Raw genomic sequence first — 72,089 nt, 5'->3', positions numbered from 1 at the left:
GAAATGCCAGCAGGGATAGAATGTGGTTACCATGACTTGAAGATCTCTCCAGATGCTGTGTCAAGGAAGGGTTGGAGGTTCTTCAAGAAGATCAGGTGTGTACATGGTGTTTGCAGGAATCCAGGCCAAAGCTGGTGATGTCTTGGACTCTAGCAGTGGCATTAGAGATGAGGAACAGTCAAAGATGCAATATGTGTCAAAACATATTTTGTAATTAGAGTTGGCGAGATTTCCGTTGAAGGTTTGCATTTTGTGGGGAGGGTGAGGTGACAGGCTGGATATCCAGCTTTACACATTTGGTGGTGTCATTCACTGAGATTTGGTAGGAGATTAGATTATGAGAAAATATCAACTGCTTACTATTTCTCAGACACTATGCTAAACCCCAAAGATATGCTATTTGATGTTTGAAACTATATTATTAGCCTTATTTTACAGAGGAAGTAAGTAAAATTCAAAGGAGGTCCAAGACTATGAAAAGATATGTATTTATATATCACAGCTGTGTGAATTCTAAAGACTTTGCCCTCAACTGCTGTGCTCTACTGCCTGTCAAAGAAATATCTGTGCATATTTGGGACAAAGGTGATTATGTTTGCTACTACTTTTATGAAACTAAAAATTCATAAGCACACTTACATGCAATTTAAGGGTTGGGGCATTGGGTAGAAAGGATGCAAAGCTGACAGATAAAATGAGCCATCCTTTTGCTACTAGGAATTCTCTGGACCTGAAGTTGAAAGGGCAACTAGTGAAAGGAAGACTGAGTCTGTGCCCTCTGGGGTTCCAATCTTCTTACTGACATACAGGCTTGCACCTCATAAAGACACGTTGGTCAATGATGGACCACATATACAACAATGGTCCCATAAGATTTAAGTGGAGCTGAAAAATTCTGATTGTCTAGTGACATCATAGCTCTCATAATGTAGTGCAATGCATTTGTCACGTATTTATGGTGAAGCTTGTGTTAACAAACCTACTGAACTGCCCATTTTATAAAAGTATAGCCCTTGCAATTATGTACAGTGCATAATATTTGATAATGATAATAAAAAACTAGGTTGCTGGTTTATGTATATACTATACTATCCTTTTCATTGTTATTTTAGAAGGCATTCCTTCTACTGATAATGAAAAAGTTAGCTGTAAAACAGCCCCAGGCAGATCCTGCAGGACACGTTGTAGGAGAAGGCATTGCTATCATAGGAGACAATGGCTTCATGCATGTTATTGCCCCTTCCAGTGGGACTGGATGTGGAGATGGAAGAGAGCGATATTGGTGATCCCGACCTAGAGTAGGCCAAGGCTAATGCATGTGTTTGTGTCTTGCTTTTTAAGAAAATTTTAAAAAGTAAAAAAATAAAAAAATAAAGATCCTTGAATAAGAATATAAACAAACAAAATACTTTTGTGCAGGTGTATAATGTGTTTGTGTTTTAAGCTAAGTGTTATCACAAAAGTATCAAAGAATTAAAAAAAGAAGTGTATAAAGTAAAAAAAAATTACAGTAAGCTAGGGGAAATTACAGTAAACTTTCTTTACTATGGAAGAAAGAAAAATATCTTTCTATTTGTTTGGTGTAGTCAAAGTGTCCTGTGTTGACAGAGTCCACCGTAGTGTAGAGTTAAGTCCTAGGCCTTCACATTCACTCATCGACTCACCTCGAGCAACTTCCAGTCCTGCAAGCGCCATCCGTGGTAAGTGCCCTATATGAGTGTGCCATTTTTATAATCTTTTATACCGTATTTTTCCTGTACTTTTCGATGTTCTGATATGCAAATACCATTGTGTTACAATTGCCTACTGTATTCAGTACAGGCAAATGCCATACAGGTTTGTAACCTTGAAGCAACAGGCTCTACAGGCTACACCATCTGGGTTTGTGTATGTACCCTCTGTGATGTTTGCACAATAATGAAATCCCCTAAGGACAGATTTCTCAGAACACATCCCCATTGTTAAGTGGCACATGACCGTGTTGCCAACAGCCAGGAGGGCAAGAAAAGGAAGCAAGGATTCTGGAGCTACTCTTGCTGGGCACTGTTTACTGCTCAGGATCCAACCACACCTGTCTCTGATAAACCTGTTAGGCAGTAGCCAATTCCCAAAGCAGTTCTTCACATTACATTCCCAGAGTACCAGCGTTGCCACTGTGTAACGACACATTCTCATTCTCAGAAAACTCTCCGTGTTTCATCCGTGTCCCTATGGCTTTCAGCAGTGTGTTCTGACTATGTAGTTTAAGGTATCATCAAACCTGTGGCTCTCGTTTTTAAGGGTTGTTTCCAGTTTCTAGATTCCCAAGGGCAGGTGTACACAGACGCCTCCAGCAGGGCCTGACTATGCAACAAATTAGCTATTCTTATGTGAAATCTATTAAAATCATCCCCTAGCATCCAAACAAAAGCATTTTATGAAACAATACCTCTGATTATACTGCAATAATAACGAGATGCAATTATGTCATTTCTAACTGGAGTTTGAAATTTTGAGACTTAAGCTGCTAATTATTTTCACATGCAAAAAAAGCAACACAACCAAGTGAAACTGTGGAATATTTAGAAGACCAATTTAAAATTTTTTTACACCTAATGAGGAACTGATCAGCACTATGTCCACAGTGCATATTAAATGTGCGAGACTATTGCAAACCCTTCACATAATTTCAAAGCTGCAAATTTATTTGGCACATAAAACATAGGAACTTAAGCACTGAAGGGGGTAAATGACTAGATGAAGTTTGTTTTATAAAGTGACTTAAGTATAAATAAATTTTGAAATTAACGCTTTCATTGCAACTATAAAAAGTGTGAAGAAGGCAGGAACATTGTGTTTGTAATACTTCTAGAACCACGGCATAACAAACTACTTCAGACCAAAACAATAAATGAGTTCTTGCCAGTTCATAAGAGACAGAAAAATTGGAAACTATATAGGATCACAAAATAGTAATACAGTTGACATACAGTTTTTGGTTCACTAGGAAATTGACTAAGTTACTGTGTAGTCTTTGGTTTTGCACCTTAAAACTCTTAGAGAGAATGAGTTTTTAACACAAATAACTAAGACCTGAACAAGAGACCAGGAAATTCAAATGCTGACTCTGCAACAGTCTTGCTATATGACCCTGGAGAAATAATCAAATCTTCACTTATGATGTCTGCAGAAAATAGTTTTAAAATGCATTTTAAATCCTAAAATATTAAAGCCGGAAATAGACCCCAAGGATTATCCAATCCCCATGTTTTGCAGAGCAGCAAAATGAAGCCCAAGAATTAAGATACTATTTATACCCGGATATTTTTCTTGATTCCTACTTTTTCAACTCACCAGCAAGGATTTGAATGGAATAAAAGAATTTAAGAGAAAAGAAAAGTACATATAATTAGAGCTGTCATTTATTGAGATCCCCTTAGACAGAAGAGTGGCACTTTAGATGCATCATCTAATTTCAGGCACTCTATATCCATTTTTTTTTTTAATTTTTCAGATTAAATTTTTTTAAAAAAAAAAGCTCAAAGAAGTAACTTACCTGTATTCACACAGTAAGTTGGTGTCAAATTTGAAACTTGAAGTTTTCTACCTGCACATGTTCTAGTGGGCAGAAAAGTCACTCAATCTGAGACTTCCTTAAAACCAGATTTGAAAATAAATGCTTAGTTGTACACATATGTTCACAGTAACATCATTCATAATAGCCAAGTAGCAGAAGAAAGCAAATGTCAATCCACTGATGAATGGATAAATAAAATGTGATGTATCCATACAATAAAATATTACTTATTAATAAAAAGTAATGAAACACCCATCTATGCTATAGCGTGAATAAATCTCAAAATAGAGTGCTAACTAAAAGAAGCCAGTCACAAAAGACCACATAATGTGCAATTCTATTACATGAAATGTCTGGAATAGGCAAGTCCCTAGAGACAAAAGTAAATTTGTGATTGCCTAGGGCTGGAGAAGGTGAAGAGGGAATAGGGAGTGACTGCTAAGGGGTATGGAGTTCTTTGGGGATTGAGAAAAATATCAAAATTAAATTAAGCTGATGATTACACAGTTGTGTAAAAATACTAAGAAACATTTAGTTGTATATGTTGAATAGGTAAATTGTATTAATGTTATTTATATTTAAATAAATATTTTAAAGAATTAATGCTTATGGTCATTAGATAATGGTATAAAAGATCCTTACAGTCAATTTCCTTGAGATCCCTTTCAGTTTATCAACTATCATACAAAGTGACCATACACAGAATGCGAAGAAGTCTCAATACTGGATATGTCAGCCTTATATTTGTATAGTTGACTACTATTTTTTTATTTTATTATTGGTGTTTATTGGGTGTTCTCCAAGAAATCTTTGCATGTTTTTAAGGCCAGGAAGATACATTATGTTTCACTTCTTTTAGAAACCTCATAGTTTTAGCTTTAGGTTTAGGATTATGTCCAACTTAAATTAATGTTTGTGCAAAGTGTAAGTTGAATTTTCAGTTGCTTTTTTACCTGTATGAATAATCAAGAGTTCTAGAAATATTTGTCGAGGGGAAATAAATGCACCAATTTCTCTTCTGTTAGCTTCTTTGTCAAAATAAACGAGCTATACAATGGGTCAATTTCTGGATGGACTTTCTGTTCTGGTGATATTTTGCAAGTGTTATGCCAATATAATGTCTTGATTACTATGACTGTAGAGTAAACATTGAAACCAGGAATATTGTTCTTTCTCTTCTTATTTGACTATACCAAGCCTTTTGTTATTCTGTATAATTTTTATAATTAATGTCTCAGTTTCTCAAAAAATGTCCTCTGGAATTTTGTTAGGGTTTCTCTATTATCTATAGATTAATTTGAGAGAACAACTTTATAAAACTATTGCATCTTTCAATCCATGAACGTGGTATACCTTTCCATTTCTTGAGGTTTTCTTTAATTTTTTAATCAATGCTTTACAGTTTTGTCATTTTCAATGTTGAGGATTTGCACATTAATTATATTTCTAAATATTTTTGCATCTTCATGCAATTTTCTGTTAATTTAATTTTATTTTTCATTTGCTGCCAGCATAAACAAATATGAATAAGCCTTGGGTATTTACACAGTTAGGTCTAGAAATTTACTTTTAGATTCCTTATCATCTTCTAAAAAACATTTATGTCACCCTTAAATACAGACAGTTTTATGTCTCCTTTCATGTGTATATAACACTTTTCTTGCCTTACTATACTGGGGATGCCAACCAGTATATTGCTGAGTAGAAGTGATAAAAAGGGTTATTTTTGACCTATTTGCCATTTTTAAAGAAAAGTGTTTAATAACTCACCTTAACCATAGATGCTTTATAAATGCCACTCATTGGGTTGAAGAAGTTTTCTTGTATTCCTAGTTTGTGGGGAGTTTTTATCATGAAGAGGTTCAATTTTGTCAAAATATTTTCTTCATTTATTGAAATATAATATTATTTTTATACTTTCTGTTGTTAATTTATTAAATTATATTGGTTTTCAAAACTTAAACCAACTTTTCATTCCTGGAATAAGCTCTACTTAACATATTACCAATTTTACATATGGCTTGATTTAACTTGCTATTATTTTGTAATGCATTGTTTTTAATCTAAATTCATGAAGGATCATGATTTATAATTTTCTTTGCCTGCAGTGTTTAGGTGGAATTTTGAAGTAGAGTATTTTTGGCTTCCTAAAATAAGTTCAGAAGCAGATTATCATCCTCTATTTCCTAAAAGAGTGTATGCATTTTTCAACCTTAAATATTTAATACATTGATCCAGTGGAACTATCTGTATTTGTGTTTTTCCTTTGCCGATTTTTACTGGGAACTGAATTTGTTTAACGGATTTATGCCTATTTTACCTCTCGATTTCTTCCTGAATATATTGAAATAATTTCTGAAGAAACTGGTTAATTTTATTAATTTGTCAAAGTCATTGATTTAATGTTGTTTGTAATATTACCTTATTATTTTTGAATATCTGTTGTATCTGTAGTACTGTCACTTTAATCATTGCCAATATTGACCATTCATGTTTTTCTCTTTTACCCCCTTTGCTTAGACTTGCTAGACTTTTTAAAATACATTTTATTAATCTTGTAGCAGAATCAACTTTGGAGGTTGTTATCTTTCTCTGTATTTTGCCTTTTTAAAATTTATTTCAGTTTTTCTTCTCTTTCTTTTTTTCTAAATACTTTGACTTAAAAGTATAATTACTTTGGTTATTTTTCCTAACTTTTAGAGTTAGAAATATATTATTGATTTAAAATATTTTCCATCTTTTATGAGTTTCTCATTCTATAATTTTTTTTTTCAACTTTTAGCTACTGCCCATATATATATTTTTATTATCCTTTAGTTAAATATTTTTGTTTTATAAATTCATTTTGAACTACGGCTTATATATAAATGTGGTTTTAAGTCTCCAAATATTTGTATCTTTTTCAGATAGTTTTTGTTGATTTATAATTTAATTTTATTTTAATTAAAGAACAATACACTATTCATTGTGTGTGCTGGAACCAGCTTGTAATGACTTGAGAAAGCCAGTTGTTACATGTCCAGAATTTTAGCAAGCTTAAAAGTGGACATGGGCTGGGTGCAGTGGCTCCACCTGTAATCCCAGCACTTTGGGAGGCTGAGGTGGGCAGATCATAAGGTCACAAGATCAAAACCATACTGGCCAACACAGTAAAACCCCATCTCTACTAAAAATACAAAAAAATTAGGCAGGCGTGGTGGTGGCGCCTGTAGTCCCAGTTGCTGGGGAGGCTGAGACAGGAGAATGGCATGAGCCCAGGAGGTGTAGCTTGCAGTGAGCCGAGATCTTGCCACTGCACTCCAGCCTAGGTGACAGAGCAAACTCCATCTCAAAAAAAAAAAAAAAATGGTGGACATACCATGGAAAACTGCAAACACTTCAAATCAGGATGTTTGTTTTGTTTCATTTGTTTTTTAAAAAGCTGGTTTGCATGTACGAACAATGACCATGATGTTTCAGTCTTTTAAATTTGTAAATGTATTTTATGACTCATGATGTCAGTCATGATCAAAGTGACTCTTTCATCTGCATTTGAAAAGAATGTGTAGCCTTCAGTTACATATGTGTGTGTGTGAGTATATGTATAACTTTATAACTGAAGACTTTATATATAACTGAAGACTATATATATATATGATAGAGATATATGTGTGTGTTATATGTATGTCACTTGTTGACACTGTTTTCAAATCTTTCACATATAGATCATTTGGGGATCAAATATTAAGATAAAGTATTAAAATTCTAACTATGCTTGTAGATTTTTGCATTTCTCCCTTTAATTTTATCATTATGTTCCTCTTCATTCTGCTTATATTTGCTTGGAAGTCTAGTTTGTCTCATATTAATAGAACCATGGTAGCTCTATCTTCATGAAATAATTTCAATACCTTACATTTAATTTGTGTCTTTCTACTTAAAGTGTCTACTGTGGACAAAATATACTTAGAACTTTTTTTGTACCTATTCTGAAGACTTCTGTCTTCTAATTGAAATGTCAGATCCATTTATGTTCAATGCAATTATTGTTGTGTTTTGGTTATGTCTATAGTTTTGCTATTTGTTTTCTTCATCTGTCTTTTTCCTTCTGTTCTTCTATCTCCACTTTCTTTTGTGTTGTTAATTTAATATTCAATTTTAATGATTCCTCAGGCTACCCATCTTTGTACATATTTATGAGATTTGTTTCAGGCCTTATAATATTCTTTTATTAAAGATTAGTCTACCTTAGTCATGATACCACTTATATAAAATGTGATAACCTTGAAATTATAAAATTCTACTTTTCCAGTCGTTTGTGTTATTTGCTATTATTATTTGTTATATTACTTTGTTTTTATTTATTATTATATATTTTATATACAAGTAAGAATTAAACTTACAATAAACTGTTATTTTTTTGCATGAAACAGCTTTCTCTCTAAGAAAAAACAATCTTTTATATTTGCCCACTAATTTACCATTTTCGATGCTCTTCATTTCTTCTTTGGAACTGATTTTCCATCTGGTAGCATTTTGTTTCATTTTAGAGAATTTTCTTTAGCATTTATTCCAGTATAGATGTGCTGGCAATGAATTACCTCATGTTTTCTTTTTAATTTGAATATTTATTTATTTCACCTAACTTTTGAAGATAATTTTATTGAAAACTAAGTTTTGAGAGTCATATTTTTATTTTCAGCACTGAAATATATCTTTTAGCATTCATTGTTTCTGATAAGGAGTCATACTTCATTCACCTCATTTGTCTTCTGTATGAAATGTGTCAATTGTCTTCAGCTTCTTTCAAGATTTTCTCTTTATCTTTTATTTTCACCAGTTTGACTATGATGCGCCAAGGTTGCTTATTTTTATGTTTATTATGCTTACAATTGGTTGAGCTTCTTGGTTTTGTACACTGACTTTTGAAATTTAATAATATGTGTTCACTCATGTTATTCAAAATATTTTTTTCTGCTCTTTTTCCTTCCCTCTTGACCTTGAATTATCCATATGATAAAGCAGTTGATATAGTTCAACTGGTTACTAAGGCCCTGGTTTTTCTCTCATTATTTTTTCCTTCTCTCTGATCTTCATTTTTGATGAATTCTATCCAACTGCTTTCATGTTCACTAACATTTTATTCAGCAGTATCCTATCTGATGTTATGTTCACTATTGTACTTTCCACTTCAAATATTACATATTTAACTCTGGAATATCTATTTGGTTATTTTTTATAGTTGTCATTTCTTTTCTGGGTTTCCACATCTCTTTTCTATTAATGGATATATTTTCTGTTAAGCCTTGGAACATACTTATGAAACATACCTAAAATAGATGAGAAAAAGTGCTTGCTGCTATTTCCATCATTTGTTGTTATCTTGGGATCTGTTTCTTTCTTTTGATAATTGGAAACTGTTTAATTTCATAAACTTTAATTGCTAATATTTAATTGATAACTTCTTAAAATTGATACAATTTTTTGCTTCTTTGTATGTCTAGCAATTTTTAATTGCATGCTGGCCATAATGACAATATGCTGAAAAGATACTGGCTTATTTTAAGTATTTTTCTGCCAGACAGTTGAATTACTGGGGGGTCCTTTTATTCCTGTCATATTTGATTTTACACTTTGTTACAGTGGACCTATTTGGGTTTTGATCTTAGTCCTAGAGCAGGACTGTTATCTAAGGGGTATTTATGGCCTTTCTGGGATCTCACATGAATGTCTGCCATGATCAAAGAGGTATATCCAGTCTGCATATGCTGGAAGTATCTGAGCACTCTACAGCCTTTGGTATTGTCCTTCAACTTGAGGGCTTTTAACTAAGTGCCACCGAGTCTTCTTAGTCTGCACAAATCCAACATAAGTCCTCGACCAAAGATCAGCTATGAATTTTCATGCCCTGCAAATTCCAACCAGTTCAGCAGCCTGGAACTCATATCTACCTATTTAGTGAGACCACCATGCTGCTTGGGATCAAATAACCTGTGCTTTTGCTGGAAAATGCACACATAATAGAATGCTGGGGCGATCACGAGACTCGCCTCTCGGGTTTCTCTTCTGTCAAGGACCATGCCCTGTACTGTTTGCTGTTCAGTGTCTGAAAAGTACTGCTGTATTTTATCTAGTTGTATGGTTATTTCAGTGGCAGGTCAAATCTAGTTTCATTTAACCTAGCATAGCTAAAAAGGAAAGTCCCAGGACATTTCTTTTATTGTCAATATCTTGCTCTAAAAGTGTCATTTTTTTTTTAACTTCAGTACAGTCGAAAGTTTAAACTAAAGCACGTAGGCCTCCTTGCTTTATAGTCAACAAGTCTGAGGTCATGTGATCCTGAGTTGCTACTAAGGCCCAAAAGTTAATAATCATTTCTACATAGGAGATACAGTTGCTGGTCGTTAATGGTGGGTTTATCACCCCTGGACAGACATACTTTATTTTTAATTGCAACTTTTCTGACATAGCACATTAAAAATTTAGTTTTCCCACTTATATTCCATTGTATAGTATGACAGATCCTTAATGAACCTATATAACCTATATATGTCATTATATTACCTTGAAAAGTGAAGGAATTCTGTATAGCAGGCTTGTGAAGAAGGCCTATCAATGCCTTGTGTTTTCTGCAGATGCATTACAGATTTCACCCATGGCATTATCTACAAATACAGAGTGATTATTCATGGATTCTTATCGTAAAAATGGTTAGAATTAGTATGATTTAATATTAGTTACCCAATATCCTTTTGTTTCAGTTCCCTAGGGCTGCTGTCACAGAGTTTCACAAACAAAGTGGCTTAAACAACATAAAGCTACTCCCTGGCACACCTGCAGGCTAGAAGTGCAAAGTCAGGGTGTAGTGGGGTCGTAGGTCATCTGAAGGCTCTGGGGATGAGCCTTCCCTTGCCTGTCCCCAGCATCTGGTGGTTGCTGGCACTCCACGGTGTTGTGTGGCTTCCAGCTGCATGACTCCAATCTCTGCCCCATGTTGCATGACCTTCTTCCCTAGCATCCCCTGCCTGTCTCTGTGTCCAAATTTTCCTCTTCTTATAAGGACATTAGTCATTGAATTTATGACCCGCTCTAATGCAGTATAATCTCATATTAACTTGATTATCTGCAAAGACCCTTTTTTCAAAGTTGCATTCACAGTTTCCAGGCGAACATTTTTTATTTTTTAGTTTTATTATCTATTTATTTACTTATTTATTTTTTGAGATGGAGTCTTGCTCTCGCTCTGTCACCCAGGGCTGGAATGCATGGCACGATCTCGGCTCACTGTAACCTCCACATCCCCAGTTCAAGTGATTCTCCTGCCTCAGCCTCCCGAGTAGCTGAGATTACAGGCATGCCCCACCATGCCCAGCTAATTTTTGTATTTTTAGTGGATACTGGGTTTCACCATGTTGGCCAGGCTTGTCTCAAACTCCTGACCTCAGGTGATGCACCAGCCTCGGCCTCCCCACGAGTTGGGATTACAGATGTGAGCCACTGCACCCAGCCTGAACATGGACTTTGCAGGGGCACTATTCAACCCAGTACAGCTTATTGAAAGTCAGATGTGAGTTCTTGAAACTCAAATCATTTAAAAGACTTTTATGTAAATAACAGAGAGTCAATATCCTTGAATTCTGTTCAAATTCCTCACTTAAAATACCGTTCACGTTTTTAAAAAATTTCCTGTAAGATACCCTCCATCTACTGGTAACAGAGAACATGCCATGTTCCTGAATTCTGATGTGGAGGAGTACTTAGGGGGAAAAAAAGTATTTTTGCTTATAAATGTGGGTCAGTTTCTTGCTTCTAAAATTGGGTCATGTTCATGTATATTATTCTTTCTATGACACTTGAGAGGTCAGTTGGAATAGAAGAGCACTCAGTAAAGGATTCACTTCTGTTTTCACAATTACATTGTACACAATTGAGGGTAATAAATGAGACAAGAAAGAAAAAGTTTTTCTTCTACATTTTTATTAAAAAGTAAGATACCAACAATACCAATAGTATTTCAGGACAAAAATCTATAGTGAGATACCCCTCAACAATTTCATTCAGTTTCTAAATTGTCTTCTATAATAAATTATTGTCCTGTTCAACTTGCACAGCCATTTATCTTAGAAATGTATGTGCTCTGGACTGCAATCCTTGTGATATGTAATTATTCCCTTGTCTTGTTTTCTTCTTACAGAGCAAGTGGCTATATGGTTGGATGGGTGTCTTTGTAATTTTATTTTGTATTTCCACTATCTAGCACCATACTTTTAATTGATAAATTCATCTCCATGTTGCAAAATTAATAAAAGAATAAACAGCAACATGTCAAACTATGTGGGAAGGGGCTGTGGAAAGTTTGACAAATCTTGTCAAATTTGGGATCTATTTTATTATATAAGTATAACCAATTATTAAATGTTAATCATAAGCAAAAAAGAAAAGTAAGTTCCCTCATTTTGTATTTGTATGATTTTTTAATGATTTAAGTCATGCATGTTTAGGCAAGAATGTCACAGAAGTGATGTTGTGTCCTTCCTAGTGCAAATGTTTCATATCAGGAGGCACATGTTGATATATCTTTTTACGGATGTTAATTTTGATTACTGGGTTAACATGAAATCTTACTCTCTGTAAGATTTTCCCACTGGAAGGTTAGTATGTTTTTTTGGTAATTGAGAAGATTTTTGCAGAGAGGGATTTAACTGCTATCCAAGTATCCTGTTTCTCATCTTACTTTCACCCGTTCAATTTTAGCAGCTATGAGTAATTCTGATTTGTAGCAATTATTACTGTGGTATTTGCAAAAAACATATATATCATTACCTATTCCTACATTTCATAGATTTTTATCATTAAAAATCTTATTATTTGTAAACTTACTGACACTGCAGTAAGCAATAGAGACACAAACATAACCAAATTATAGTTCCAATCTAGCTAACTTGATAGTCTAGATGTACGTCTATATTTGTAACTAATTCGAGATTATATTGTCAAGTTTTCAAAAGTAATATTAAAATTCCTATATTGTATTGTGGGATTCATTGATTTGAAAATAAGATATATATTATGATTCTTCTTTTAAACTCATATTATTTAATGATGTTTAGTCATTAAAAATTGCTTTTATTTAAATTTTGTGCTTTTACTTTTGAAACATTCTTCATTTTGTAATTTATTCATTTATATATGTTGCTGTTGTGAATGAAACACTTCTTCCTGAATCGCATTTACTAATTGCAAACTTTTTAAAAAATATATTCGCATATTTGTTCTGTGTTTAGCCAGTTAACTAAATTTTGTTGGTAATTCTAAGCATGTTTCTATTTCATTTATTCCCTATGAGCTTCTAGCTATTACCAAGCTTTACAGCCCAAAATTATAATTCTTGCTCTACATTTATCATAAATAGTTCCATTGTTTCTGTTTCATGCCCTATCATAATGTCAAAAATTCTAGAACAATGGTAAGCTGTATTAGTATATTCTCACTGTTTCTGATTTAGCAAACACATCCCCAGTTGTTTCACTCTTATGTATGAATATGACTGTATGAATTTTACCAAGCCAGCATTATTTTTCATGCTGAGAAAGCACATTCTATAGATGACGTGGCATTTTGTTAACCATTCATCTTCCAGTCTACCACCCTTTTCTGGTTTTGAAGGCCCTGGTTGTACCAATCAGGGTGGTAGGCAGAGTCCCACCTTCCAGCAGAGAGAATAAATGGAGACATCCCTGTGACTCTGCCCAGAAGCAGGAACTCATGACCTATGACCGGTTGACCAGATGTCCCAGCCTAGGTATTGAATCTCTGTGAGTGGCGTTGAGTTGGAGGGCCGTGCACTGTAGTTCGTGGTGGTAACGATTAGCAGCAATGACCCATTGGCATCAAAAGATTCAAGGGCAGGTGGAGCACAAACTCAATTTTGGGCATAGGAGAAACAAACCTTTGCATAGTAGGTTTGCCATACAAGGCAGTGAGCAATTCTTATCACAAAAAGATACTGCAGGCCGGGCGCGGTGGCTCACACCTGTAATCCCAGCACTTTGGGAGGCCGACACAGGCGGATCACGAGGTCAAGAAATCGAGACCATCCTGGTCAACACGGTGAAACCCCTTGTCTACTAAAAATATAAAAAATTAGCTGGGCGCAGTGGCGGGCGCCTGTAGTTCCAGCTACTTAGGAGGCCGAGGCAGGAGAATGGTGTGAACCCGGGAGGCGGAGCTTGCAGTGAGCTGAGATTGTGCCATTCACTCCAGCCTGGGCCACAGAGCGAGACTCTGTCCCAAAAAAAAAAAAAAAAGATCCTGCGGTGGGACAACCCAGAGGGAATAATCATTCGTTCCAGTGGGAGATGAGAGAAAAAACTTAAAAGAGAGGTATAGCATTAAAAAGAAGAAATTTGATAGAAAAAAAGGGGAAAATATTTCCTAGACTATTTCTTTAACAAATCTTTAATGTTTCTGTTAAAGAAAGTTGCTGAGATATTAAATTAATCCAGTTAGCTGCCTATGCAATGTGATGATTTGAGTATATCAACTTTTGATACTGATTACCGTAAATTACAGGACTTTTTCTTAATATATTTATTAAAGGACTTGCTTTATAGTCTGCCTGTTATTCAGAGGAAAAGCAAACACATAAAAATCATGATAATAGATAATTCTTCAGAAGATCATTTTCTATTAGTTTCAGAGACCTCAGTGACATATTAAGCACTGTGAATTAGTTTTGTTTTTGTGCTCCCGGACTGTTTCACTAGCTTGTGGTGTTTTTAAGATGTAAATGCCACAATCATTTTTGAATCTCCTCTGGAATCGGTATTTTGGCTTTCCCAAAGTAAGTATCAATAAGCAGGTGGGTTATGAAACCCATGTCTCCCACTGGAAAGAATAGACTAAGGTCAAAACTCCATAATATTGTTGATTCGCTCTGTTCCTAACTGAAATTATGTTCCAAGCACCAGGCAGAGCTGCTGCTCTTGAATTTTAATCATTGTTCTTTGCTTTGGATATTGGGTTCTTGTTGTTAACAGCAACTGCCGAGTCATAGCATCTGTTTATTTTGTATTGGGCTAGTGATCCCAATTTAAAATGAGATGCTTTCCCACTGTTTATGCATTGCCATAAGCCATCTATCCAAGAGAATTTATCAAAATCACTATTATTTATCACTTATTGTCAAGTACACCATCACTCACTGCACTGAAGATCTATTCCAGATGAATAATTCAAACTGTATAACCCACATTTTGCATAGCTTATAACTGACTACATTTTCATTTGCTCTTATACAGCAATAATCATAGTGCAGGCATGCTTACCTTAGGAGTTCTGTAATGTCAGAGAGATCCCAAGAATTCTATTTCAGTTGAGAAACCAAGATGTCCATTGGGATAAATAAGGGATTGACATTGGGGTCCACAGCTTATCCTAAATTGCTAAATAAGAATGAGGGAAACAAAAGATGCTTCAGCATGCCATGACCATGCACCCCAAGCCAGGCATCTACATACATTGTGTTGTATTATATTACATGGCATCCTAATGATGCAGAAAGCCAGAGGGGCATGGGATGTGGACAATTAATCACAGGAGCCCAGGCAGCAAACCAGAGCGACAGTGAAAGAAAGAAGAGGCAAGGGGAGACCCCCTTGGCAATAGTCAACTAGAAATTGTCACCAGGTTTTCTAGGAGAAATGTTGTGTCCTTTAGAACTGACCAGAGCATTAAGATTTTGAGGTTAAATTCTAGTAACCATCTTGGTGCAATGTTCAGGAAAACAGGGAAAGGTGTGTTGGTTCATTAGTCAGAGTAGGGAGTTATCAGTATGAAAGGCCCTAATTCTACCCTGAGTCTCAGGATTAAATTTTTCTAATATTTCAGATGCTGCCTGTCTACTCTCTTGAACAGTTAAGGTATACCTGTCTAATTGCCACAAATCATCTAACAATAAAAATTATATCAGTTGGCCGAGTACGGTGGCTTATGCCTGCAATCCCAGCACTTTGGGAGGCCAAGGCAGGCAGATCATGAGATCAAGAGATTGAGACCATCCTGGTGTATGTGGTGAAACTCTGTTTCTGCTAAAAATACAAAAAAAAAAAAAAAAAAAAAAAAAAAAAAAGCTGGGTGTGGTGGCGCATGCCTGCTGTCCCAGTTACTTGGGAGGCTGAGGCAGGAGAATAGCTTGAACCCAAGAGGTGGAGATTGTAGTGAGTTGAGACTGTACCACTGCACTCTAGCCTGGGCGACAGAGCAAGACTCCGTCTCAAAAAAAAAAAAAAAAAATTACATCAGTCATCATCAACTGTTAATTAACTGTACATTGTACATTTTAAGATTGCTAACATTACTGAAATTTCTCTGCCAGGCTTGACAGGTAAGTGCTGTCTTCATATTCTGGTAAATTTCCCCATCTGCCATGCACAGTAGATATTCACTTCTCATTTGCCTACTAGTGGTTTGTCTTTCAAGAATGGCGTTCTTTTTCTTTTGGAAACTGCATCTCGATACCACTGGTTTCTCTTCACATCATGAAGGTCTTTTGCCTGTTGAAACTGCATCTCTTCTAACCCAGCCCAGTGGCTTCAGCACCGACCATCATGTTCACACAGGATCTCAATGTTCTGGATTCGGTAGATTGCTGTAGGAGTGGGCACTGGACTCATGCAGGACCTGAATTGAATCTCCTCAAGATTTTCTCAATTGGAAGCAAAGAAGACAGTCGACTTCTGCATGCAAAAACTATGGGATGAGAGTTTGGGAAACTTCTAGGTGTGCAGTGGGGAAGAATGATGCTGGTGTGCAAAGAGCAGGTGGGATGGCAAATGAGATGCCAATCATCACATCCAAGTCTCTGGTTCCAGCTCTACCTAAGATCCACCTGCATCTTTTTATTTCCCTATGGTTTTGCTGCTCTGTGCCTTCTGGGGAAGACCACAGTCGATACATTCTTTTTTTTAACCTTAGTAAATTTCTATTCTTTGTAACCAACGGTCTTGTCTAATTCACCTCCTCTTCAACACCTTCTGCCTTAACCTGCATCTGGTTAGCTCAGGACCACTTTCCGTCCCTCTCAAGCAATAGCAACAACTGTCTATCTCACCTCCCTACCTCTGGTAAACCTCCACTCCAATTCATCGTCTAAAACACAGAGAGAGAGAAGTTTTAAAATACAAATCACAGCATAGTGCATCTTGCACATAAATTTTTAATAGTTTCTAGATAAAATTATCATCATTTTGAATGCCTACCATCCAAATTTTCTTTCTCTTTTTGGGAAATATCCCAATATGGATGACTTCAAGATACAAAGGGCACAGCCTCTCTGAGAAAGCCACAGGGAACAGTGGCACAGACTATTTTTCTTATGCTTCCTGGGATCCGGGGAAAGACTCGGCTGATGGAATCAAAATCAAACCTGTGACTCCAAAAAGAGTGGCTGATTGGAGTCTTCAGTGCCAGAGTTCAGCAGTCGGTCCCCAAACAGCAGTAGCAGTATACTAATAAAGGAATTATTATTTTTTTCTTTTTTTAGCTTTACTGGAAAAATTATTTATGTTTCTGTTATACAAAATGATTATATGTATACATACAATGTGATCCAACTACCACAATCAAGCTAATGAACATGTCCGTCACCAGACATAGTTTTCATCTGTGTGTATGTGGCAAGAGGTATGTTAGCCAGCCCATTGCTGAGACTGGGCTTTGGCAGTGGTCTTGTGCCCAGCGTCCTTTGATCCCAGCCTTGTTCTATGCCAGGTTCTCCAACCCTTCCCATAAGTTATAGGAGTTACATGCGAGTTGAGCTTCTTGGTCCTATAGCCCCATATGAGAGTACTCAGTTACCCATAGTCATTAACCACTGCCAGGGAAATGTCTCCCTCATCCAGCAAGCAGTGGGAAGGAATGAAGGGCTACTGTGGGCACTGACCACCTGACCACGTCTCCCAAAGGGGGAGATCTATGGTGTCAAGAAGGATGCACTTTAAAATCCAGTGTTCACACCTTATATAGGATCCAACTATATAAAAAGGAGTGGAGCATAAATTATGCCAGAAAATATCATGTTAAGCTCCTTACACATCAGATGTCATTTTTTTTTCTCAGATTCCCCTTTATAAGATTAAGGCTGGGAAAAGTTTTCATGATATCATGAGAACCTTCTGCGAAGCAACTCAGACTGTTCTGCCACACAAAAGGGAATTCCGTTCTTACCAATCAGTATTTAACTCCCCCAGAGAATTTTTTTTTTTTTTTTTTTTTTAGTAAAGATGGGGTTTCACCGTGTTAGCCAGGATGGTCTCGATCTCCTGACCTTGTGATCCGCCCACTTCGGCCTCCCAAAGTGCTGAGATTACAGGCGTGAGCCATCACGCCCCCGAGTTTTAAAGCCCTTTTTGATTTGTCTCATCTGTCCTTTTACTTTCCCATATGTTCTGCATCAATAAAAATTCATTGTCTAAGCATTCATATGATTTTTCAGTAATATAAAGTAAAAAAAAAAAATTTTTATTTCAAAGCATATTGCATTCATCCATTTGTTTTTGCTTCAAGAACCTCTCTTTCATAATGTATCAGGAACATTTGTTACTGTTTCTTTATCTCTTATTAGTTATAATGAACTAACTATGAGCATGTTTTATGTTTCCCGTCACTTTGAAGTATTTGTAGGTAAGGTTAAAATAGAAATATGTTTATTTTGACTGGCACGGTGGCTCATGCCTGTAATCCCAGCACTTTGGGAGGCCGAGGTAGGTGGATCACCTGAGGTCAAGAGTTCGCGACCAGCCTGACCAACATGCAGAAACCTCTGTCTCTACTAAAAACACAAAATTGGCCAGGTGTGGTGGCACATGCCTGTAATCCCAGCTATCTCGGGAGACTGAGGCAGAAGAGTTGCTTGAACCCGGGAGGCAGAGGTTGCCGTGAGCTGAGCTCATGCCACTGCACTCCAGCCTGGGCAACAAGAGTGAAACTCTGTCTTAAAAAAAAAAAAAGAAATATGTTTATTTTATTGGAGTTCAACTATTTTCACAGTTTAAATTAGAAACTTCTTTTGAAACTATCTGTAAAAGAAACAATTTTATAAGAAAAAATGTTAAAAGCCAGTTAAGAATCACAATTGTTTAATATTAAAAAGGAAAGGATATATTAGCATTAGCAAATGTGCTATTTTATGTGAGGTGGTGGGTGTGTAAAATTAGCATGATTGTGGTGATTATTTCACAATATATACATATATCAAAACAATACATTGTACAACGTAACGTATAGTAAGCCCCCACCCCCTTATCTGTGTTTTAGCTTTCTGCAGTTTCAGTTAGCCACAGTCAACCACAGTCTAAAAAATACATGAACGCCATATAGTACCATCAGATAATTTGAAAAACAGCACATTCACATAACTTTTATTACAGTATAGTTATAATTGTGGTATTTTATTATTATTGTTGCTAATCTCTTATGTCTAATTTATACATTAAACCTTATCATAGGTCTGTATGTACAGGAAAACAGAATATATAGGGTTCAGCATTATCCATGGTTACTGACGTCCACTGGGTGCCTTGGAATGTACCCCTGCAAATAAGAGGGGATGACTGTATACAATTTCTGTTTATCAATTATACTTCAATAAACCTGAAATTCTTTTTTAAGTGTTAGCTCTATCAAGGCACATAAATAAAACCTTATGTTTGGAGGACACTCTGATACAGAGACATTACTAAAAATCTGGATAGGTGGCAAATTACAGAATATAATCTAAATATACACAATGCCCTGGCCCAACTCTTCTTATGTATTTTTGACAGATAACCTTACCCCTAGATAGAATGTCCTTTCTTTTTAACTTAAATGGCCCTTCCTTTCTTAAAAATTCTACTTCTCTCTCCCACAGCTTTCTTTTCTAGACTTATAATCTGTGTTCTTCCCACAGATCAGCAAGTACTGGTTTCCGGGGGCTTGGTCCTGGGAAGCTTTCCCTTAAAGATTTCACCACGTTATTTAACAAACATGGTGTGCAAGGGCGCAGTCAGACTTTCCAGTCCTTGACAGTGAACAGCGTGTGTCCCGCTTAGGTTGTTGCAACATTGACCGGAGCCCTTCCTCCCGGATTTCTGAGTGATCTCCTTTCCCTCAGACTTGCAGAAGAGAAAGCACTATCCTCCTCGCAAACTTCGTCATCTAGTTCTCTCTCTGCTTCCCACGTAATGTCACAATTCTAGTTGTTTCAACAAAACTCTCACATTTATCCTGAAGAATTTTTTTCTATTAAAGGAAACAAACTTGTTTCTTAACATTTCTTTGTAAATCACAAAGGACTTCTGAAAATATAAAACAGAATAAGCAACTACTTTATTTATCCCGAAATGTATTCAATTTCTATTCAGATACCATCTTATCTTTGAAGCCTTTGCCAACACTCCAGAGTATAGTTCCACTCCCTTGCTGCAAACGTAGCATCTGTTCTCTGAGCAGTTCCTCAGCTCTCAGCACAGGTTCAGCTGTACTGTTAGTTACCTTTAGATGTATGTCCACTCATTGCAGCTTCCCAGGGTGTTGTTTTATAGAAATACGTCCATTGTCTAAACACAAAATAAACTTCCAATAAATATCTGTTACTTGATTGTTCCTTGTCCAAACTGGCATATTGAAGAAGATAGATTTTTCAAGGATTATGGACAGATAGTACAGGAAAATATAACAGATAAAGCATTGCTCGTAAATAAAAGGACAGATTTTCTTAGATGAAAACTGTTACAGGAAGTTGACGGTAACCCTGGCTGCAAACCAAAAACATTGTGAAGTTATATACTACCTTTCTTCAGGAGAACTTATTACAGTGTTTTAACATAGCAAGATCCTCCTGGTATCGGCATTGTGAAACATACTTCAAGAGTTAACTTCTGTTCCGGTATGACCACATTTATAATTCTGCTAAAAAAAAATGCATGTGTGGACTTTTGTAGAATAATACAAGGCTACTCTTTCTTGTTGGACATAAAAAAAATTAAAACCACAAGAGTGCTGACCAAGAAGAAATAGAATGTTTGAATAGATTTGTTTCCATTGACAAAATTGAGCTAGTAATTATGTAAAACTTTGTAAAACTTCCCACACATTGTCTGATGGATTTGCAGATGAATTTAACAAAACACTACTAGGAGTAGAGAGCTCCGAACTTACACAAAACTATGTCTTCATTTCCTCTTTTAGTAAGACAGTGCAGCTACTGTATAGACATTTTGAAGAGTTTTGTGATCAGTGTTTGTAAATGATCAATAGACATGTAAAACAAAGGTGTATGCATTGTAGCACTGAGAATACAATTGGATCTATCCATGCTACTAAAGTGAAGACGTTTCTCAAGCTCTCAGAAAATAAAGGCGGAAACACAACATCTCCCGTAACTGTTTTGCATTCACTTCTACTTTTATAAATTGTAATTTTTGCTTTACAAACATTTTTGCTATGATAGTTCATAATTTAAAAACTATAAATATTATACATTGATTAGGAAATGTGCCCTCTGACATTTTTGAGTGCTTTTTTGTTTTAAGCTGTGGTTCTTAGCTTAAAGATGGCCGTATTTTATTATAAGATTATGGCCTCTATTAAGTTGTTCTATTATCTATTGTATCTCTCTACCCACCTTCCTCCTTCTAAGTATTTATGTATTGGTGGTTGCCTGGCATGTGTTTGCCCATTTGTTATTTTCATCCTTTGTGAATATTCTGTTTAAAATGGTTCATACGACTTCACAGACAGGGTGGTTAATCTCTGTTCATTTGAATGCATTTGTTGATATGACATCTATTATATGATTATTTTAAGCTTTCTGCTTTATAGATTTTTTAAATGGCCATGCAGCCTGTTTCACTGGGGTGTTTTGAGTGTGTCTCTGTGTTTGTGTATAGACAGATGTGTTCAGATATCTCTTTCTGTTTATTGTTTCTCACATAAATAAGGATTTGTTCCTTCAAGTAGATCCCCTTGATCTTTCACAGCATATTCAGTAATATCTTTTGTTTTTCTTTTCTTCCAATAATGCCTTTATTGCTTTTACTTTTGATTATTTTGCTTTCTGCTTCTTTCCTGAGCTCTGGCAACTAAAGTTTGATTTCTTCCCACTGCGTTGCCACCTTTTCCCTGAAACCTTGCATTCTGCCCTTGTGTTCTTATTTCTTGTACACGCAAAAAAAAAAATTATTTTGTTAGTATTTTACTGAGATGTTTTTGACACAATTAGGCATGACTTACAATTGTTTTCTAGGTTTTATTACGGAGAGAGCTCTTTCTTGGTCATTTTTTGTTTGTGTTGGTGTATTGTTTTCTTCTTTAGAAAAATCACGTCAACGCTCCTCGAAAGGGTCTGATGGCATTTTGAGGGGACAATATTTCCTTGAGTGGCACCACCATAAGCCCTGCAGGATATTTACCATTACTGGGGCCGTGTGACAGTGGCAGGAGGCAGACAATCCTAGGCAGACTGGGGCAGGCCCCAGTGAAACCTGATCTTCAAGTCCAGGACAGTTTAAAGCCTAACTACAAGTCCCGGGTAAATCCACAGACTGGATTAAGAACCCCTCTTCCCGTTTGGCATGCTTTCCTCTGATTGATCCCCATTCGTCACCTAATTTACATATACCTAACCTTCCCTAATTGTTTTTTTTACACTGTCATGCCTTTGAGCGGTGCCTTTGTTTTAGCCTTTTTTGCATACTCACAATCAACACACACTCCCCATTCTGAGCCCATAAAAGCCCCAGACCTAGCCACACTGAGGGAGAGACCATCTGACTTCGGGTGGGGGACCACCCTCGCACCCACTCTCTGCTGAGAGCGGTTTCATCACTCAATACAATTCTTCTCCTCCCTCCTCACCCTTCAGTTGTCAGCACAACCTCATTCTCCTTGGACACAGAACAGGAACTTGGGACCCACTGAACACAGGGTCTGAGTGCACCATCACGGTGGAGGCCGCGGGATACTTGCCAGGGGCAAGGCAAGGGAGGCCTAGTGGGCCTGAGTGCATCATCACCGTGGAGGTGGCACGATCCATGCCGGGGCGCAAGGCAAGCACGGCCTAGAGGGGCTGAGTGCACCCTCACGGTGGAGGCTGCAGGATCCATGCCGGCGCACAAGACAAGCACGGCCTAGCGGGCAGAATAGACAGAGCATCTCCTCCATTGAGCCCAGGCCCCAGCCAGGCCTGGGCAGGGGCGTTGCCAGCCAGAGAAAGAAGCCAAGAAAAATCCTGTGTCACATCTACTGAATGCCAGCAGCACCCCTCAGCCACTGTGGCACCCCAAATCCCTACTTCACATTTCTCTATGTCCTCAGGGGAAGCTGAGAAATGTGAGGTAGGGAGTTTATCAGCCTCTGATTGATAACTACCATTACAGACCGTAGAACAGACCCTTTCTTATTATTCAGCATTGAAGAGAGTGAGTTTTCCTGATGCAAATATTTATGAAAGACTTTCATGGAGGAGCACCCAGAGCCTGCCTGGCTAGCTGGAATTGTTCTTATGGGACAGGTTTTATGTGTGAGTTTGTTAAACACTTACTTCTACTCAACCAAAGGGGGTAGAAAAAAGCATGTGGGTTTTTGAAATGCAAAGAATCCCCTTCAGTTCCACTGAGTTATTTTTTGTCTGATTTAGCCTTGTTTTCTCTCCTCCATGGAACCAACCCAAAACCAGAAAACCTCTAGCCAAAAGCTAATGCTCTCTTGTCACCATTACAAAAAGGAATTTAGTTTTCACCTCAGCATGTCCTGTCCTTTGAGAAGTGCCATACAATCAGCTATTTCTGAGATTTGCAATCATTTCATCTTCTCTCTGCACCAAATTGCCTCTGCATCAAATTATCTCTGTTTTCTCCTAAATGCATCTGTTCTTGGATTCCAGAACTTTGGCCACTTTTTCACCTAGAGTCGAGGTTGGTATTTTAGCTGTCTCCTCATGCACTGAAAATGGAGTTTATTAATTTTGTTTTGTTTTGTATGTTTCATCTCTTAGATGCTTTGGGTAGTTTGCAAGAAGATACACAGTAAATATTGAATTTGCATTTCCATGTTGGGGAAGCTTTTCCCCTACCCTTTGCCATGGAGTTGTGCAATTATTCCCACTAAAGGTAGAGTGCATTTCTGTCCCTTTGACTTTGATCTCTGTGATCTGACTTGCTGTGTCCAGTGGAAGGTGGATGTAAAGGACAGTTTGCCAGTTGGAAGCCCATTCCTTAAATGTCAGTGCATGCTCCTTCTTGCCATCCTATGCCCTGGCATTACATGAGTAGGGGTGCGTCTGGGTCACTAGGTCATGGTTGCCCCTTCATCCTGGATCCCATGGTGAATTCATGTAGCAAAGATGAGAACCCAATCCTCAATGAGAAGCCAAGTCCAGTTGGACCCATAGCTTAAAGCAGAACCACCTACCTGGGTCCAGCTTTGATCAACTGAATCTCAGCTGACCTTCAGACTCATGAGCATGAAATAAATGCTAATTTCCTATGCCACTGAGTTCAGAGACAATTTGTGACACAGCAGCATTGTGAAAATAGCTGAGAAACACACACACATTCAAACTATAAGGTCTCTGTTTTCTTTTGAGCCCTACAATCAGAGTTTCAATCACACCATTTCACTTAGCTAGCTCGTTTCAGGGTGAACAAAGTTTCTTCACTTGGAGTCTGCTATGCTGGGTGATGTCATTCAGTGCCATGACTAAACTTGACCCATACATTGATATCATTCAGATAACTGTTTAATATCTGTAGCCCAAACTTTTTCCTGAACTCTATTCTCATAGCCAATTTCTTTTTTTCTTTTTTTTTTTCTTTTTTTTTCAGATGGAGTCTCGCTCTGTTGCCCAGGCTGGAGTGCAGCAGTGCATCCCGGCTCACTGCAAGCTCTGCCTCCTGGGTTCACACCATTCTCCTGTTTCAGCCTCCTGCCAATTTCCTTTTCTTATAAACAATTCCATTTGGATGGCTATCAAGCCTCTCAAAGTTTGTGTAAAGAAAGCTCTTGTTTTTCTGCACAAACGTCTACTTCTCTCCTATGTTTCCTCATGACAGTAAACAGCAACTCTGCTCTTGTACTAGCCCAAGATTTGATGAGTTCTTTGTTTCTTCTCATTCCCTCACTGTTAATTTTCCTCAGCAATCCTTCCCTCATTCATCTTTTGACACATTCCAAGCTCTCATGACTCCATATCAGAACACACAGTTTTCCACATAATGGTCAGTATCACCCTGGTACATAGTCTAGAGAAAATATTGCATATGTCTACAAGAAAACACCTACAAAATTGTTCAAGACATGCACATATTCTCCACAAAAACTCAATACCAGAAGCCCAGTGAGGGCAGCATACAAAGAAAGCCACTTTTAGAAAGTAAGGGTCCCACTCTGCGTACTGAGAACAGGTCTGGGGCCTTGTAGAGCAGAGAACTTGCTACTGTGAAAAAGGGGAGGACTATGGAAATGTGCAGAACAAGGGAGACCATCTTAGATGGGCACAACTAAATAAGAGTAAAGCGACTTGGAAGGGGAGGTGATCCGGGAGGTGATTGTGGGAGGTGATCGGGGAGGTGATCATCGGAGGTGATCATGGGAGGTGATCATGGGAGGTGATCATGGGAGGTGATCAGGGAGGTGATCGTGGGAGGTGATCCAGGAGGTGATTGTGGGAGGTGATCGGGGAGGTGATCATGGGAGGTGATCAGGGAGGTGATCATGGGAGGTGATTGTGGGAGGTGATCAGGGAGGTGATCATGGGAAGTGATCATGGGAGGTGATCATGGGAGGTGATCGTGGGAGGTGATTGTGGGAGGTGATCAGGGAGGTGATCAGGGAGGTGATCGTGGGAGGTGATTGTGGGAGGTGATCATGGGAGGTGATCAGGGAGGTGATCATGGGAGGTGATCATGGGAGGTGATCGTGGGAGGTGATCGTGGGAGGTGATCTTGGGAGGTGATCAGGGAGGTGATCGTGGGAGGTGATCGTGGGAGGTGATCAGGGAGGTGATCATGGGAGGTGATCCGGGAGGTGATCATGGGAGGTGATCAGGGAGGTGATCATGGGAGGTGATCGGGGAGGTGAACATGGGAGGTGATCATGGGAGGTGATCGTGGGAGGTGATCAGGGAGGTGATCATGGGAGGTGATTCAGGAGGTGATCATGGGAGGTGATCCAGGAGGTGATCATGGGAGGTGATTGTGGGAGGTGATCAGGGAGGTGATCGTGGGAGGTGATCATGGGAGGTGATCAGGGAGGTGATCATGGGAGGTGATCGTGGGAGGTGATCAGGGAGGTGATCATGGGAGGTGATCATGGGAGGTGATCAGGGAGGTGATCATGGGAGGTGATCATGGGAGGTGATTGTGGGAGGTGATCATGGAGGTGATCATGGGAAGTGATCGTGGGAGGTGATCGTAGGAGGTGATCGTGGGAGGTGATCAGGGAGGTGATCATGGGAGGTGATCGTGGGAGGTGATTGTGGGAGGTGATCAGGGAGGTGATCGTGGGAGGTGATCAGGGAGGTGATCATGGGAGGTGATCGTGGGAGGTGATCAGGGAGGTGATCAGGGAGGTGATCAGGGAGGTGATCGTGGGAGGTGATCGGGGAGGTGATCATGGGAGGTGATCATGGGAGGTGATCAGGGAGGTGATCATGGGAGGTGATCGTGGGAGGCTTACAGCAAACAAAGAAGGCAACGGTAGGAAAATAGGGCTACAGAAACCACAGGGAATGGTAAATCAGAGGATACAGTAACCACTTCCACACAAACAGGAGGCCCCATATGGAAACTCTATGTTAATCCACAAATAAAAGAGGGTGTTCTCAGACTAACATACATAAAAGTCATCCAAAATCTCCCCCACGCCCTGTTCATGAGCACATTAAAATATAGAATGTTTCAAGCAACAGAAAAAAAACACACAATAACAAGCCCCAGAAAATTTCCACATAAAGCTACTGAAAGAAAGCAATAAAAGAAGCTGATGTTGGTGAAAAATCTCCCCAAAGGTCAAACAGAAAACAAAGGAAAACACTTACAGATAACCCTAGCCTTAATTAAGTATCCTTAAGCAACTGCTTGTGAATATGGGAAAAAATACCTGTAGAAATGTAAAACCTTAAAACAAAGCAATATGTGAATTGAGGAACACTTGAACTTATGAAATAAAAATAATGAGAAAAAGTGTCAACTTTAAGATAAAGAATAAGTTACACAATCCCCCAAAAGAATGCAAATAAGCAATAAAATAAGCTTGAAATAAAGAAATATAAAGTATTGAAGAGGAAGTGGATGTAAATGAAAAGTAAAGAAGATACAGTATAATTGCAATCTTCGAAGAGTGACAAAACAAAACAATATAAAGGTATGCTTAAAACTGTAATCCCATAAAACGTCAAAAAATAAATAATTCATATGTTTGAATATTGAAAAGGCCATTAGATATTTAAGAAACTGACCTAGAATGGTCAGTTCCAAGCTATAATCTAAATATGTTTATTTGACTTCAAAATAAAAAGGTGTCTAAGCCTCCAGACAAAACAACTAAGTCATTTACAAAACAAATAAAATCAGGTGTTTATTAGGCTTTTTGAAAGCAACATAGAAAGGGAAATACAAGTAAAACATTTTAAAGAAATTGAGTAAAAGAGTTAGCCAAGTATTCAATTTATTAAGTCATCCTTCAAGTATGAATCTATTTTTTAAAAGGTTTGAAAATGTAAGAATTCAGGAAAAACTGAACTCAAGAACTCTTCATGAGGAATCCCCTAGAAGGTGAGCTTCTTCCAACCAAGAAGCAGCTGAGGAACTTTCAGCACAGATTAATGTTGGGTGCTGAACACATCCAGCATAGATCTAAAAGTAGATCAATGATGAGGCAAGAGCATACACATAGTCAGACAAAGTAAAAGTAACAAAATTAAACAAATGATAGAGGACAAAAAAATTAAGTTTTTAAAATTGTTACCTGAGTAATTATTACACATTATTTACATTTGAAAAGCACATAGCAAATGGTTAAGTTAGGAGGAACAAAAGACTAAGGCCATTATATAAAGTATTATTATAAAGGTAATCATTAGAACAAAAATACATAATTTTCAAAATACTGTAAGTAATGAAAAAATAAGAATCTCATAAAGAAAAACTAGTAAATATAACAAAAATGTACAATAAACATAAAAGTATATGACCTATAAATAAATGTAAATGAATATAAGTGAACTATTATTATTTTAAGTTTGTTTTGCATGGAGAAGTCTATATACTGTAGAGAAGAGATACAACTAAAAGCAAAGAGATTTGGAAAAAAACAAAAGTTAACAAATGGGCACAGGTATTACAGAGCAAATGCAAATAATTAGAAAGCATGGTTGCAAAAGACAAGGTAAAAAGCCAAAAACCTTTAAATGAGTAAAAATTAAAATGAAGAATATTTAAAAGGTCCTAATTCACAATAAAGATACAATGCTGAAAAACATCTATGCACCAAATAATATAGAAACCACCATCGTAACAAGATATGAAACATCAAAAGACCCACATTAAAGAGATTAACATATCACCCTCAATCCAGCACAGGCCAAAATAGCTAAAAATAAGTATGAACATGGGAAATATGAATTACCAAATCAATTCAGAAATTTTATTCATATATATCTAACTTTATTCTCAGATAAAAGAGAATATGCCACCTTCTCAAATACACTTGAAATGTCTAAAAACAAAACCAAACCCGCCATGTTAAGATGAAGAAAATATCAGTTAGTTTCATAAAGGTGAAGAGTAAATGAAATTCTGTAGCAACTATGCCAGGGTAGCACACACAGGACATGGTCTGAGCACCAAGGAGCAATGCAGACAATGACAGGAGCACATAGATCCCATGACTTTGCAGTGCAGTCGGTGAATACCGGCTATATCACATTCCTTTAGCCTTTCAGGTAAACACAGCTGGCTGAATTTAGTCTGTATTTTGTCCACGGCTTGTAGTGATTTCTGTAGCCTTGCTAATACTTCAGACTCCTTGGGCACTTTCACAGCCTTCCCCAATTGACTGGGGTCATAACTGGAATCTGACTTCTTGCCATTATGCTCAGACATTGACCTACAAATTTCTAGGCCTACCAATATATCTCAGAGGCTTTACAGTCCTGTATTGTATACACTGCTGGTGATAACTCCAAGTTTCAAGAATGGTTATTTCTGCTTGACTTCAAACTTAGCTGCCTAAAGCACATACAAATGTTCTCCTTGACATTTTGCTTCCATTATTCATATTATGCTATATATGTGTTTTAATAATTCCCTTAGAGAATTATTCCCTTTCAACAAGACACAAAATGCTGAAAAGTTTAGCATATTGTATACTACACTGCTGATGTTTTTCCAATCTCGTTCTGAGTCACCGCATGCCGGTATGGGGGTGCCATCATGACTAATTAAAAAACAGACAATATATTATTGTGGTTTTATTTAAAAATGCCATCTTCTACATAAATCTCTGAAGGCTTTTGGATTTCTTCCCATAACAGCAGGAGAAAACTGGAAAGGTAGGTTTCCATTAAAAGTCATCCTTGAATTGATATATTTCAAAACAATCCTGAGACTTCTATTGGCTGAATAATTTCAACTCCATTCTTACGGGTACCCTGTATTTCCTTTCTCCTCTGGACTCCTGCAGCACCTGATCCACCTGCCTCAGCCTCAGATAACACCAGCTATTTTCTTCCAGTTATTTCCAGCCAAGTACTAAAGAAAAATCACATAAACCTTCTGAGTCATTTTCTACACATTTGTGGTTTTCTTTCCCATTTTTTATTTTTAAATTTTTACTGAGGGCTTTCAGTATTATTTCACAAGCCCTTGATTAGCTGTTTTCTATCCCCTGAGGTGGCTCTTTCAGATCCTTGACCATGATTTCCAGGAGCCTGTTTTCCCCAATTCTAGTTAGTTATCATCATTATCTAGCTTCAGGGCTTGAACAAAAAACATAGAGGATGGATGAATTTTCATACTCCCCTTCATTCCAGACCCCTTTCCACCCCTCCAACTCCTCTCTGTGCTCTTTGCCAGCTGCTTAACTTAGAGGAAGGTTCTGGAAGCACTCTCTAGTCAAATGCCTGCAGGCAAATCGCTGTCTCAGAGTTGGGTTGCTAGGGAAACTAATTCGAGGGCATTGCTAAGTTTCAGCCAGGAAGAAGCGCTTAGAACCTAGTGTGGTAGAATAGCTGGAAGCTGGAGCACATGAAGGGGTCATGGTCACAAGTAGCCAAGGGAGGAGGAACGCCATGTAGTTATGAAGAGAAAGATGAAAGAAAGTACTTCACAGTAGGACAAAGAAGAAGCCATATGGAAGTTGAACAAGTGTAGAAGATTGATTTCTTCATTGATGTCCTTACTCATTCATCCATTTCACCATGGTATGGGCTTTTTTCCTCCAAACAAATCACTTTAATTCTGAAACACTGTTCAGTTGCCTGTGGCTCTCTCTTGAGTGATAGGCCTCTGCAGTCATTATTTAAGATATGTCCAGCAGATGCTACAACATCCCAGGAAAAAAAGTTTTCTTTCCTCTTATGTTGGAGTCCCTGGGCCTGCTCCACCACCTGGAGAGAAAATCCTTAGGACTTCCAAAATAGTCCCAGACCTCCAGGGCTCCAAATTTGGAAAACACTAATTCAGAAATGGAGTTGCTGATGTCGTCTGGGTATCTGTTCCATTAGTCATTTCCAAGGATGTGAAGTTTAGCAAGATTGGAACAAATAGAATCCGTTGATTCAGTGTAATTTGGAGAGAGTTCTATTTTGAGTCTGAAAGGCTTTTAAAATCATGCTGTTGAAATGATGCTGAGAATTCTGAGCTATTTCAAAAATAGAGGAAGGCAACTCGCATGGATTTCTTTGGCGTCTGTGTTTCCCGGTACTCCTGAACAGGTTTCAACAACATTGGATTAAACTCCACCATCTCGCTGAATTTAGAAAGATCTGTCATTTCCATATATCCTGGGATAATATGCTGAGAATCCACAGCTGTGGATTGATGCTGAGAACTTCGAAGTAACAGGAGTTGCACTTCGGCAATTTGGGTTGAAGCTGCAAAAATGACTTCCTTATTCTGCATTTACTTACAAAGCTCATTGTTCTTACTAAAATTGGGAGTCTGTTTGAGAAAGATGTGTTTTGGGCAGGAGGTTGGCTGATGGGAAGAATGTGCTGATGAAGAGACCCCAAGTAGTCCCTGACCTATGAAGATGTTCCGCTGTTGTGATTTCCAAACTAAAATACTCTTAGGAAGAGCGTCTCTCATTAATCTCATCTTACTAATTTACCCAAAATAGGTCATGTTCAAGTATCATTTGTCTCCTGCCAGAGCACTGTTGCTTGTGGTTCTCATGAGTATTTCTTTCCAAAACCCTTTAAGAACGTCTCTATTTCACTCCGGCTGGTTCGCTTAATATCATGATAAACCCACTGAACAAACGTAGGCTCCACCCTGCTGTCATTCAATCTGTGAGTCCTTATCTGGTCTTAACACAGGTCTACCTACTCCACCCTTTCCCAGAGACTGAACCCTCCTTTTACATTCCTCAGGCCTTTTCCCACCCATTCTGACCCATGGCTTCTCACCAGCGAAACATTATAATGCTTATTTTATATCACTATTTCATTACGTGTCATAAAATACATAGAAATCAGTGTGCAATTTTATAATTTGTAACAACTGTATATGACCATGTCATCATCTCCATAAAGATGTAGAATATTGTTGTTCATTTCTCATTGCGGCCAATCCTCCTTCTCCTCCTGTCCCAGGTACAACTGTTTTCTTATTTTTGCTATCACAGGTTAGATTTACTGTGTGTGTGTGGTTTTTTTTTTTTGACAGTGTCTCACTCTGTTGCCCAGGCTGGAGTTCAGTGGTGCAATCATGGCTCCCTGTAACCTCAAACTCCTGGCCTCAAGAAATCCTCCCACTTCAGCCTCCCAAACAGCTGGGATTACAGGTGTGAGCCACCGCACCAGGCCCTAGATTTAGTGTTCTTAAACTTCACATAAATATCATGATTTTCTCAATGTAATGTTTCTGTGCTTCAGTGAGTGTATCAGGAACTTGTTCCTCTTTATTGTTATGTAGTACTTTATTGTATAAATATACCATACAATTTAACCATTTTTCCTGCTGAAGGATATATGAATTGTTCCCAGGTGGAGATTATTATAAGGAGAATATGCTTGTATGAGTTTTTAGTTGAACACATGTTTTCATTTGGGGGTCATGAATAAATAAGGAGTGGAATTACTGGATCATAAGGTAGGTTGTATAACTTTATGAGAATAATCAATACCAAACAGTTTTCCACAGTGTTTGTAACATTTCAAACTCTCACAGCAATGTGTGCAAATGGCAGTGGTTCTGCATCCTTGCCTGTATGCTGTATTTTTTTTTTTTAATTGTAGCTGTTCTGATAGGTATTAAATTGCACTGTATTATGCTTTTAATTTGCATTTTCCTCGTGAATAATGATGTTGAACATCTTCTTATCTGGATATTCTTTTTTTTTTTTTTGTAGTGCCAAAAATTTCTGCCCCCTTTTAGTTGTTTGCTTTTTATTATTGATTTGTAGGTGTTGTGTATGTATTCTGGATGTGAATGTGGGTGATAGGTATGTATTACATATGTTATCTCCTACACAGGGGCTTGCCTAACCCATTCTAATGGTGACTCTTGGTGAGCATGAGTTTTAAGTATTTAAGAAATGTAGTTTCTCACCCCTTCTCCTGGGTTTTTTTTTTTTTTTTTTTTTTGATGTTTAGTGCCTTTTGCATTATGTTTCAGAAATCTTCCTCCTGCAAGATTGCAAAAATCCTCTACTATGCCATCAATGTGCTTGAAAGTTTTCATTTTTATAATTAATTTTAACACTCAATCTAGGATTTATATTTAGATACAAACAATGTTTTTCTTCATATTCATTTCCAGTTTATCAACATTTTCTGAATAGATTCTTCTTTCTCCATTAAAATACATTGCTGTTATTTTCCTTTTCTGTCTTGTTATCCTAACTAGTCTTGCTAGAGATTTGTCAATTTTATTAACATTTTAAAATATCCAACTTTGACTTTGTTGATTTTCTCTATCCTTTATCTGTTGGCTGTTCCATTTTTTTTCTCGTATATTTATCGTTTCCTTTCTTCTGTTTACTTTGGATTTATTGTTGTATTATTTTAATAGTTTCTTCAGGTGGAAAATTAGATTTTTTTTTATTTTGAACTGTTCTTGTTTTCTAATATGAGCATGTAAAGATATGAATATCTCTCTTACCAATCCTGAAGATGTGACTCATCAATTCTGAGACGTTGTAATATTATTATTAAGAAGGACAACATATCTCTAGTAGTTCATGTTTCTTCCTCCTTAACCTGTAAAGCTATTTCAAATGCACTGTTAAATGTTTAAGTTTGTGGGGCTTTCCTAGTTATCTTGTGTCATGACTGAATTGCATTCGCCCCAGATTCATATGTAGAACTTCTAATCCCCAGTCCCTCAGAAGGTGACTGTAATTGGAGATAGCTTCTTTATAAAGGTAATTAAGTTAGCAAGAGTTTGTTAGGGTGGGTCCTGACTCAATATGACTAGTGTCCTTAGAAGAAGAGATTGGGACACAGACAGGTATGGAGGGAAGACCATGTGAAGACGCAGGGAGAAAGTGCCATCTACAAGCCAAGGACAGAGGCCTCCGATAAAAAGAACCCTGCTTACACCTTGATCTCAAAATTCCAGCCTCCAGAATTATGACAAGACACACTTCTCCCATTCAAGCAATACAGTCTGTGGTAATATTTTATGGCAGCCCAAGCAGACTAATACATTTTATTTGTCACTGCTTTCCTACCCATCGTGGGCTTTTCAATCCCATCGTGGTCAGCGAATATACTTGTTATGAGTTCAGACCTTTGAGATTTATTGAGATTGGTTTTAGTGCCCAGCATATGGTCCCTACTGGTAAATGTTGTGCATGCATTTAAGAATGTTTATCTATTAACTGGGATAGTCTTGAGAGTGTTATTTAAATCTATATAGATATATTTTTTAATCTCCATGTTCAAGTCACTGAGAAAAGTGTGCTAAATCTTCAACTCTGATAGTGGATTTTCCTTTCTCTGTCAAGTAAATGATTTTTTTGCATGAATAAAATCATCCTATGATGTTATATTATTTTAAGCTTTGTGTCCATAATAATGTAAGCTACTCAGTGGCTTTTCTATACATCTTTGTGCTCCTAAGAGTAATGAGTGTATGTCTGTGTTTGCATCTAAATCAAACTCTCCCATGCATGCATGCTCTCTCATGCTATGTATGGATGCAATTTTAAATGGATGGATGGATGGATGGATGGATGGATGGATGGATGGATGGAGAGATGGATGGATGATATTTTCAAAACTACTGTGTGATGCCCATTTCTAAAAGACTGTCTTGCTTTTCCTCATCTTGGGCTGAAACCTTCAAAGTTGGATTTAATTATAGGCCGATGCCTAGATTTTCTTCACTGACATCTGGAAGAAGTAACAGACCCAACTTCTGCCTCCAATACAGAGAACCTACTAATAAAGCTGATGGCAGATGTAAGGACTCCTGAAGAGGAGGAGGAAGCACACGTGAATAAGAGATGGAAGCATTGGTATGTTCCCAAAAATGAGAAGTCCAGAAAAAGCATATATGGTGTATGAATTAATGACAAGTGAGGAATCACTTGTAGAAGAATATTTATTTTAAAAACAAGGATGATATACATCTGACCTAAAATGCTAGTCAGTACAAGTTTGAATGCAGTTTAGGGTATCAGCATCACATTTTCACATTGATTTTTAGCTGAATAACCCTGTCACGATCTTTCACTTACTTCATCTTCCTTCTGCATGCGTTTGATATTTGATATTAAGCTAACAAACTCTGATGATGGACTGTGTGACTTGCACAAGGGCTCTGTTCAATAGGCAGTCATGCAATAGAAAATGAATGTTGCTTACTTTTGAATGATACTTTAAGAGGTTCTACCTATTTTAGTATCTAATACAACATTGGATGTAGAGTTGTTCCTGTATTCAGTATCTGTGAAGTATCCTTAACTTTTTCAAGGTTCTGCCAATATTTTTATACACAGAATCTCTGTCAAAGAGATAGGCATCTTCATAACTTACATAATAAAATGCTGACCCTAACCCTAACCCTAAAATGCTAGGCAGTACAAGTTTGAATGCAGTTTAGGGTATCAGCATCACATTTTCACATTGATTTTTAGCTGAATAACCCTGTCACGATCTTTCACTTACTTCATCTTCCTTCTGCATGCGTTTGATATTTGATATTAAGCTAACAAACTCTGATGATGGACTGTGTGACTTGCACAAGGGCTCTGTTCAATAGGCAGTCATGCAATAGAAAATGAATGTTGCTTACTTTTGAATGATACTTTAAGAGGTTCTACCTATTTTAGTATCTAATACAACATTGGATGTAGAGTTGTTCCTGTATTCAGTATCTGTGAAGTATCCTTAACTTTTTCAAGGTTCTGCCAATATTTTTATACACAGAATCTCTGTCAAAGAGATAGGCATCTTCATAACTTACATAATAAAATGCTGTCTCTGATGACAGCTATATAGTTACAATGTTATTGAAATTTGAGTCGTGCACATTGTCATCTACCTGAGGGATCAAACACCTTTTCAAGAAGGTAAGAACAGTGCAAAGGAGGCCTTAAAGGACACAGATTGGAAACTGTATTTAGGAAAAAATGTTGAAGATTACAAAATTGCAAAGAAAGAAACTGAAGTCATTAAAATATGAATTGAATTTGATAATAAAGTCAATGTCTGAGGTTAATAATCATTTTTAAATGGTCAAAGTAAAAACAAAATATATTGAAAAAGACTAAGAAAACTAGACTATTCTAGGGTTTGAGCAGAGAAATCCATATAGTCATGGTTCTGATGAGGAAACATTAATCTGGTAACTGCTACAAAATTCCTTGCAGAATCATACAGATTGTAACACCTCCATTTTGGCTGCACATTAGTAGCCACGTCTATGACTATAAGTACTATCAAGAATTGTTAAAAATTCTTGGTCAACTTTTTCTAGGTCGCGTTGTAATAAGAAATGATCCCTGAAGTTTAATAACTTAGAATAACAGAAGTTTATTTTATATTTATATACCAATCCCTTCAGCAGAAATGCTGTTCCACATCATTCTATTCTAGGCTGAAGGGGAAGATTCTATCAGAATAATGTCAGTCTTTAGACAAGGGAATAGAACACAATGGCTTGCACAGCTACTGCTCAGACATAGCATACATCCCTTCTAATTACAGGCCTAAGCCTGCGATTGATGGAGTCATCAATATAGTCTTCCCAGCATTTGAAGTTAGCCATGTCTTATGGACTGAATTGTAACTCTTCAGAATTCTATGTAGAGGCCATCACCAGCAATGTGGCTGTATTTGGAGATAGGGCTTTGAAAGATAATTAATGTTAAATGAGGTTGCAATGGTGGGGCCACCATCTAAAAGACTGGTGTCCTTTTAAAGAGAGGACAAAGGCTGAGGCGGGGGGGTCACCTGAGGCCAGGAGTTCGACACCAGTTTCACCAACATGGTGAAACCCTGTCTCTACCAATAATACAAAAATTAGCTGGGCGTGGTAGCAAGTGCCTGTAATCCTAGCTACTCAGGAGGCTGAGGCAGGAGAATTGCTTGAACCCAAGAGGGAGGTGTAGATTGCAGTGAGCCAAGAACATGCCATTTTTCTCTAGCCTGGGCGACAAAAGTGAGACTCTATCTCAAAAAAAAAAAAAAAAAAAAAAAAAAAAAAAAAGACAAGACAAACTTATCTCTCTCTCTTCACACATGCTGAGAAGAAATGCCTATGGGGATAAGTGGCTATCTACATGCCTGGAAGAGAGCTCTCTCCAGGGACCGAATTGGCCAACATCTTGATCTCGCACTTTCAGCTTCCAGAACTGTGAGAAAATAAGTTTCTGTTGTTTAAGCCACTCAGTCTGTGGTATTTTATTACGGGAGCTTGGGCTGACTAATACAGATTTTGGTACTAAAATTGGAGTGCTGCTGTAACAACTGTCTAAAAATGTGGAAATGGATTTGGAACTGGGTGATGGGTGGTGGCTGGAGGAAAGTTGATGTGTGTGCCAGATAAAGCCTAGACAACCGTGATCACCTGTTGTTAGAAATATGAGTATTGAAAGTGATTCTGGTGAGGGTTCAGAAAGAAATGAGGAGACATGGACAGAAAGCACACATCTTGTTAGAAAATACGTTGAAAAATCATGAACATCATGATAGTGGAAATATGAATATGGAAGGTGCTTCTTGTGAGTTCTGAAAGAGAAGGAAGGCATGATTGAGAATTGGAGCAAAGATGAGCCTTGTTACAAAGTGGCAAAGAACTTGGCTGAATTGTGTTCATGTTCTACTGTTTTGTGGGATGTAGAAAAGGCAGACCATGAAGTTGGATACTTAGCTGAGGATATTTCTAAGCAAGGCATTCAAGGAGTGGCTTTGTTTCTCCTCACTGCTTATAGTAAAACACAAAAAGAGAGAGAAAATTGAAGAAATTATTAAGCAAAAAATAAACAGAAATTGAAGATTTGGAAAATTCTCAGCCTATCCATATTAAGAAAAAAAAAAAAAAAGGAGAGAAAGTGTGTACAGAAGAGAACACTAAGGGCGTGTCGACACAATCATTTGATATGGAGATTACTATGGGTTGAATCATAGACCTAATCACATATCAGCAGCATCTAGGAATAGAGATGGATTTATATCAGCAGAGAAACGCCCAGTTTGAATCAAAGGGAACAGAGACAGAAGGAGATGACAGAAGCCTTTCTTTTGGCCCTCTTAGTTTCTGCAGGACCAGACAATAGTATGATGATGCTATTCAGGTGTGTATGTGTGCTATTCTCCAACAAAAGAAATGCATTGTTCCACAGGCAATTCAGAAACCACCAGGGTTGCCCCTCAGTTTCAAAATGTGAGCCCATTATTCCTCCTTCATCAGAGCAAGTTGTTGTTGCCTGGAGTCCTGGGCGTGGTGCCCTCAGCAGAGCCTGGAGATCTAGACCACCACCCCTAACTATGGGGACAGGGGCCTGGAGGGCAGAGCATCCAAAGACGAGTATTCCGGAACCCTAAGACCAGATGGAGTTTACCTTGATAGGTGTTACTTCTACTTTGGAACTGTCATCCTTTCTATTTCTCTCTTTTGGGATAAAAATGTTTGTTCCATGCTTGTTCCACCATCATATTTTTGAAGCTGTATTAGTCTATTCTCACATTGCTGATAAAGATATATCTGAGACTGGGTAATTTATAAAGAAAAAGAGGTTTAATGGACTCACAGTTCCACGTGGCTAGGGAGGTCTCACGATCATGGTGGAGAGCAAAAGCCATGGTGGCAGACAAGAGATAATGAGAGCCAAGTGAAAAGGGAAACCCCTTATGGAACTGTTGGATCTCGTGAAACTTGATTCACTACCATGAGAACAGTATGGGGGAAACCGCCCCCACAATTTAATTATCTCCCACTGGGTCCTTCCCACAACATGTGGGAATTATGGGAGCTACAATTCAAGATGAAATTTGAGTGGAGACAGCCAAATCATATCAGAAGCACAGAACCCTTCTGGTTTCACAAGTTCACAGCTGGAGAGGAATTTTGCTTCAAGATGAGTAGTAGTACCTTGACTCTCATCCATATCTAATTCAGACACCATTTAGGTGAGACTTTGGACTTTAGACCTTAGAGTTGATGCTCTAACGATTTAAAACATTGGAGCTTTAGGGATGGAGTTTATATATATTTTGCACCTGACAAAGACATGGATCTGGGGAGTGCAGAATGCTATGAACTGAATTGTGTTCTCTCAAAATTCATGTTGAATCCCTAATCCTCCATGTGACTGTATTTGCAGATAGATCTTCAGGCAGTAATTAAGGTTAAACCAGGTCATAAGGGCAGAGCTGTAATTCAATAGGACCAGTGGTCTTTAAGAAGAGGAAGAGATGCCCAAGAAGCGTGGCTTCACCAGCAATGGAATTGGCTGGCACTTTGATTGGAGACCTTCATTCAGCCTCTAGAACTCTGAGAAAATAAGTTCCTGCTGTTAAGTCTGTGGCATTTTGTTGCAGCAGCCCGAGCTGACTAATAAACCAGAGTAGTGTCATTTGCTTTGGCCAAGGAAATGGTACAGAAGTGACCTGCATTGTTTCTGGCCTGCAGCCTTTGATTGTCATTGCAAAACAACACAGTGCTCCCTTTTCCCTGACACAATCCCCAACCATCTCATGTCGGGTATGTAACATACAAAAGAACAAATTGTTTTAAGCACTGATTTGTTACTAGGCATAACCGACCCCATCATGGCTTTTGCAACCAAACTTAAAGCTATATTGTGAGATAAAATGACTTAGCTGCACTAGCAAGAACCAGAGTGAGGACTCAGACCCAGGTCTATCTGACTCTCATGCCCAGCTCCAACCCAGTATGCCATGCAACTGTCATTTATTTATGAGTGAATAATGGTTAATTGGCAGCAATGTGTAAACGAGGAAGGAGAGGGTATGTAGTAGCCATTGTATAACTTAATGAGAGCTCCCATTTTGATAAAGAATAGAGAGCTGGGTAGGGAAAGGAATAACTAAATGGCAGAATTTATGCAAAATCAAAGTTGGTCCTGAAATCTGAATGTAAGAAGAGTGTTAAGAAAAATTAACAAAAATAAACAAACAAGGAAGCACAGGTTTGCAGGAGGAGATAGTGAGTTCTGAGCTAGACATGACAATGAGTGCCTGTAGTCCCAGATACTTGGGATGTTGAGGTGGGAGGATTGCGAGAGTCCAGGAGTTGCAGGCTGTAGTGTATTATGGTCAGGCCTGTGAATAACCACTGCACTCCAGCCTGGCAACATAGTGCGATCCCATCTCTATTTTTTTTTTAAATTTAATAAAAGAAGAGAATGAGTTCTGTTGATCAATAATTCAGTATCATCAGAATCTCAAATGGGGACTCCTAGGAGATAGCTAGAAATATAGCACTGGAGCTATGGAAAAAAGACAGGCTGAGAATAACATCTGTAGGTTATTCCCATTGAAGTAATTAGTACGATGGAAATGGATGAGATTAATAACAGAATACAGACAGGAGCCAAACTAGACAAGTAAGGATATGGAAAGAGGTATAATCATTGAGGCAAAAAAACAAAAACAAAAACAAAAACCTAGACAACTACAGGAACCATAGATAGAGGAATCTGAGAGAGAGAGAGAGAGAGAGAACATAGAATTCAAGATCTGTGGGGATAAAAATATCTAAAGGAGTTAGAAAGAAAGCTAATTGTTAAGCCATGACTATGAAGTAATCTGTCACTTTATGGTGAAGAGAAAGAGAAACTGTATGTATTTATTGATATGCACTTTGGTCTTAAAAAAATCAGAGAAAAGGTAATATCATGAAATGAAGCTAAGCATGGGTCTAATGAAAAAGTGCACATTATTTAGTATATTTATTTGTATATGGGTAAGCTGCACACTGAGTCCTGAGCATTTAACTGTCACCAAGAAAAAGGAACTATTTTCATAAGATTGTTCATAAGAAAGACAAATCAATTACTTAGAAACAGCATAACCATTATCAATGTAACTAACCATAGTTCTCTCATATGGGTCTTTTCTAAAATGCCATGTATTATGATAAATAATATTCTCAACAACATGCTTAGAAAAAAAATATAGTCATTTTTGTCTCTTAGGTTCACCTATTAAGCCTCAATATAATCTTCTAGCATTCCACAAAAAGAAGAAGAAGAAGAAGAAGAAGAAGAAGAAGAAGAAGAAGAAGAAGAAGAAGAAGAAGAAGAAGAAGAAGAGGAAGAATAAAAAAGAAAAAAAGCCAATGCAGAAAATATTGAGTGGGTAATTGGGAATATTTATTTGACTTTCATTTTTTAGATGTTGTTAGCTTATTCCATGATTGTTTTAGGATAAGGGAGAGAAGTGTATTGGGAGGGTGGGAAGAGACAGAGAGACAGATAGGGAGATGGGGTGGGGGAAGAAGAGAGAAAGAGAGGGAAAGAGGGATTCCAGAGGGAAGGAAAGATTGAAAGAGAGAGGGCTAATTTCTAGATCCTGAGGTGTCAGGAAAGGACAGTGGCAGTGGCCAATACTAAAAACGAAGAGCATGGTCTTAGAGAGATTAGTCTTTGTCTTACACTGAAGGAGAAGGGAGTACACAGTGATGTTTTTAGACACAGAGGAAAAATGCTGAAGTAGAACAAATAAAATGAGTCAAATTTTTCAGTAAATTATTTATCCAATTGTTGGTACCCAGTAGCTGCTTATTAAATTGAGTATGCTGGGTTCTTTTTCCTTAAATATACCAGTCTTATCAAGGTAAATGAAAAAAAGTATAAAACTCATAAAATTTCAACTAGGGCATTTGAGTTCTTTGGGAGGTGGAATTTTGAAACGTTAAGCAAGTTGTCACTTTGAGGTTGCCAATGTGTGTTTTCCTCACCTGCAAACTGAGCACCTCCTTTTTGTTTTTTGGCTTTTGGGTTTTTTTTGTTTGTTTGTTTTTAATAAGTTGCCTCTAAAGTTTCTCCCTGTGGCATCACTGTATCTTAGTACAAAAATAAAATAAAATAAAATAAAATAAAATAAAATAAAATAAAATAAAATAAAATAAAATAAAATGGGTTCCAAAATAAATGGGGAAACAATTCAGATGATTTCTTAGCACCTAAGAGGTTGACATTTCTTTTTGCGCTGTAAGCACCATGAACCCTGTAATCTGGGGGGAGGGGATAGGGGATTTACCATGGTGACTATTACAACGGCTGCATGCTTAAATTCCCAAAAGAAGCCAAGTTCTGTTTCAAGCAGGTGCTACCTCTAACCTAGCAAGCCCCTGCTCCCGGGCTGAAAGTGTGACTAAAATTTAACAGTGCCAAGTTACCTTCAGTGTCTCCTTGTAATGTGTTTTCGAAAGGCAAGAGTGATCTCACACAGAAAGATTAGAGGAGGCCCTTGGAAACTGCTCAAAGCTACTTATTAAAGGAAGCAGCAGAGATAATTAAAAGTAATTTTGCCAAACTTAAAAGGGCACTGAACAAAACATGAAGGTGTAGGAGCAAATCAAATTCTGCTGTTAGCAGAAACCCAACTACGCAGCTATTTCCAAAGGATGAGTTCTCCGAACAGGTTCAAAACATGAGTTAGAGAAAGCTACTGTTGGGTCTTTTAAAGTATAAACAAACAGTTATTCCAACAAGTTGCCACATTAAGAGGAAATTGCAAAGGATTTCAAAAGTGAAACGGAAAGAAAGAGGAAAAAAATCAATGGGAATAATTCAAATGATACACAAATACATATTTTAATCAGTTATCAAGTATTTTTCATAGAAAATGGACTGTAAGGCTTACAGCACATGCCGAAATGACTGGACGAATGAAAAACCTGAACAGAGAGTCAATTGCAGGGTTTGTGACTCACCAAAATGGACACATTTGCTCAAATATGCCTTTTTTCCCCCTAAAGTCATACCCATTCATTCCGTGTTTATTCATTCCTCTCCGAGGCAGACACATATTGAAGAGCTAGTTGATAATAGGAAATACACTAGATCTTGGTAGGATAGAGGTTGGGTAGTGAATGGAGGGAAATGAGTATAACACACAGCAATGGAAAGGGTTTATTCATTAAATCCAAAAAGGTGACTTTTTTTTCCTTCTCCATCCTAATCACAGCTCAATTGCCCGCCTGTTTGTTCTCCTTGGAAGTGGCTCCCCAAAGAGGTTGTTTATTCCACATACAAGAATGGAAGTGTCGACCATGGCGTCCTATCATGAATTCCACCTCTGAGTCCCATGGAAGTTGCACTTCCTAAAACTGCATCCCCTCCTGTAAATCTGAAGAACACTTTTGTATGACTTTGTATCAATGGCTGCTTCGGTACCCTCTGCTAGATACATGCTTTTACGCTACTTCATGTCCTTTCAGAAGATGGAAAAAATGCCAGTTACAGGAATAGAAGTGAGTGTGTGTGTGTGTGTGTGTGTGTGTGTGTGTGTATATATATATATATATGATAACTAAGTATAGTTAACAAGTTGACAGAGAGGTTAAAAAGAGCTGCAAGTTTTCCCTGAGGTAGCAGCCTCTCCGGGGAGGAGTTTGCCATCCATCCCCGAGGCTTCAGTCGCTGGTGTGCCCCATGTTTGTCGGGGAGAAAGGTCAGAGGCAGTTGGGAGGCAGGTGAGACTGAACACTGCTTCTGTTGACTACAATTCGCGACTAAGGTCCCAGATATGTTCTATAGCAGAGACACCCGAGCTGTTGCCTCTTATTCCCTTGGGCCAGCATTTACTTTGCCTTCTCTTTCATAAGAGCTGCAAAATGTGGCACCGGACCATGTAATCTGAGATGAATAAAATCACAGGCTATCAGTACCGGTGGAAGGTTATATGACATCCTTTAATACAATGGCACCTCGTTTTAAATCGAGGTCATTGAGGCCCAGAAAAGTAAATTATGTTTCCTGAGTTCACAGTCCTATAAAATAGCAAAATGATGACTAAAACCCACTTCTTTAGAACTATCTCATATCATGCTTGCCAGAAAATCTAAACTCAAACTCTACCATCCATCCAATTTCATTTTCCCCAGAAGAGAGTGGTCCCTTCTCACATTGACAGCAGGATAGGCACATGAGAACACAATAAAAATAGTTCTTGATTCTTGCAAATTTATGAGCTATAAAATTCCATAAATACTACCAAAAATAATGACATCTTTTTTTATTCTTTACTATTCAATCTCACTCTTAAAAATAATCATGTTCATGTTTTTACTGTTTTTATAGTAGCGTTCACTCACTCGTGTGATTCATTGCTTTCATACAGGTATTCTGAGATCCTGTCTCCGCAGAATGGAGTCAGAGCCACAGAGGAAACACCCATATTGCAAGTTCAGTCTGGAAGCTGTCTCCAGAGGTAGAATTAAATTCTCTGTGTTCAGCACATACACAGGGTGCAATGTGCTTCTGGATGACTGTAACAAGTCTGGGGTCTGGCCTTTAGTGGTGACAGAGATTGGAGGCAGATGAGAATTATTAAGTGCCGCCAAAAGGATAACTTTTAATACAAACTTCATAGTAACCAAGCTTCTGTTTTCTAGTGGCATCCGAGAATTAGATATTCATGCCTGAGTCACCAGAATATCATTTCTCTAGGCAGACGGTGGAAGATTGCGTATTATTCAAAACATTCACCCCTCCCCTCTGACCTTCATTAAGAGAAGTCTATTTGCCTGCCCCAACTCCACTCACTCGCTTTCACCAGTGGGACGTTAGGAGATGTGATACTAGCAGGAACTTACCCTGTGTTTCTGCGCCGGGTTGGCGATCTGTGCCCTGCGTTGTCCTTATTAGAGCTTTCCCTGCAAAGCTGCTGCCTCTTCAACCAGAATCAATTTTGCAAAAAGCAGGTCTAACCAGCTCTGCAAGTTGAAGCAGAGCCACCCAGCTGAGCCCAGCCTAAAAGAACCAGTCCACAGTCACCCCTCAGACATGAGAGTAAGAACCAATAAATATTATCACAAGCCACATGTTTTTGGGTGTGGTTTTTTTTATACAGCATTAGCACGGACAATAACTGAGTCATCCACAGAACTAAATGGGAAATCAAATCATCACTAGCACTGTGTTTGACAAGTATGAATTCCTACCGGCTGGAGAAATAAACTAGGTATTTAATAACTTGAGGCAAGGCCTTCCTGACTTCTAAGAGTAGAGGCATTACAGATGAGACCAGTATAGTCAAAGCAGTGTGGCTTTTGTTCCTTGTCCACCATCTCATGCTGGAAGGGCCTGCCATCACTGTGTCAGCAACTTTGCTATGATTCCAGACTAACTGGTCTTCTGATGAACATTTCTTTCAACAACATTTATTCTAAAACAGGGTACACACACACGTACACACACAACCCACACACTTAGTATTGTAAATTTCCTTTTCTTTCTTTGATGTGCCTATCTATGTATTATGAAGGTCCAATCTTACTTTCTTTTTTATTTTTATTTTATTTTAAACTCTGGGATACATGTACAGAACATGCAGGTTTGTTCCATAGGTATACATGTGCCATGGTGGTTTTCTGCATGTATCAACCCACCATCTAGGTTTTAAGCCCCACATGCTTTAGGTATTTGTCCTAATGCTCTCCCTTCCCTTGCCCTCCACCCCACAACAGGTCCTGGTGTGTGATGTCTCCCTCCCTGTGTCCATGTGTTCTCATTGTTCATCTCCCCCTTATGAATGAGAACATGTGGTGTTTGGTTTTCTGTTTCTGTGTTAGTTCACTGAAAATAATGGCTTCCAGCTTCATCTATGTCCCTGCAAAGGACATGAACTCATTCTTTTTTTATGACTGCATAGAATTCCGTACTATATATGTGCCACATTTTCTTTATCTAGTCTATCATTGATGGGCATTGGGGTTAGTTCCAAGTCTTCACTATTGTAAATAGTGCTACAATAAACGTATGTGTGCATGTGTCTTTATAGTAGATTTATAATCCTCTGGGTATATCCCCAGTAATGGAATTGTTGGGTCAAAGCGGCCAACTAACATATGAGAGAAAGCCCATCATCACTGGTCATTAGAGAAATGTAAATCAAAACCACAATGAGATACCATGTCATGCTAATTACAATGGCAATTATTAAAAAGTCAGGAAACAACAGAGGCTGGTGAGGCTGTGGAGAAATAGGAACGCTTTTACACTGTTGGTGGGAGTGTAAATGAGTTCAACCACTGTGAAAGACAGTGTGGCGATTCCTTAAGGATCTAGAACTGGTCTAATTTTCAAAACTTAAGGGATAATGTATTGCAGACTCAAAATAGAAACAGCTACTATATTCAATCTGCTGATATTGATGAAGAGACCACAGTTTAGCAAAGTTTACTGATCTTTACAATCATCAAGTTAGTGAAGAGTGGATCTAAGGCACCCATATCAGTAGTAATCCCAATACCATCCAACTGTCTTTCAAGTTGAGTGTTTCTTAACATTTTCTTAAAATTTCTTTTTCCAAGTTTCTCCAGTTTGAAACCAGGGAAAAAAGCAATTGTGCTGTTTAAACTGGTACTGAACAAGGTAGGGGTATTTGAAGAAGATACTAATAGAATGTAGAAGTAATTCCATATCCATGGAGTATGTCTGGCTCATCTGAAACCTTTCCTTTCTCCCCAAAACAGTAATGCTTCTCTCAGCAATGAACCCAAAGTACACAAACAATTATACTTTATAAAACAGGAAATGCCTAGATTCAGCAGTGAGTTGGCGACAGACCATCAGATTAAATTTTGGAAAATAATTAAGTTGCTTAATGCTTTGAAAGGCTAATTTGCAATTGGCATTTTGATGGATTCCTGGGGTAAATGCAAATATACCGTGGACTGGCCCTTAGCCCCTGCCCTGGCACTGGGTTCCTTGGGGCCTCTGGTGTTTCACTCTTCTTCTCAGGGGTGGAGTCTTCTTGTCTGTAAAATCAGGATGATGGATTGGAGAATTCATTATCTCTTTCAGGTTGCCGATTCTTGATTCCACATTTAGGAAAATATATTCAGCAAATATTCATGCTATGGCCGCCCTTGTGCTAAATGCTCTATTCTGTTCCTGTCCATAGGTTTTGTGAGCTGATCCCCTAACTAACCCTAACCACCTTGTAAAGCTGCAGCATATCTTTTCTCCTAAGGAAGAAACTCAGACTCAAACATCATCTTAGGATCTAAACTAGAATGTGATAGGACTAGAATTCAGACTCAAAGACCAGTGTTCCTTCTACTAACTAAAGCTACAAAACAAACACCCAGTATTTTAGAGGTAAAAATGGAAGAGAGCCATAAACAGAGGTACAGGTGGGGAATGAAGCTGGGAAGGCACCTTGTGAATTCCAGACATTTGAAATTTCTAACTAGAGCTTAATTCCGGCCACACATGAACAGAAATTGTTCATTCTTTATTATGTTCCATCTGTCATATCTAAAAATATTACTTAAAGGAGAGTTAACAAAAAAAGTGTTGATGAAAATATCGATTTCTTATTAAACAGAAACCCATATGCTTCATATTCTATAAATGAATATTTCAAACATAAAAATAATAAGAAAAATTCTTTCCATTCACACATAAAATAATACTAAGAAAAAATAAGAAAAAAAATCTCAAACAGAATTTCTAGAGACTAGGTAAAACTCTATTTACTTTTATGTTTGGTCTTCAAATACTGACTTAGGGTTCAATTCAAATTGTTTCTTTACATCCTTCCAAAATTACTGGCACTCTATTTATAACCTAACTCCTAAGCAAATATAAAAACATAAGGAAGCCAGACTGGGCACGGTTGCTCATGCCTGTAATCCCAGCACTTTGAGAGGCCAAGGCAGGCAGATCACCTGAGATTCACCTGAGATGTGGAGCTCGAGACCAGCCTGACCAACATGGAGAAACCCCATCTCTACTAAAAAAAAAAAATTAGCTGGGCGTGGTGACAGGAGTCTGTAATCCCAGCTACTTAGGAGGCTGAGGCAGGAGAATCGCTTGAACCCAGGAGGTGGAGGTTGTGGTGAGCCAAGATGGCAGCCTGGGCAACAAGAGCGAACTTCATCTCAAAAAAGAAAAAAAAAAGTTAGGAAGCCCTACGAAATGTCAGAATGTCAGAATTAATATGTATTCATGTCCATAAAATGACCATATTACAATTTCTTCATCATGCCAAATTTCATAACTCACAGAAGAAAATTTATTCTATTGCATAATGCAAGTAAGTATCTTATTTATTTTTTAAGAGAGCAATTGAGAGAGAGAAAAAAAGTGTGCTGTCCTGGCACAGGACAATGAAAAAGAAAGTGAGAAAACCTTCCTTGCCTTCCATAGCTGCCTCCACGGAGCCCCAGTGGCCCTTCCTTTCCCCGTCACATATCAAAGCCCTCGTTGGAAAATTAACATAGATGCTGAACTGAGCATCTGAAACTGAGCACGGATTTCAGATGTCACACATAAAACAACTTGCTTACATTGTGTAGAAAATGTACTTTACACATTTTTAGACTTTGGGGAAAATAACTAGCTCTCACAAAACACATGCTTATTCATATAAAACACATGTTTATTCACACAAAACACATTTTTCCTTTGCAGGTAAATTGAATGTAATCCCCCCAAGTTGAAATTAAGCCTGGTCACTAGACAGACAGCTCCTACCCAATTATACTCATATTTATACAGAAGAGAAAGAGAATGTATTATGTGTATCCCATGAAAGCATATCTGATGTTTATATTTTACATACTTTATTGTAAGTATATGCATTAAGTCCAAATTGCCTATCGCCATAAAGAAGGTGGTGCTCTGAATTTCTCAAATGGAGGGCTGAATTATCTCAGGGTCCACAGAAGTGTTGTGAAGATAGGGAAACAGAAATTCATGAGATTAAGGTTGTGCACCTTCCCACAGCCCCTGCTTTACTGAAGGATTTGGAGGCAAAGTCGTGAGGATGCTTTCTCCTGAACTGGCACCTGAAGGCCTGGGTTCACTGCCTCAAGAGAGCAGTTCATCTCACATGGCAGCATATCACATGTCCAGAGGTTCCCAGGCTTGAATACAGAGACTCGAAGGTGTCATGAAGAATCAAACCTCCAGATTCTGTCTAGTTTTTGCTCTGCTATGTTCACCCTAGGAGTCTCTCCTCAGTCTACCTCCCCAGTGTCAAAGAATAACAACAGCTCTGAGGATGGCAGACATAAAAATGCCCAGAAAAGGAGACTGATACATGACCGTCTCTCTTTCAAGAACAAGGAACAATTTTCAAGTATCACCCCCTCAAAATCACTGGGTCCCTCCTAAATACATGGGTGACAACAGTCATGGCACTCCCATGACTGGCTTATTGAATCACCCTGAAACTGGACATAGCATCATCCTTGCTGTGTATACATCTGTGTTGAGAGGGCGGGCACAGGGACAAAATTAAGCATTTACAAGTAAAAAGAAGGAGGAAACGGATATTACATGAGTCATCCATTGTCCCTCTAATTCAACAATTACATGTATCTTTTATGGACACACCAGGAAGAAAATTTCAAAGTTCACATAAATTGTAAGAAGGTGCAGAAGACTGAAAAGAATGTGTATGTCTGTGCGTGGTGGCTTCCTCTGAGATCTGCTCTATGCTCCCTTGGAGGACGTCACAAATCCTCTAGCTATTAGGATAATTCACCAGAAAAGATGACGTTTATAGGCTGGGCTTACGTATTTGGGCTGGCTTCATTGTCTGCTCTTCAACACTGCCAAGGGAGACAGGGGTCTTTAACAACCAATTGCAAGGAAACAATGGCATGTAAATGCTCTACCCCTAAACACTTCTCATGGCCTGTCACAATAGTACCTGAAGTATGTTAGAATACAAGGTTCTTATCTCCCAAATTCCATTGACCTTCCCAGACTTGAAACCCACCCACTTGGCCAAGTGCATGATCCTTCAGTGGTACTCATTTTTTTTCTCCCAATAAATGAAACATGTTCTTTTGTGCTTCAGTGAGTCTTCCACTTTCTGACCCTTCTCAGAAGGCCATGGTGTTCCTCTTTCACTAGGAAGCTCTTGTTCATTTTCTTTAAAGCAGTGATGGACATTTGTTGATTTCCTGCTCCCTGGCATCAGTGATCTTGCTAAGAGCACCCAGACCCTTCTTAAAGAATTAAGTCTCCCTCATTTCATACAGTCTTTTTGTAAGCAAACAACAGGCTCTCATCCCTCACTGTGGAACCCTTGAGAGCCTGCACCCACCTGTCCCTGAGTGGGGATATAGTAAACATGAGCTCGTGTCATGAGCTTAGAACCTCAGGCCTCCTTTCTAGAGGCCTTAAACCTTGAGAGGGACATGAAAAGAAAGCGGAAACCACAGGAGGTCATTTTCCATCATTGAGCTCTGTCCACAGCAGCCCTGATGGAGTTACCCTTCACAGCCTCTATGGCCACAAGGGGCTCCCTGAGCTTCACTCCCCAAGCACCCCTGGTGTCTGCCCCTCGTCACGCTCTTGGATCCATCTCCACCTAAGCTTTGGTTCTTTCTAGAACCAAGAACTCTGGCTACAGCAAAGAGCTAAATAAACTCTCACCTCTCTTCCAAAGTCTGCGCTTAAAGCAGCATTTAGTCACCCTCTCTGCCTTGTTTTCTTAACGTATATCTTCTAGTCATGGTATGATCCCTTCATGTTTTGGATAATGTGAGATTCCCAAGGAAAGGAAGCTTTACTGCTAATCTGACAAAAAGAAGATGTCTTACATGGTGGGAAAAAACACAGCTTCAAAATTAAAAAAAACATAAATAAAGTGGATTCATCGGCTCTTTCCTTTACTGGTAGCATACCTCTGTATGAATTAATTAACCTTCCTGATTCTCAGTGACAGTATCTTAAAAATGGGAGAACATAGACCATGTTGCTCTGAAGATTAAACTAAAGAGTACGTAAAGCTCTAGCAATATATTGGACTCAAAAAATACATTTGGAATGAATGGCTAAAAAGATAAACTCTACTGTTGAAGAGGAGAAATGGTTTATATGTTTTAGGACTACACATAAAAAGCCACAGTGTCATTACTACAGCATATGGCATATGTGTAGCTTTTCAGTTTGCAAAGTGCTTTCATGTACGTTGTTTCATTTAAAGCCAAAATGTGTGAGAAGTCCATTGTACAGACTAGAAAATTAGGTTTATAGACGTTAAATATCTCATCCAAAGCAGAGTGTTGAGTGGTGTTCCAAGAAAAAATAAAAACAAATTGGGTATCTAATGGAGTATTAAAATTTCCATGAAAGCAGCTTGTTTTTCTCAAACTAAAATACAAAGTCTTTGAAAGTAGAGGTCATTCGTATTTACATGTCATAGGCACACAGAAAATAATTAACAACTATTAGGTAAATGAGTCAAACAAATAAAAATCCCAAAAAGGAATGAAATAAAACACTGAGTAAATAAGCCTTAACTCTGGACCCAAGATATCTGGGGTCAAATCTCATCTTCGCCACCTACTCATCATATAACCTTGGATTGGTTACCTAGCCTAATTTGTACTTTATTTTGTCATTGGGAAAGTGGTGGTAACAGCAACATCAAATTTTTTTTTGGAAATAATTGATGGCTAATACCTGTTTAGCACTTAGAATAGGGTCTGGAACATAGTAATAGTTCAATAGAAGAAGATGTCACTGTACTACTACTACTACTAAGATATCACAAATTTCATCATCATTATCATTGAGTTATGTAGCAACAAGCATGCAAGGAAAGCCCAGGTTAAATAGCTAGCTTGGCTCAGGAGGTATCTGGAAGATATTCAAGGTCAGGAGAATGCAAGGTTAATCCTGGGGACTGTGTCCAAGATCACGGAAGAGTAGGCACATGCAGGAGATCCCTACAGTTTGAAGTCTAGAAAGTCAAAGCATAAGCGAAGCCTTGACCAACTAGGAGAGCTAGCAAATGCTAAGTGCATGGCCCCCTCCCCAGCCCTTCAGTCCTTAGGGTCCCTGGATGCAGAGGGCTAAAGGCACTCAGAAATACACAGAGGAAGCAGGAACCACCTCCCCTCTCTTTGTCTGATATGTCAACTTTTCTCTCTGATCCCACAGACAACCTCACTATCTTCAAGGAGAAACCCGGAGCCGTGTGACGACAGGTTCCCCTCCTGTGCTCTGCAAGCTTCCTCATTATGGGCAAGCTCCTGCCCTGTCCTCCTTTGACTTGTGCCTTCAGGGCATGATAAAGCTTGTAGTTATTCCAAACCTGACCACAGATCCTCTCTGAGGTTCACTACAAAGAATGTAGAGATTTGGATGTTTGACGCAGGGCAGGAATTTGTCATCGTCCCAGCTTATTATGGGGAGAGGAGGAGTCCCACCAATTGACAGGCAGACCAAAATATTTTTTTCATGCTAGCACTATAATCCAAAGAGCATACCTCAAGGCAGTCCCCAATGATACTCCAAAACTTGGAGCAAATGATCAAAGACACAGACTATTGGCTTAGAATGGGTGCTGCTGCTGATAAAACCACACACCGCAGCCTCTGCCAGCCTCGTGCATCAGCAAATGTGCTCAGCTGAGACAAGCAAAGTGTCTTTCAGACTAACTGTAAGCAAATAATCATTTTACTATTTGTCTTCTTGGTTAAGCTATAGAGTCGCTTACATGGGAAAGGTTTGTGGTCGTTGTTTTGATGAATGGTACTTGGTAAACATCTTTGGAATAAGATAAGAATCAGCCTTTGAAGCTAAAATGGAACTCAAGATGAAAAAGAATTAAAGATTAAAAAAAGATCATGAGGGAATAAAGATGCTATGACCTAAGAAAGAAAATAAAGAAAGCTCTGAAGCCATTCCATGATATTCTCATAGCAGAACTATTAAATTTAATCTTCTGAAACTAGATAATCAAGCTATCTGCTCACTGAATTCTCCCAGTTGATACAGCTTCTAGATACCTTGGTTAGGAGGGAATATTCCAAGCACATAGGTATTAATCTTTTCCAGGTTGATTTTATTTTGTTTATAATACAGTAGACCCATACTTGAGTCTTCTGCACACACAAGAGGCTGAAAATCAAAATGCAAACTTTAAGCACAAATTATTAGTGCAACTTTTCATTACACTTAACAGGTTTTTCTTTCTAACTAAAATATAATTATTCTTACTAAACATTTTAAATTCCTGTATTTTCAGTTTCTTTTTATGTACTAAGGCTAATCATTACCCAAATAAAATAAGCATGTTTCTATAAACACAGGAAGTAACCAAGAAAAAAAAAAAAAAAGATTACTATGCACACAAAGAAAATGATATGTTGCTTCAAAAAGTCTCCTAAATCTCTCTTACCATGTACTTGAAACCAATAAATGGCAAATAATTTAAATATTCTGCTGCATTCCTGAAAGGACATTGGAATGTCCAGAATAGTTACAGATTCATCATATGAGTAGAACAAGAAGTAGAGATTTAGTGGTTCCATATTCGTAAATTCAAAGGTAGAAATGGAATACAGGAAGCGAGCTCTTAGGTTGATGGAAGGGTTTCGACAAAGATGACATCAGATAAACCACTTGGAAGAACAGAGTGGCCACATTTTCCTCCGAGAGAGGTGTTGCTAATTCACGAGTGAGTCGGAGATCTCTGTATGGCACAGAAATGCAAGGGAGTGTACTGCGAATGATAAAGCAATGTCTCAATTAATATCTTCCCTTCTTTCTTCTTCATATCAATGCTTTCAGTGGAAGACAAATGTATTACAGAAAACAAATCTGTTTCCATCTTTCTGCCATCAGTGAACACATATTAAGCATCTTTAAGTAGCACCAACGTGGAGACATCAACCAATAGCCTATGTGGGAAATGCATTAAAATATGCAAGTAAAAGTAGGATACTTATGATATTCTCAGAACTGGAAAAGACGATCGCTATTCTACTAAAATAATTACTGAATTAATCATAAATTGTAAATGTCTCACACACAAATCACAGAATATGATGACAAGGCACCCAGACTAACAATCTGCAAATATGCAGCGGAGATGCTATCCTATCAATTGGACCCAGGGAGCATTGATCTGGATTTGGGCATAGAGAAAACAGCTTGGAGGACTTGTTTTATCAACCTGTGGCTAACACTCAAGAAAAGTGAGAGAGGTTGGAATAATTTTCTGTATTTAAAGAGGTTCTCAGGATGCTACAATTTCAGCCTCTGCAGAAAGAATTTGGTTGACGTACTTGACTCCCTGGGATCCTAAATTGTAATAGAATATCCATTTGGTTCACTTTTAGATGCGATATAGATAGATAGATAGATAGATAGATAGATAGATAGATATGGATAAATATATAAATATATATGAATTTTTATTTCTGATTGAAGTAAGAATTTAAGTTCCACTATCTAACATACAAAGATATCCCACCAATTTGAAGCTAGTGCTTTTTAATAATGAAACTACCTAAAGCAATATATTTTAAATCATCTTTTAGTAACTCTTTCTGAAAACAATCCTGTAATGTTACATGTAAGTTGATCTGTTGCTAGAGTTTTCAGAGATTAAAATATTATTATAACCAAATTAGCAAAACAAAAATACCAACTCTTACAGACACACACAGACCCTCGTTTTTTGGTTATTCATCAATGAAAATCACTGATTTTAAAAGCAAAGAAACAAATAAGAGAGAAATTGATTATTATTTTTAATTTTTGCTTTTTGTACTTTTCTGCTTCCTACTCATTTTTTTCCGTTGATTTTCGTGTTTTCCCTTTGTGTTAAAAAATTAGTTATTTTCTGGAGATTATCTCAGACAATTAACAAAACTAAGAATTGTTCACTTTTATTCCCTGATAGAAATTTAGAGTACAATTACAATTTCAGGGAATTGCTCAAAATTTGATACATTTTTATTATTTTTTGAGTTAAACTCCAAAAAAGTATGATCTTTAGATTCTCAGAAGCAGTTACCTTTCTATCAAAATTTTACCCATTTATGTTTTAAGATCCCCCAAAATAGTATTATGACTATTTTTTAAAATTATTGGCCAGGCGTAGTGGCTCACACCTGTAATTCCAGCACTCTGGGAGACCGAGGTGGGCAGATCGCTCTCAGGAGTTTGAGACCAGCCTGGCCAACATGGTGAAACCCCGTCTCTACTAAAAATACAGAAATTAGATGGGTGTGGTGGCAGGCGCCTATAGTCCCAGCTACTTGGGAGACTGAAGCAGGAGAATCATTTGAACCCGGCAAGGAAGCGGAGGTTGCAGTGAGCTGAGACTGCTCCACTTTGCTCCAACTTGGGTGACAGAGTAAGACTCTGTCTCAAAAAAAAAAAACATTATTGCGTATATCTCACCTTCTGTGTTGAATAATGGTACCAAACAACAGCTGGTTGGAAGAAAATACAGACCTGATTGTGAATATTCTAAACAGAGACAGAGAGTGTTTCATATTGGAAAATGCTAGAGAATTTTGAGTTAACTGAAAGAATAAAAGGGGAAGATGAGGTAATCTAGAGATTAGCAATATTAGAAAGTTTCCCTAACCCATTGGCTGGGAGAGGAAGGTGTTAAGCAGCTTTAAGGCTCTACTTAAAGTCTTGGATGGTACAAAAGAAGCCCTTGAGGACTAGAGGCTGAGGTTCAAAGGCTTCCAGACACCTAACAGAGAGTTGAAGCCATAGGCAGATGTAGATGACCCACATGAATATTTAAGTATTCCTTATTCACTTTATTACTGTTGCTATAACCAAGAAGGGGCTTCAGGGATTAATGACTTACACCAGGTTTGCCTCAAGACCATTCTGCTTCTGTGCAAGGCTTTAGTAATACTTATAGTGTAACTAAAGCAAAGTCATGTTCACCTTAATAAAATAAGCTCAAATAGCAAAGTAAGGAGAGAAACAAAAGTTATTGGTACACGATTTAAAAGCATGATGGTACATTTTTTCTCAAATAAACAATTTTGTCATTTCTATTGTGGAGTTGTTGAATGGCAGAGAATATGGAAGACAAAAAGAGGGGATATAACATTTATTGAGTATAAGCATGAGCTAATAGTTTAGGCTTTATCATGGTATTAACTATATGTTAAACCCACTTTGTTCATAAAGCAATTGCAGCTCATCCAAATTAAATATCTGAGCTAAGGTCATTAAAATGTCAGATTTGAGGCATGAGCCTACATCTAGCTGAATCCAAAGAGTGGGATATAACCCTAGCTCTGTTTCTAAAAGTTATGACCCTTCTCTGATGATTGGTTTTCCATTTTGCAAGGACTTCGGATGATTAAATTAGTTTTTTCAAGTCCCCAAATTCAAGTTTTTATTAGAAGAGCCTGAATCATGGATTGCTTCAGCACTTCAGAGGCATTGCAAAAGAGACATTTGAAAGGAATGGGAAACTTTTAAAAAATGTTTTATCTTTCATTTTTGTGGCTACATAATATGTATGCCTATTTATGGGTATATGAAATATAAGGTTAAAAGTAAATAAATACAAACAAAAGGTAAATCTAAGCAAGTCTCTTTTAAGACACATTATGTGCTATATTCTTTCAGGGAATAATACTGCTTAACAAATAAAAAACTCTGTAATCTTAAAAAAAAGACTAAATAAGAGCAAAAGCAATGGTATTTTATTTATGTTTTATTAGTTAAAATATACTTAATTTTATCTTTGTACTTTTGTTCAATTTATTTATTAAGGAAACCCATTTTATAACTTTGAATATGATTGAATATGCCTATTTTTTAAAAAATCTTTGTTGAATCCTTTATCAGACAGAAATTTGGGTATTTGTATCTAAGTTCACACAGTTTTAATATTTACTTTACATGGCTATCATAATGGAAAATCTCTGATACTTCAAAAATGGAAAAAAAAGAATCATCGGCTATGCTTACTATCTCATGCAGATAATATGCCAAAGTTTGGATGTAAAATGGAGTTATTAAAGTATCATCTTACATCATGCAAGTCAGTTTTTCAAACAAATTAGTTGAAAGATATTGCAACTTACATTTGTAACAAATGTGTTCAAAACATAGTGTACACTCAGGTGATTAAGGTTAACACAGACAGGAATAATCCCCATTGATAACATGTACCCTTGATATGAGGTGAGGAAAATGGCACTTTACCTGTGTGGTCTTCCTCCTGAAAAACCTGTGACTCCAGTCTAATCATGAAAAAACAAACAAACCGACAAAAAATTCAGACAAATCTCAATTGAGGGGCATCTATAAAATAGCTGACCAGTTGTCTTTATCTGTTCAGTTTGCCACAACAAAAAGCCTTAGACTAAGTAACTTATAAACAACAAAAATGTATTTCTTACAGTTCTGGAGGCTGCAAAGTCCAGGATCAAGGCACCAGCAGATTTTGCGTCTGGTGAGGACTTGCTCTTTGATTCATAGATGACACTATCTTGTATCCTCCCACGGTGGGAGTAACATGGCAGCTCTCTGGGACTTCTTCTATAGGGCATTCATCTCTGATCACTTCCCAAAGCTCTCACCTCCTAACGCTATCACACTGAGGATGGGGACTAGGTTTCCACATGTGAATTTGGGGGTGTGGGGGGCAGGCACAAACATTTAGAACACAGCACCAGGATTCTTCAAAACTGTCAAGGTCATCAAAAACAAAGAAAGTCTGAGAAACTATCATGGCCAAAAGAATTTTAAGGAGAAATAACAACTAAATGAAATGTGATATTTTGGATGAAATTCTGGAAAATAAAGAACATTATGAAAAACTAGGAAAATATTTTAAAAGTTTAGACTTAGCAACATAGCAATACTTATTCATTAATTGTAACAAATGTACTACACTAATGTAAGATGTTAATAACAGAACTAAGTACAGGACATTTGGAAATCCTCTGTACTATTTTGGCAATTTTTCTAAAAATCTAAAATTGTTCCAAGTTATAAAATGATTTAATGTAATTCCTCATTCTGGAGATTTTGAAATTTATTTTCAATATGCTAGTTTTTTTCAGTCTGTAAATATAAAAAGCCTTTAGTGTGGATATACGTACATAATTTTCTGAAACACAAGTCATGGAAAAAATGGAAATATTTTCAAAAAAACTCTTCAAACTAACATTCCTTCCATAGCTTGCATTTCCCCCTCTCAAAAGCAGCACTTGCTGTGGGTTCCTACTGATACAGGAACTCAAAAGGAATTATCTAGGCAGTTAGTGAGGGTAAGAGAATCTTTGGTAAGGTTTTCCTTTTAATAAAAAGCAGCCCCAAATCATTTCTTTTCGAACAAAGAGCCGCCTGAAAATTCAGGCTGTAGACGTAGATAAGCAAGCTAGAAGCGTGCACAGGTAAAAGTCGGCAGTTGTGCTAATAGGAAGAGGCTACCTGGGGGCCAGGCAATTTCAACATGGAGCCTCCATCTTCCCTTTTCTTTGTCAACAAGGTGTACAGTAAAGGAACAGGCAACATGGTGGGACCAGGTAGAGAACCATCTGCATAATAAAAGATTAGGGTGGGACAGCAAGCTTCTTCCTGTGCTACATAAACGGCACACCTGGTCCAACCAATCTTTTGGGCCTTATGTAAATCAGACACCACCTCCCTGAACCAGTCTATAAAACCCAATGGTGCAAAAAACATACGTGTGCATGTGTCTTTATAGCAGCATGATTTATAATCCTTTGGGTATATACCCAGTAATGGGATGGCTGGGTCAAATAGTATTTCTAGTTGTAGATCCTTCACTGGGGTCTGTTGTGGGGTGGAGGGAGGGGGAAGGGGGAGGGATAGCATTAGGAGAGATACCTAATGTAAATGTCATTTAACGGGTGCAGCACACCAACATGGCACACCAACATGGCACATGTATACGTATGTAACAAACCTGCACATTGTGCACATGTACCCTAGAACTTAAAGAAAAAAAAAATGCATTTCACCCCTGATCCAGGACACCCACTCGGGAGCCCCCCTCTCTACAAAAGAGAGAGCTTTTCTCTCTTTCGCCTCTTAAACTTCTGCTCTTAAACTTGCTCCTTGCCTGTCCATGTCCTTGATTTCTTTGGCGTGAGGCAACGAACCTTGGAAATTACCCTAGCAAATGATGCCGCCTCACTGTTAGGGCACTGCCTGTCTTGGAAGTGCAATGATGTCTGTAGCTTGATGGGCTACTGTGTTTTCTTGCTGGTCATGTGTGCTTGCCTTGTTGGTATTTTTTTAAAATATAGATTGTGTGTAGGTTTTGTTTTTACTCTTTTTGTCATTTTGTGGAGGTTGGTTTGATTATAATTAGACAGTTAACAAACCCACTGTACCAGAAAAAGGTAAGTTAAAATAGGTTACAATATTAATTACCTTCCGCCTCTTAGAATTGAAAAAGTCCCCCTCTTTCCTCCTCCTATTTCCACAACCATCGAATCTCAGAGAGATATGGCTCTATCCCTTTGGAAACCCACCAATGGAAGATTGCACTTGAGCTAGGGAGAGGAAAAAATGTGGACATTTCAGTTTTGTTTGTTTTGTTTTCTGTTATTTTAATCATAAAGATAGAATTCACATTTTATACCATTCTCCTGAATGCTCAAAACTCCTTTGCCTATTAGTCTCCCTGACAAAATGTAAGGTGATCATTAGATCACTAGGTAAAGTTTAGTTGATTGTTTTGTAGGAAAGCAATGGAAAGCTCATGAAATTCACAGGGAATTACCTCATAAAGGAAGAGACAAGTAAATCAATGCTAATTCAATGTGAATATAAGATCTTAAGGCAGTGCGGTCACTATTTTCTCTTAACTTTCTTTTTAAAAATGTTTTTCCTCTTGTTATGAACTCCTAGGAAAATACACGTAAAGATGGACTCTTCATGCATGCTTCTGAAAATATCTACATGGTAATGCTATTTGATAAAGTTTATTTTAAATTCAACAAAACCATGAAGTTTAAAGAATCCTTTTTGTTTTTCTCCAAAAAAAAAAAAAAGTGCTGTTTTCCATCTATTACTCTTTTATAGTAAGAAGGTTTTTTTATAAGCTAGAGTTTTCTTACATAAAACACCCATATTGGCATGAAAGAAGAAACTAAATTTTACCCAAAGCATGAAAAAAAGTATTATCTGTATTACTATTTTTTTAGATTTGTTGATTGTATGTGTGAGGTAGTTGGCCTTGATTAGAGCTATTAGTATAGGGTTCTCCTGTGAGAAAAGACTTGGGAAATGCAAACACACTGGTTTAAATGCAAACACATTTTCATTTACTAATTGCTGCAATCAAGGTGAAGCTCATAAACCATTAAATTTCATATAGCATAAACAAAAATAGTGAACTGATTAGTCATCTATGAAGACATTAGACTGTATTCACTATTTAAGTATTTTAGAACTATACTGTGATCTTGTCGATGGCTGTTTTTCTACATTATTTATTCATTTGTTTATAAAGAAGCTGAGGATTTTAGAGGATGACAAAGCACTTAGGAAAATAAACATTAAAGGTAACTCCTAGTACGGAAGACACGCATTGCATTAATAGGTCAGATACAGAGGACCTTGGATTGCTCACTGTATTTGCAAACTAAATCAGTGAACAAATAAAAGAAATGAGGCAAGCATTTGCAAAAGCTCTATGGAGAACAGTAGGATGTCCAGCTTGATGAAAGAATAAATCTTGTAATTCCCAAAGGCACAGTCAAATTCTGTGTATGACCTAATAGGGGGGTGAATTATGACTAATGTTAACTAAAAAGATAAAGAAGAATTTCCTTGCCATCTTAAAACTAAACATTTAAGAAGGAAAACAGTTCTATACCAACCTCACTATTAAATAAATCAGTCAGTGAAACCTATTTAAACCAAGAGCATGGGGAGGTCCTGGGGTTGGAAAGCTTGACTCTGAGAGAATCTGGCAATGCAAAATTCTGTAAAGTCTTCTAGGATGAGTAGGTGAGGAGAGTGGCAATAATATGACTAATCGTCCAAAGAAGGAGAATTTGGGTTGATAACTGACTGCAGAAGAATGTGCTTTTTGGTAGAATGACTTCAGTAGAAGGCACAAAAAAAGAAGTCTTTTCTTTTGGTCTCCGTCAGCTTAGACAGATTAGAGATGTATGTGGAAACATTGGAAATACAGCAAATACTGTGAGGAATATTTCTGTTCTTTTAGGTTTGAGTCACTAAGGAGAATTTAGATATAAACAAATAGATTTAAAATCCTGTAAACATTTCTAAATCATGCACTTGTCTGTTATGATCACTTAACAATATAACATGCTAATTTGGTAAATAGTAATTTACACAAGTGGTTTTGCACCTGTTACTCTATAATTACTATAATCATTAATAATTATTTTATTGAGGACTTACTATGTGCCAAGTATATTGCTAAGCACTTTAAATGTACTAACTCATTTAATCACAAAATTTCATGAGGCAGGAATTTTTTTTTAATGTATCAACTTTTCAGATAAGTATACAGGACCAGAGAGATACATTAACGTGTGGAATGCCAGACAACAGGTCAGTGTTTGACATGGGGCTTGGAACGTAGGGTTGTCTGACTCAAAATCTCATTCTTTAACATCCATGCTGGTGTTTCCCAAACATTATGGCTCATCCATGCTGGTGTTTCCCAAACATTATGTCTCATCTGTTCTCTTTTATTCGTTATTGTTAAATGCTGAATGTGACCCACTAAACTAATTCTATGATCCACTAATTTGACTTAATGTTTGTGAAATCCTGCCCTGGGCAACATGCTCGATTAAAGAGATGTTCAGAGTTTGGGAAATGCTTCTATATATTGTTACCTCGTTTTAGTCTCACAATGCTTCTTTGAAGGAGACAAAATAGATAGGAAAAGCTAAAGGCTGAATGAGGTGATCAGGGTCTCCTAGCTAGTATATTACAGAATTGGGACTGACACCCAGGACTCTGGTTCAATTCTCACTTTCACCTCTATATCTCTATCACTTCCATACTGAACCAAGCCATGATTTTCCCTTACCTGGCCATTACAGCAGCCTCAAGCTGGACTCCCTGCTTGCTTCCCTCCCTCCATTCTCAACAGAGCAGCCACAGTGATGCTTGCAAAACCTACATCAAGTCACTCCACTTCTCAGCTCAAATCCCTTCAACTGGTGCAAGAATTGCATGTCCAGAAGGCCCTCATGAACTGACTGACAGACAGACACACAAGCACACACACACACACATACAGTCACACAGTCATGCATTCATTCACATATATCCACAGAAATACATACACTCACATGCATACACAATTATATATACATATGCACATGCACACATACACACATAAGAAACAAATACACATACACACATATATACACACACATTCATATACATGCACACACACACTCTGTCCTTTAATTTATTCGATTAGTTTGTTTCTAAATGGACCAGGATAGCTTATTTCCAGTAGAGAAGTCATTGTATCACTGTATTTAAAATTATTCTTACATCTAGATGTTTTTAACATACACTGGGGAGAGGTAGTTGGAAAGCAATGTAGCCTGAGACTCAGAGTAGAATTTGAAACAATGCCAAGCCCAGTCTAATTAAGAAGTGTTTAAATGGTAAAGTAATTAAATGGTAATCAGTAAGTCATCATAACATACTGTCAGAGTGAGGAGTATGAGAAATGATCCCTAAAATATAATGCACAAGAACACTCACTGAATATGGAAAGAAAATGTTAAAACATATATCCCATTTTTTTTCCAAATAAAATAATGTTTATAATATTTTATGTAAGGTTGTTGGTGGCCCCACGTGGTCATGTTAGGCAGACTCATGTTGAGTAGTGAGGAATGAGGTGTCCCTAGGGCAAGAGTGGGAATTCCACCATAGTAAGAGGATGATGGAGGCACCTGAGTCACTGGGTCCCCTTCTAAGTACTGTAACATGGTTTCATTTGCACAGCATCTGACCCCCTCTGTTCTGGTGTCCTTGCATAGCAAGCTGGTGTCTATGTTAGAGCCTAGGCACGGTCTCCTCTCCAGATTCCATCTGGAATGTTCTTCCCTCGGCATCGGCACAGTTCCCTCATTCAGCTCCTCCAGGTCTGTACGCAGATATCTATCACCATCTGACAGCCATGGCTCACTTCCCATCCTTCCTCTGCCTTCTTTTTCTCTGCAACACCCAACAATGTCTGACAGACTCTGCCTCTTCTTGTCTTGTCTGTTTCTCCCCACTCGGAAGGCAAAACAGAGAGGACTAGGATGTCATCACCGAGGTTCACTGTCCCCACTTCATAGTGGTTCTCAAAAACAACAATAAAATGTTTGCAAGAATGAATGAAGCTACATTTTATGCATGGTAAATTCATAAAAATAAACATTAAAATTTTTATTTCTCTTTACCTTGCCCGGCTAATGGGCACACTTTTTAAATTGTTCTCTCCCTATATTTTAAGAAATAAATATATTTATATATTTCTTAATATGTTAAGAAATATATATATTTATATTATAATATATATCCTTATATATTAAGAAATATATATATTTTTCTTAAAATATAGGGAGAGAACAATTTCTATTATTTATATATATGTATATAATTGATAACATGTTTAAAGATAAATATAAAAAAAAATAGTGTTCTGTGTCTCATTCCAATTTCAGCGTACCCCTATGGGACATCTCCTAAGATGGACACTATAGACTCCCTGAATCAACATATTCCTTCTAAGAAACCACAGGTATTGTTTGAAATGAAGATTTGCTTTCCAGGCCTTCTACTCTTTCTCCAAATGTCTCCTTGTGAAAAGGCGTTTTTGTTCTGCAACCTGCCTTTCCTCCCCAATCCCTCACTGCCCAGTTGCCTGTTTTACTATTTTCCCCACCAGCAAGAGCAATGCAGCTTTCACTCTTAGTCAAACAGAAAGTGTCCTGATTGATGGGGAAACATACGGAATTAAATCACCCGCATTAGAATTCCAGGACTTGGAAGGAAACACACCGCTGCCATGACAAACAAGAATGGGTAATTTCACGTCTTGCTCGTTCATTTATCTGTTCATTCATCTGTCCAGATGCATCCACACTGGTGAGCTCTGTTAAAGCGTCCAGTAATGCAGAGCTCCTACCCTCAAGAATCCACAGCCTGAACCCAAGGAAGACCATGTATTCATGATAGAGATATCTGGAAAATCTTTGAAAGGCTCTGTCATGCTAAGGAAACGGATATGCAAACTTTCCATTTCCAAAGTATTCATGCTGATTAATTACCAGTGGAAATTCCTCAAGGATGTCCTCTGGTGACATGAGACGTACTGACTTTTTATCCTTTTCTGTAAGAATAGGTACAGCTGCTACTTGAGGAGAGAGGAAGTTTAGTAACTAACAAGGCTGAAATAATGAAGCAGGGGCAGTGCCCAAGGCAATGATGGGGAGAGGCTGGGAATGAACCAGTCCATTAGGGCACAAATCCTGAATCACAAGAAATAGGACCAGAAAGAGGAAATCCAAAGGAAAGAAGAGGGGGCCAGGGTTGGGGAAGAGGAAAGGTGATAGAAAGTTAGGGACATTTATGTGTGAGGTCAAACTTGCTGAGGTTAAGAACCAGCACTGACCACTCTTGGAACGGTCTAGTCTGATGTAAACCACTTTGGAACTTAACACATACATTTTTCTAAAGAGAGAAACAATCTGAAGATGTCAGAATTTGTGGAAGCCAAATAAACTTATAAAGTTTTTGAAGGCTCTCATTCTTTGCTTGAGCTGTCAGGAGTATTCTCAAGTATTTAGGGATTAACATTTAATTTTTAGAGTTGATCTCAGTTAGTGTTCATGAATATAAATACATCTCTTATTACTAGTTCTAGTTTTGTATAATAACATGATTTGGCTCTCACTATCATATTTATAGGCAAAATATATCTACATACTCATATGTATATAATGTACATAGACATGTATGTTATGATTAATAACATACATGATTTTTTTTTTTTTAGATGGAGTCTTGTCCTATTGTCCAGGCTGGAATGCAGTGGCATGATCTTATCTCCCTGAAACTGCCACCTCCTGAATTCAAGTGATTCTCCTGCCTCAGCTTCCCAAGTAGCAGGGACTACAGGCATGTGCTGCCACATCCAGCTAATTTTTGTATTTTTAGTAGAGACGGGTTTTCACCATGTTGACCAGGCTGGTCACAAACAATTGGCCTCAAGTGATCTGCCCACCTCAGCCTCCCAAAGTGCTGGGATTACAGGAGTGAACCACCGCACCCAGCCATGATTAATAACATATATGACTTTAATACAAAAACTGAACAATGATATGAAGTATAATAAAATAATTATTTATTGTAAAAAACATGTATTTAATTACATATTCATGGTAACTTTAAGTTTACCCCCAAAAAAATAGTTTTCAGAGAATTCAAGCTTTAACCTACACGTAATCAGGTTTTTTATTAAATGCCACATCCTCAAAGGTATCTTTCTGCCTCCCCCACTCAAATTTAGTTTCCCTAGTGTATGCTCCCCTAATACTATATTTTTCTTCTCTGTACTTATTACAATTTATGGCCATTGTATAATAAGAACATTCCCTAATAAGATATCACATACCGGCTGGGCTCAGTGGGTCACACCTGCAATCCCAGCACTTTGGGAGGCCAAGGTGGGTGGATCACTTGAGGTCAGGAGTTACAGACCAGCCTGGCCAACATGGTGTGACCCCATCTCTACTAAAAATACAAAAATTAGCCAGGTATGGTGGTGTGTGCCTGTAGTCTCAGCTATTTGGGAGGCTGAGGCAGGAGAATCGCTTGAACCCAGAAAGCGGAGGTTGCAGCGAGCCGAGATCACACCAGCCTGGGTGACAGAAGGGACTGTCTCAAAAAAAAAATGATGAAATAAAATACTACTTACCTCAGCCAGTAAACTGTCCCACCTCTGAGCAAAGCCTACCCTTTCTCTGGGAAACACTTTTTGTCTTCAGCTATTTGGACCCAATATTTTCATGAGTTGTCTTCAGTAGGCATCTCACACTCTACTTAATAAACTCTTTTGATTCTACAGCTACATTTCCTGGGCCCCAATGGCTTTCAAAGATTTTCACTGTATTACTGCCTTCCCCAGTATTTCCCTTCCAACTTTCAACCACATCACTGTAAATATGCCGTATTCTCTCAATGACACCTGTTTGCCACATAACTCAAGATTAACGTGTGGCATCCTTTCTACCACACACCTTCTGTCTCCCTACCGCTGGTTTGTTTTTCTTCATCTTCAAAACATAAAGCAAACTAAACTCTGCCAGGATTCCTGTTGAATATAACAATATAACTGACTGCCGTCATCATCACCTTGCCCTTGCCCCTCAGTGCTGTCTGAATAATGGTCTTCTCCGTTGACCACTGTGTTCAGAGATTGAGAGTAATGTTGAGGGAAGATCCTCACCTTAGGTAGCAGCAGAGCTGAGTTCCCATCACAGCCCTTCCTGGTGGATGTGTGATCTTGGGCAGTTCATTTATTGTCTTCAAGCTTCACTCTTGTTTCTAAAATGTGAATAGTACTGTGTTCATAAGAAGGTATGAGGAAAAAGATGAGCTGGAAGATCTTTACAAAAGCTTTATAAACCACTTTAAGGCACTGTTTAAACAGGAAGTCATTTTCTCGTGGCAACATTTGTAGACGGAAAAACAAAGTAAGAAAGGATAAGCTTCATTTGGCCTACAGTACAATCATTTTTTTTTTTTCAAATGCAGGATCAGTTTAAGAAAAGAAAAATTATTAAGAGTCTAAAAAGTAAAAACCTATGTAGTTTCAGATTGCCATTCCAGCCTTACTGCCCATTGCAGTTTCAGGTTCACTTGACAGCAAAGAGAAGTGGTCTCTTTTGTCTTTAAATCATCCACGTGGCTGTCACCTATGCTTTCTCAGGCCTCATAAATTAATAGTGATATTAATGATTTTATATTGTATTTCTCTGATTCTTTTTTCCCTGCACAGTTGCCAAGTGTCCAACATTCTTTAGAGTACAGAATCATGCTTAAAAGGAAGTCCTTAGGGTATTTTATGTTTTCCCAGGTACTCTCCTATATCACGTTTTGTCTTGCTGTGTCATCCTCACCTGTTCTCCATCAAGAATTCAGCCTGTAGTTCAAAGAAAATCCAGCTTCTCTGTCTGCATAGCCAGTAGGATTTTCACATTATTGTTAGATCTCACCCAACGCAAGCTGATCTTCATTCTGTGGCTGACACCTGTGAACGGACTGAAAGCTTTCTGGGACTCATCGTCCATGAGTCCTGAAGCCTCTGGGTGTATGCTACCACAACTGTGCATCTCCATGGTCACCACGGATGCCACTGCGAAGCATCATGCCCCCAGAGGAACAGTGCCTCTTGGCCTCAACTCCCACAGGCAGAGCTGAAGAAACCTCACAGATTCTCTGGAAAATGGCCTTACATCTTTTTGGGGAGGAGCTGGGGAGTATTTAACAGATATATTTGCAGAGGTGTTTCAGAGGCCTTCCTCAAAAGAATCTGGCCCTCCCTTCAATCCATAGACTCTGCTTTTGTGATTGAGATCTTGGACCTGGTGAGGATGTATGACTTTCTCTTCGGGAGACTGATATCAGCCTTCTAGCTGCTGGGTCTTTTTCTCTCTTTAAACTATAGGTGCTAAACAGCATCCACATTGGCTGGGTGTGCATCTCTCCTCTGGAAGCACCAAGTTCTCCAACCACAGTCACTGGCCCCACATGTCTTGCACCCTGATTGCCACTCCAGCCTCACTGCAGTGACTGTGCCTGCATTGCCTCTAAAGGTTAAATTTTGCCATTGGCCTTGGCCATTCGGGAGTCCCATCCTCACCGTTATTAGGGGATCCTATTCTGCTGCACCAGCTACTCCTCTCCCATGTGGCCTGCAGAAAAATCACTGGGAGGCTAGTGCCATCTCTGCAACCTGTGTATTCCCTGGTGCCTTACGGCATGGTGTGTCTCTAAGTGGGAATGAAAATTAGTTCAACCACTGTGGAAAGCAGTATGCTGATTTCTCAAAGAGCTAAAAGCAGAACTCCCATTCAATCCAGCAATCCCATTAAAGGTGTATACCCAGACAAATGTAAATCATTCTACCATAAAGACACATACACAAGAATGTTCACTGCAGCACTATTCACAATAGCAAAGACATGGAATCACCCTAAATGCCCATCAATGACAGATTGGATAAAGAAAATGTGGTACATACACAACATGGAATACTATGCAGTCATAAACAAGAATGAGATCATGGCTTTTGCAGGAACATGGATGGAGCTGGAGGCTATTATCCTTAGCAAGCTAACACAGGAGCAGAAAACCAATACCACATGTTCTCACTTATAAGTGGGAGCTAAATGATAAGAACTTATGAACACAAACAAGGGAACAGCAGACACTGGGGTCTACTTGAGGGTGGAGGGTGGGAGGAGGGAGAAGAGCAGAAAAGAGAACTATTGGATACTGAGCTTAATACCTGAGTGATGAAATAATCTGTAGAACAAACCCCATGACACATGATTACTATGTAACAAACCTCCGCATGCACCCCCAAACCTAAAATAAAAGTTAAATTAAAGAGATAAGGGCATGTCCTTTGAACTCTCCCAGAGCACTCTCATTTCATACAGTAGCTCCCTTTATCCACAGCTTTGCTTTCCACAGTTTCAGTTACCCACTGTCAACTGTGGTCAGAAAATATTAAATGGAAAGTTCCAGAAACAAATAATTCATAAGTTTTCAATTATTTCCAGTTCTAAGTAGTGTAATGAAATCTCACGCTGTCCCACTCCATCCTGGTGGGATATGGATTATCCCTTTGTCCAGCAGATCCAAGCTGTAGTTGTTCCTACTCTTCAGTCACTTAGTAGCCATTGGGATTACCAGGCCAGCTGTCACAGTATCACAGTGCTCCTGTTCAAGTCACCCTTATTTGACTTAATAATGGCCCCAAAGAGTAACAGTAGCAATGCTGGCATTCGGATATGGCAAAAAGAAGCCAAAGAAGCCATAAAATGCTTCCTTTAAGTGAGAAGGTGAAAGTTCTCAACTTAACAAAAAAATAAAAATTATATGCTGAGGCTGCTGAGATCTAGGATAAGAACAAATCTTCTACCCATAACATTGCGAATGAGGAAAAAGAAATCTGTGCTAGGCTGGGCACAGTGGCTCACACCTGTAATCCCAGCACTTTGGGAGGCCGAGGCGTGCAGATCACGAGGTCAGGAGATCGAGACCATCCTGGCCAACATGGTCAAACCCCGTCTCTACTAAAAATACAAAAAATTAGCCGGGCGTGGTGACGGCGTCTGTAGTCCCTGCTACTTGGGAGGCTGAGGCAGGAGAATGGTGTGAACCCGGGAGGCGGAGGTTGCAGTGAGCTGAGATTGCGCCACTGCACTCCAGCCTGGGAGACAGAGCGAGACTCTGTCTCAAAAAAAGAGAAAGAAATCTGTGCTAGTTTGGCTGTCACGTCTCAAACTGCAAATGTCATAGCCACTGTGTGTGATAAATGATGTTACCATGGAAAAAATAACAAATGTGTGGGTGGGAGACCCGAACAGACACATGGTCCATGGATGGCAACTGGGTCTGTTATAACCACAGTTTTAGGCATCAGTGGGGGTCTTACAATATATTCCCCACAGATAAGGGGGAACAGCTCTATCGTACATCGAGTCTAACATTTCGACCTTCACGGAGCCTTCTGAGCCTTTCCTGCTGTGCCAAGGAAGTTTTCCACCTCCCTTTACTCCAGGACAAACTGATATCCACAGCTCATGGGATCTTACCCGCAAACTCTCAGGACCAGCTGGCCCCAGGGGACCTTGACATGGAATCAAGAACCTGGAGAGATGGCCTCCATGACAGTAAATTCTCCCCAACCAGCCGTGTATTTCTCTTCCTACCCAGTTCCATCAATATTCCTTCTCACACGTATTTTCTTGGTTGCTGCTAGCATGAATTAGCCAGATCCTGAACTCATCCATTGTGTAAGGTATTTTCTCCCAGAAAAGGAAATGTCCTTCTCTACTCTAGCTATGCAGAGGCCTGGACCTGTTTATCAGCCTGAAATTAGGGGAGGGTTTGGGCTGTGATGAGCACAGGTAGCTTTTCACAAGAAACCTGCACGCCTCACACCCTGATTGCCATCTTCAGCCAAGAAGTTTCTAGAGTCTTCGGTTAGGAAGTCATCGTTCCCCTACAGCGATCAGTCAGGAGCAGAAGATGGCTTTTGGAGGTTTCTGAGGTAGCAAAATTATCTGACTCACCCATCTATGTGTTTCCATTGAAGGCCCATGTGCTCCTCTTCACATCAGAGTCACAACTGGGACACAGAGAGCACGCTGAGGAGGTGCACTGAGTCACCTTTGCAGATGTGCCATCCTTGCAAGGACATTTTGAATGTGGCATTTAGCAGGGCAGAGAGTTTCCATAAAGCTGAAATGGCAACACTGTAGCTGCTGTAGAAGCTGGAGTTGGGTTTGAGTGGCAAACCGGCTTCTCTCGGCTTAAGATTTCTTCCTTCTATCTCTCGCTCTGTTTCTTTCCCTCCCTGTCTTTCTCTCTCTCCCCCGACCACCCCCCTCTTTTTCTTTCTCCTCCTGCCTCCCTCTCTCTCTTTTCAAAGTTTCCAGGAGAGGTAAAGAAACCAGCCCATGCCACAATCCTTATAAATATCGGTGCCGTATTTTTCCATCATCACCATGGGCTCCTCACATCCGAATGCCTCGCCTTATTTGTGGAGCTCATTCTGCATAACCACAGGTGAAAGCCCCAGTGATTGTGACTTCGCTGCATATTGGGGGTACACCACCCCAACATTTAACACCAACAACGGGGGTCTAATTGTCAACAGAGCAATGAGAAATCTGGCCCCACAATCCAATCCTAAAGAAACACTTTGTAGAAACACTCCTGGAACCTAAAGTCTTACCTGGTTGTACCCCTGAAAACAGAGTCTGAAACAGAAACGTTATGTGATATTATTTTACTAGGAAGCAGAATCTCAGGAAACAGCACCGAGAGACACAAAGAGCAAAGAAACGAGGAAGAGAGATGCAATTGCAAGGACAGTCTCTAACTGACTGCAAGTCAATGCTACCAATGGCTTGAGCTGCAAAGGTGAACCTTAGGGAAGTTGCATCAATACATCTCATGGCTATGAATTGAATGAGAGAAAGGAGTAAACAAGACCATCTCCCATAGGCCAAAATGGTCTTATTGGTCATTAACAGATCAGAAGGAAGAAGGCGTGCTTTGCAGGCAGAAGGCCAAAGACGATTAGGTTTCATCAAATAGGACTGAGCCCATGGACAGCTGGCTACTATAGCAGCATCTGGAACAAGAATCAGATGACTCAGACAGGATTGATGTGGTACCGAAGCAGTATCTGATCTAAGCAGAACTACATCGGATGCCAACATTGTACTCTTTTCTAATCGAAGTTGAGAAAAGTTGTATCTTTCTGTTGGTGTTACAATCTATTAGATAGACACCAAAGTAACAATGCTTTTTAAAAGATTTTCATGGGTAAGAACAATTTTTCCATTCATTTTTCATTGCACAGCATCTAATTCATGTAGGATCTAGTCTGGATCAGAGCAGGAACAAACCTTATTGAGAAAATGCATGCAGTGGACAAAAGCTCTTCCTTTCTCCCAGCTGCTGAGACTGTCCATGAACTGTTTTGCTGTAGGACTCGGGGGTTAGTTTATCCCTTAGCACACCTCTCAGCTACTCAGAGAAGTACACCCTAGCAGCCCCAGCCTACACCTGCAGATGTGGCCAGTCAGTGAGCTGGCCACCCAAGAGCCATTCACAGCCCCTTTCTCCTTCCTTCCTCTGCTACAGGAGATAGGAAGCTCAATATGCATCTCTTGAGTACCACACAATCCAATGAGAAATCTGCTGAGAACAGCTTTCCTTTCCTGAGCAAAAAGTCAAGCCTCGCGCGAAAGTCTTTGGCCCTCCATTCTTCCTCCATCCTGGAACAGAAAAGTCTTGTCTGGAGAAACCATATGATCTAACTCTGGAAACAAAAGTCACCCGCTAAGAAAGGTAGAGCCAGAGGACAGGCAAATCTGGACTTGGATGCATGTTGAGTAACAGAAAACCTTGGATCCCTGAATGCAGGGATTAATGAACAAAGCCAGAGTTCTTCAAGTTTAAGCTGAGCCATAGCTGCATTCTGACAATGTAGCTCAAACTGGGGTCTCCTGCTACATAAGTAGCAGGGTTTTGAAATCAGGCAACAACGGGGTGCTACCAGACAGTTCTTCTCAACCTTGGAAGAACATTAAAATCACACAAAGCGTTTATTAATGTACTGATGCCTGGGTGCCACACAGATCTTGATCTCTGGGTGGAGGAGCAGGCATTGGAAGAATAACTGCAATGGAGTTCAAAGAGAAAGAAGATATGGTCTGTGCCTTTCAGGAGTTTATAGTTGTGTGTGTGTGTGTAGAGGGATGATATGAGTTAAAATACACTGTGAAAAATGACATCAGAAAGACAACCACAAAGTGTTCTGAAAGTGTCCAGGAGGGAATAATGAAATTTTGACAGTGTCAGGCTGTGCTTCTTAAGGCAACATCATTGCACTTGGTCTTCATTGCTGACTATGTCATTGCCAGGCAAAGCAACCACCATGTGTTAACACTTACATAGGAAAGCTCTTGGCACATTTGAAGAAAAGTAAAATTTTAAGGATGCTGTTCCCTTGCATCATACTTTTTCTCCTTTCCTCCTATTTTTGTCACCTCCCCTCTACGCCGCTGCCAACCTAGTCAAGTGATAGCTTCGATTTTCAAGTCCTCCTGGGGAGGAGGTTTGCCTT

This window comes from Chlorocebus sabaeus, chromosome 8, assembly GCF_047675955.1.
Source record: "Chlorocebus sabaeus isolate Y175 chromosome 8, mChlSab1.0.hap1, whole genome shotgun sequence".
In the NCBI taxonomy this organism is placed as follows: domain Eukaryota; kingdom Metazoa; phylum Chordata; class Mammalia; order Primates; family Cercopithecidae; genus Chlorocebus; species Chlorocebus sabaeus.
This window is presented reverse-complemented; position numbering follows the sequence as displayed.